Source organism: Mauremys reevesii, linkage group 1 (genome assembly GCF_016161935.1).
Source record: "Mauremys reevesii isolate NIE-2019 linkage group 1, ASM1616193v1, whole genome shotgun sequence".
NCBI classification, from domain to species: Eukaryota; Metazoa; Chordata; order Testudines; family Geoemydidae; genus Mauremys; species Mauremys reevesii.
Window position 1 is genome coordinate 10986232 of NC_052623.1, and position 71833 is coordinate 11058064.

The 71833-nt window shown below is 46.7% G+C and overlaps 2 protein-coding genes and 2 pseudogenes across 2 annotated transcripts; 2 read left to right on the forward strand and 2 right to left on the reverse strand.

The window, feature by feature from the left end:
* Nucleotides 1-9956: 9956 nt before the first annotated feature.
* LOC120400653 lies at nt 9957-10885 on the reverse strand (annotated as a pseudogene).
* Nucleotides 10886-26704: 15819 nt separating this feature from the next.
* On the forward strand, nt 26705-27655 carry LOC120400710 (olfactory receptor 52K1-like). Its single transcript, XM_039529654.1, has one exon. It carries the CDS (start codon nt 26705-26707, stop codon nt 27653-27655), a length of 951 nt encoding a protein of 316 aa, XP_039385588.1.
* A 17128-nt stretch (nt 27656-44783) lies between these two features.
* Nucleotides 44784-45972, reverse strand: LOC120395305 (annotated as a pseudogene).
* Nucleotides 45973-64950: 18978 nt separating this feature from the next.
* Nucleotides 64951-65913, forward strand: LOC120400766 (olfactory receptor 52K1-like). Its single transcript, XM_039529768.1, has one exon. The coding sequence runs from the start codon at nt 64951-64953 to the stop codon at nt 65911-65913; it is 963 nt and encodes a 320-aa protein (XP_039385702.1).
* The last annotated feature ends 5920 nt before the right edge of the window (nt 65914-71833 follow it).

Here is a 71833-nt window from a genome sequence, read left to right on the forward strand (position 1 = left end):
CATGAATTTATCCAGTCCCCTTTTAAACATTGTTATAGTCCTAGCCTTCACAACCTCCTCAGGTAAGGAGTTCCACAAGTTGACTGTGTGCTGCATGAAGAAGAACTTCCTTTTATTTGTTTTAAACCTGCTGCCTATTAATTTCATGTGGTGACCCCTAGTTCTTGTATTATGGGAATAAGTAAATAACTTTTCCTTATCCACTTTCTCAACATCACTCAAGATTTTATATACCTCTATCATGTCCCCCCTTAGTCTTCTCTCTTCCAAGCTGAAGAGTCCTAGCCTCTTTAATCTTTCCTCGTATGGGACCCTCTCTAAACCCCTAATCATTTTAGTTGCCCTTTTCTGAACCTTTTCTAGTGCTAGAATATCTTTTTTGAGGTGAAGAGACCACATCTCTACACAGTATTCGAGATGTGGGCGTACCATGGATTTATATAAGGGCAATAAGATATTCTCAGTCCTATTCTCTATCCCCTTTTTAATGATTCCTAACATCCTGTTTGCTTTTTTGACTGCCTCTGCCCACTGCGTGGACATCTTTAGAGAACTATCCACGATGACGCCAAGATCTTTTTCCTGACTCGTTGTAGCTAAATTAGCCCCCATCATGTTGTATGTATAGTTGGGGTTATTTTTTCCAATGTGCATTACTTTACATTTATCCACATTAAATTTCATTTGCCATTTTGTTGCCCAATCACTTAGTTTTGTGAGATCTTTTTGAAGTTCTTCACAATCTGCTTTGGTCTTAACTATCTTGAGTAGTTTAGTATCATCTGCAAACTTTGCCACCTCACTGTTTACCCCTTTCTCCAGATCATTTATGAATAAATTGAATAGGATTGGTCCTAGGACTGACCCTTGGGGAACACCACTAGTTACCCCTCTCCATTCTGAGAATTTACCATTAATTCCTACCCTTTGTTCCCTGTCCTTTAATCAGTTCTCGATCCACGAAAGGACCTTCCCTTTTATCCCATGACAGCTTAATTTACGTAAGAGCCTTTGGTGAGGGACCTTGTCAAAGGCTTTCTGGAAATCTAAGTACACTATGTCCACAGGATCCCCCTTGTCCACATGTTTGTTGACCCCTTCAAAGAACTCTAATAGATTAGTAAGACACAGTTTCCCTTTACAGAAACCATGTTGACTATTGCTCAGCAGTTTATGTTTTTCTATGTGTCTGACAATTTTATTTTTTGCTATTGTTTCAACTAATTTGCCCGGTACCGACGTTAGACTTACTGGTCTGTAATTGCCGGGATCACCCCAGAGCCCTTTTTAAATATTGGCCTTACATTAGCTAACTTCCAGTCATTGGGTACCGAAGCCGATTTAAAGGACAGGTTACAAACCTTAGTTAATAGTTCCGCAACTTCACATTTGAGTTCTTTCAGAACTCTTGGGTGAATGCCATCTGGTTCCGGTGACTTGTTAATGTTGAGTTTATCAATTAATTCCAAAACCTCCTCTAGTGACACTTCAATCTGTGACAGTTCCTCAGATTTGTCACCTACAAAAGCCAGCTCAGGTTTGGGAATCTCCCTAACATCCTCAGCCGTGAAGACTGAAGCAAAGAATCCATTTAGTTTCTCCGCAATGACTTTATCGTCTTTAAGCACTCCTTTTGTATTTTGATCGTCAAGGGGCCCCACTGGTTGTTTAGCAGGCTTCCTGCTTCTGATGTACTTAAAAAACATTTTGTTATTACCTTTGGAGTTTTTGGCTAGCCGTTCTTCAAACTCCTCTTTGGCTTTTCTTATTACACTCTTGCACTTAAGTTGGCAGTGTTTGTGCTCCTTTCTATTTGCCTCACTAGGATTTGACTTCCACTTTTTAAAGGAAGTCTTTTTATCTCTCACTGCTTCTTTTACATGGTTGTTAAGCCACAGTGGCTCTTTTTTAGTTCTTTTACTGTTTTTCTTAATTTGGGGTATACATTGAAGTTGGGCCTCTATTATGGTGTCTTTAAAAAGGGGCCATGCAACTTGCAGGGATTTCACTTTAGTCACTGTACCTTTTAACTTTTGTCTAACTAACCCCCTCATTTTTGTATAGTTCCCCCTTTTGAAATTAAAGGCCACAGTGTTGGGCAGTTGAAGTGTTCTTCCCACCACAGGGATGTTGAATGCTATTGTATTATGGTCACTATTTCCAAGTGATCCTGCTATAGTTACCTCTTGGACCAGCTCCTGCGCTCCACTCAGGATTAAATCTAGAGTTGCCTCTCCCCTTGTGAGTTCCCGTACCAGCTGCTCCATGAAGCAGTCATTTAAAGTATCGAGAAATTTTATCTCTGCATTTCGTCCTGAAGTGAAATGTTACCAGTCAATATGGGGATAATTGAAATCCCCCACTATTATTGGGTTCTTAATTTTGATAGCCTCTCTAATTTCCCTTAGCATTTCATCATCACTATTACTGTCCTGGTCAGGTGGTCGATAATAGATCCCTAATGTTATATTTTCACTAGAGCATGAAATTTCTATCCATAGAGACTCTATGGAACATGTGGATTCGCTTAAGATTTTTACTTCATTTGAATCTACACTTTCTTTCACATATAGTGCCACCCCTCCCCCTGCATGGCCTGTTCTGTCCTTCCGATATATTTTGTACCCCGGAATGATTGTGTCCCATTGATTGCTCTCAGTCCACCAGGTTTCTGTGATGCCTATTATATCTATATCCTCCTTTATCACAAGGCACTCTAGTTCACCCATCTTATTATTTAGACTTCTGGAATTTGTGTACAAGCATTTTAAAAACTTGTCCCTGTTTATTAGCATGCCTTTTTCTCATGTGCCAGATTCTTTTTTATGTGACTGTTTATCATCTGATCCGGCCCTTACATTATACTTTTCAGTCCTCTGCTCCTGACTATAACCTGGAGATTCTCTATCATCAGACTCTCCCCTAAGAGAAGTCTGTGTCCGATCCACACGCTCCTCTGCAGCAGTTGGCTTTCCCCCATCTCCTAGTTTAAAAACTGCTCTACAACCTTTTTAATGTTTAGTGCCAGCAGTCTGGTTCCACTTTGGTTTAGGTGGAGCCCATCTCTCCTGTATAGGCTCCTCCCATCCCAGAGTTTCCCCAGTTCCTAATGAACGTGAACCCCTCCTCTCTACACCATCATCTCATCCACGCATTGAGACTCTGAAGATCTGCCTGCCCACCTGGCCCTGCGCGTGGAACTGGGAGCATTTCTGAAAATGCCACCATAGAGGTCCTGGATTTCAGTCTCTTCCCTAGCAGCCTAAATTTGGCTTCCAGGACATCTCTCCTACCCTTCCCTATGTCATTGGTACCTACATGTACCACGACCACCGTCTCTCCCCAGCACTACACATAAGTCTATCTAGATGCCTCGAGAGATCCGCAATCTTCGCACCAGGCAGGCAAGTCACCATGCGGTTCTCCTGGTCATCACAAACCCACCTATCTACATTTCTAATAATTGAATCTCCCATTACTAACATCTGCCTTTTCCTAGAAACTGGAGTTCCCTCCCCCGGAGAAGCAACCTCAGTGCGAAAGGCAACCCCAGCACCATCTGGAAGGAGGGTCCCAACTACGGAAGGTTTCCCTCTGCTCCCATCAACTGCTCTACTTCCCTGGGCCGTTCTTCCTCCTCAACAGCACAGGAGCTGTCTGAGCGGAGGTGGGACAATTCTACAGTGTCCCGGAAAGCCTCATCAACATACCTCTCTGCCTCTCTTAGCTCCTCCAGTTCCACCACCCTGGCCTCCAAAGCCCGTACATGGTCTCTGAGGGCCAGGAGCTCCTTGCACCGACTGCACACATACGCCACCCGCCCACAGGGCAGGTAATCATACATGCAACACTCAGTGCAATAAACTGGATAGCCCCCACTCTGCTGCTGGGCTTCTGCCTGCATTGTCTCCTAGTTAGTGGAAGAGTGGTTTACAGGAAGGGGTTTTGGAATGTGGTTAGGTTTATAGGTTTTTTGGGGGGGGGGCCACGGGGAAGGGGTTACGGCCGGCGAGGGGCTCCCATTCCCTTCCCACACTCCCTTGCGAAACTCCCTGTTAGCAGCCCCTGTTCGCAAAGCTCCCTGGTCGCTTGTGCACGGCTTTATAAAGCCCTGGCCTGAGTGAATGCCCGCCCACTGATTAAGGCTCAGCCAATTACCAGAGGCTTCGAGCTTTCAAACCTGCCTCCAACTGCCAGCCAGAGCACACGGTCCTCAAACAACCAAACAAACAAACAGACTGACAAACACAAGCTCAGCACACAGCAAGTAACCCCCAAACACAAACAAACACACACTACAGACAGTCACTTACCCCACAGATGCTGTATTAGCTCCTCCTTCACCTGGAGAACTCCCTTGCGAAACTCCCTGTTAGCAGCCCCTGTTCGCAAAGCTGGATCAAAGGGGAGAGCCTGGCTGAAGAGCAGCCAGCCAGCCTGCGGTGAGAAGCATCTAAGTTTGTAAGGGCACTGAAAGTGTTAAGGTCAGCTTAGAATGCGTTTTGTTTTTATTTCATTTGACCAAATCTGACTTGTTATGTTTTGACTTATAATCACTTAATATCTATATTTTGTAGTTAATAAATCTGTTTGTTTATTCTACCTGAAGCAGTGTGTTTGGTTTGAAGCATGTCAGAGACTCCCCTTGGGAAAACAAGCCTAGTACATATCAATTTCTTTGTTGAATTTCAGAACTCATATAAGCTTGCATCATCCAGTGGGCATAACTGAACACTGCAAGACGGAGGTTCCTAGGGTTGCATCTGGGACCGGAGATACTGGCTAGTATCATTCAGTTGCACAATCCAGGCAGCGGCTGGACAAAAGTGCTCACTCACATAGCTGGGAGCAGCTCACATGCCAGAGATTGTGCGTGAACAGCCCGGGAGTGTGGGTTCTCACAACAGAGCAGGGTCAGTCTGGCTCCCAGAGTAAATGACTGGAATGACCTAGCAGATCACTTGTCCAGAGAACACCAGGGGAACATCACAACCACACAGCAGCACAATGCACCAGATCGAGAGAGACAGATGATAAAGGGTGTTTCTGCCTCAAAGTGCACCTCAAAACTCCCCAAAGCCTCACCAGAGTGATCTCAGGCACACAGTATTCAATATTCACTTACTTATACTAACAATAAATAAATGAAACAGAGTTGTGTGGGGTGTGTGTGGTTGTGTGTGTGAATAAAATACTCGGGGAAAAAGTCTTGCTTTACTTTTCTATCACCTTTGTTCCTGTTGCCTAATATATGCTGGATATCATATAGGTACATATCACATTCATAATATGTATTATCTGCACCATATATATATATAGGGCGCTGAGATTTGGGGGCGCCATTTTCTTCAGCAGCAACCACAGCAGCCAGATCTTCAGCCGCCCCTGTCTCCGCTGGCATTTAGGCAGAGGGAGCTGGGGCAGGGGTGCGTGGGGAGGGCCGCCTGCAGCAAGTAAGATGGGGGGACAAGCAGGGGAACTCCCCGTCCCAGGTCACCTCTGCCTCACCTCATCGTCGAGTGCACCGTGGCTGCTTCACTTCTCCCGCCTCCCAGGCTTGCGGCGCCTAAGCTGATTGGCGCCGCAAGCCTGGGAGGCGGGAGGAGTGAAGCAGCGACGGCATGCTTCACTCCCACACTCCAAATCCCTTGGTCCCACCCCCACCACATGTATTTTGTTATGTGCACCAATATGGAGGTGATGTGTCATCACCTCCATATTGGTGCACATAATAAAATTCATTCTGCACGTGGACTTATAAAATTAGAGGGAACGCTGGTCCTTTCCCCCATTAATCTCCTCTTTCCAAACTAAACATACACAGTTCCTTCAGCTTTTGCTCACATAGCTTGTTTTCCATCCCTTTGGTCATCTTTGTTGCTCACCTCTGGAGCGTGGCTAGAGAGAAGAACTATGTGGCTTATGGAGAACACATGTTGCTGCTGCTGCTGGAATAAAGAGGCCCTGACACAGCCTGAAGTTGGGGGTGCAGGCGCTAAGGGATTGGCCCAGAGAACTGGCCAGGGCACATTCACAGCCGGGCTGGGAGACCAGCCCAGATGTAGCGGAGGAGCCCAGACCAGCCCAGCAGCCAGAGGTCTGGGCACCAGACAACACAGCTAAAACTGGGGCTTGCCACTCTGAGCTCGCACTGCAAGAGGCAGGAGGCACCATGTTTGGGGACTCAGAGACCATGGGAGGCACAGTTTGGACTCTAGGGTATGTCTACACTGCCCTGTAAGCCCAGGCTTAGTGGGACTTGAGTCAGTTGACCCGTGTTAGAGAACCCTGGGCTGGAGCATCTACATGGTATTTAAACCCCATGTTAAGACTTTTCTAACCCATGCTTAAATCTAGGGCTCTGGTGTCCACACTATAGTGCACAGACCCGAGTCAAAGTAACCGTGTCCAAGCCTGGATTTAGGGACAGGCAACCCAGGAGATCACCTGGGGTGCCGGGGTTGGGGGAGCATTGGGTTCAGGGTGCTGTTTTTGTTGTTAGCCATGAAAGGGAAAATAGAATGTTTGAAGTACAATGTTTCAGGCATTCTGTATGTGGGTTCATTTTTCACTAACCTCCTAGAATGTTCCGGACCTTTGCAGAATCTCATGGAACCTTCCAGACTTTCTGAGAATGACATTTTCTTTGAACCTCCTAGAATGTTGTCAGCCAGGCCCTCATGTGTAGATAAGGGGTGGGACATCGCCAATCAGTCAGTGAGATATACGAACGAAATGAAGTGAGAGACCTGATGCAATATTGTGAACCTTGTTTTATTGTGTAATTGTGAAAGTCTATGTGTGTTTAAGACTTGAAGAGTGAGCATAAGGCTAGTGAGATACCAAGTGACTGAGGTTTACAATGCCCAGATGGAACTGGTGCAGTCAAGTAAACCTGAGGCCAGAATCTGATACGAGGTGCAAAGCCTGGCAAATCAGATTACTGACTTCAAATTTCTGGTCTCACTTGTGGTTTGGCACAATATTCTGTTCCAAGTAAACATTTTAAGCAAGGCATTACAAACTCAGTCAATGGACGTTGCAACTGCTACTACTTTGATGAAAAGCTGCCTTGATCTCGTTATGGCCTACAGAGACAACAGATTTGAAGATTCTATCACTGCTGCCGAAGAAATGATAGAAAACTTAGGAGTTGAGCCTGTCTTCAAGCAATCTCATATTCATCGGAAGAAGAGACAGTTTAGTTACGAGGGCAGAGATGGAGTAATGGGAAGCTCAGAAGAAAAATTCAAGAGGGATTTTTTTGCTCACTCATTGACAAGGCTGGAGTGTCCTTCAAAGAAAGGTTTGGACAAATGAAGCATCACAAAAAGACCTGGGGGCATTTATATGATCTCAGTAAACTGACGGCAGATGGGAAAACACTCTTGAACAATCGTACGGAACTTCAATGGACGCTGACACATGGGAAATGCTCAGACATCAGTGATAAAGACTTCTATGTTGAATTGAACAACATCCATTACATTTTGGTACCTGGGAAGCGCTCTCCACTCCAAGTTCTCCAATTCATTCATGATGCAGAGCTGAAAGACACTTCTCCTAACGTGTGGAGAGTTTTGAGGATTCTGCTCACACTGCCAGTCACAGTCGTGAGCAGGGCCGTCCCTAGTGGGGTGCGGGGCCCGGGGTGGAAGTGACGGATTTGTCTTCTGGGACCGACCACACCAACCAATCACACTGGCCCATGGGGCCCCCCAAAGCGCGGGACCTGGAGCGGTTGCCCCGATTCACCCTACCCAAGGGACATCTCTGGTCATGAGTGGTGAGCACACCTTTTTGAAGCTTGGGCTCATTAAAACATATCTTTGGTTGATGGCGGCTGACAAGCGACTGACATGGCTTGCTATTTTATCACTTGAAAATGCCATTGGCCATTCGTTTCCTCTCTCACTTTGCTGCAGTTCCCAGGGGCAAAGGCGAGAAAAGCCAACTTTTGAACTAAAGGGGCGAGGGTTAACATTGTACAGTTGGCGCCTGCTGTAACACTGTTAAATGCTGATCCACCCGATGTTGGTGCACAGTTCCATTTCTTGATGTTTGTACATTTCAGTTATTCTTAAAATTAGAAAGTTTCTATAAGCGTAGGGGCTCTCTGACAGTGTGTTTGCAGACTGGTGATCAGAAGAGAATGGGTTAACGCTGCTGTTTGTCCGAGGTCAGGGGTGTCTTCTGTTTTCAGTAGAGTGGCTTGTAGATTTTTGGGATAGAGAAGACTAAGGAAGTTGTCCCATGGAATTGTGGGATACTTCCAATGGACTCCTGGGACATGAGGTAAGCAGGGCTGCAGCTCCACTGCAAAGCAATGGGGCTCATACCCTGGGTCCCAGCTTGACTCGAGCTCGGAACCTCCAGCCCTGCAGGGTCCTGGGACCCTGAGTCCAAGCCCTGAGTTAGCACAATTAAAGTGTAAATGCAACGGGGGATTAGCCCTGAGCCTGGGCTCAAGCCCAGGTTTATGTTCCAGTGTAGACATACACTCAGTCGCATTAGTGAATATTAGGCTGTATATTGAGGCATTGAGGACTCTGTACTTGTGCTGGAGCTGAAGGGAGGACAGTGTTTGTGACTCCACACAGGGGCCCCTGAATGGTCCCTTTCACTGCCCGAGGGCTCGTCTCTGCCCAGATTCAATTGTTGGTTTTTAGCTGAGTGCAGCATTTCTGCCTGGCACTAACTCCTGCCTCCTCAGGGCTTGTGGGAGGGAACCAAGGGGTCTGGGCCTAGAAGGAGTCAAGCAGGGTATTCTCAGGAATGTAGGTTGGGATTGGGGATCCACTTAACAAACCTGGGGTTCTCCCACCAGCACTTAGTTCCCAGGGCCAGGCTCTAACCAGCAACCACAGCACTTCCTGACCCGTCCAGTGATGGGAACTTCCTCCTTCATTAAGCATCAGATACATGCAGGAATGAGTATCTCACTTTCCTTCTGCTGCTTTCTCCATGCCCCCATTCTCAAGGCACATCAGTTGTCCCAACCTGGATTGACAGGAGTGTCCTATCATGTTACCATCCATCAAAAATTAAACATGCGGTTGGGTGGACAGTAGAAAACCAGTGGGGACAATAATGATGTCAAGGCAGACAGGTTCTGAGTGCCTCGCGTTACTCTCGTGTGTGTTACAGGCAGAGCATTTCCACTTCCAAAAGGCCTCATTTTCCTAGTGCTGGTTTCCATGTGACAGATGCATGAGGCGGAGCAGGTCTGGTGCTATTTCCATTTGTCTGGCCTAAGTCCCGCGGGAATAGCTGATGATATTCATCATAGTTAAAATGGAGTCCTGCATCACATACAGCAGCAATGAGGGCTAGAGAAGGGAGAACCTGTCCAGAGAGGATTAATGGAGTTTTGTTCACCTCAGCGGGGGCTTGGAAAGTGACTCTTAAATCCACTGAGTAGGAGTGTGCTCAGATACTGGTGTGCAGCGCTGGGGGGTGGCAGAGAGACAAAGGCTTTCTCATACCATCTAATTCCAGCTTTGGTTTCACCCCTTTCCATATCCATTGCGAGCTCTGCTGAGACACCCTGTGCAAATACCAACATTAATGAATAATAATAACAAGGGATAGTGCAATGGGCCTTGTACACTATCAGTATTCCCACAATTTCCAAATGGCACGTTTTAATCATTTCATTTTACACATTGCTCTTGTGATTGTGCATACTGTGCACTATACAGTTTCTCTCTTAAATTTGTCTTTAACATTGTCATGAAACAGACATAAAGGTGAGGAAGACACAAAAAACAGGTGATCAAAAAGTTTGAGACAAGGTGACATTACAAGTGTAAAAGGAACCTTGGAGACTCTCGGGCTGGAAATCCCACAAGAAGATGTTCTCATGAACGTTCTGGTGCTTCCTTCCTTCCAGCTAGGTTGACAATCCTGGCCAAGACCCGGAAGAACAGAATCACCATGAACACAAGTAATTATTTTTAGCAGAAGTTAATTCTGACCTCAGCTTTTGGATAGAATGGCCTCAGCACCCGGCCCCTGATCTGCTTGGTCTTCATGCTGTATATGATGGGGTTCAGCATGGGTAGCACCAAGAGGTAGAGGTCTGCCAGCAGGATGTGGATGTGTGCAGGGATGTTCTGGCCCCAGCGCTGCGTGTAGAAGGAGAATAGTGCTGGGGTGTAGAAGACCAGGATGACGCACACATGGGAGCCGCAGGTGCCGAAGGATTTCAGGCACGCATCCCTGGAGGAAAGGCTGAGGACGGCCCGGAAGATCAGGATGTAGGAGATGGCGATGAAGATGGAGTCTGATCCCACCACAAAAGTTGCGGCCATTATCCCATAGGCATAGTTGGGCGTGATGTCCCCACAGGCCAGCTTCACCACGGCCATGTGCTCGCAGTAGGAGTGGGAGATGACCCTGGGACCACAGTACGGCAGGCGACTGACCATGCATGTCAAGGGGGTCATCAGCCCGATGCCCCGCACAAAGACAGCCAACCTGATCTTGGCGATGACGGCGTTGGTGAGGATGGTGGTGTAGCGCAATGGCTTGCAGATGGCGATGTAGCGGTCGAAGGCCATGGCCAGCAACATCCGGACTCCATACCTGAGAAGCTGTGGATGAAGAACATCTGGACCACGCAACACTCAAAGCTGATTTCATGGGAGCGGAACCAGAAGATGCTCAGGATCTTGGGCACGGTGGAGGTGGTGAGCTCCAGGTCAATGCCGGCCAGTATGCAGAGGAAGTAGTACATGGGCAAGTGCAGACTCGGCTCCGTCGTGATCACAAAGAGGAGGGTGAAGTTCCCCAGCAGGGCCACAACGTACATGGCACAGAACGGGAAGGCGATCCAGAAGTGGGTGGCCTCCATCCCCGGAATACCCATTAGGAGGAAAGTGGAGGGGGTGGAGTGATTTTAGCAGGACATGGTGCACGGCCGGTTTCCAGGACCATTTGGGAGGCTGGAATTGAAACCACACGGCAGGTTAGTGTCGGCAATGAAAACGTTTTGTCACTGCAGGTTGTTCCTCTCTGGACCCCAGTGCATGCAGACTGCCCCTGTCTGCCTTCTCCCATATGGAGAATTACAGCCCCATCACCCCGGCCTCCACCAGCTCCTGGGCCTCCCCGGCTTCATTCACCACAGGAACCAGTTCAAAATGGCCATCTTTTCTACAGCTCTCCCAGGATTTGCTCAAGCTGCACACAAGGACCTTTTCTCTATGCACTTCTCACTGCTGCTTCCCCTCAGAGCTGGACCACAGCTGTACCCCCAGTTCCAGTTTTGGGGACCTGGAAGGACAACTAGCCCAATGTCTGAATGGCTTTATGCGACAGCCCAGAAGGGTTTAAATGCAAGAGAAATGGAAGGTTCAGTAGAACCCTGAGATGGGGTCACAAATAGGGTCACCCCTATGTCTTAGAAGGGTGTAAAGAGCATCTCCTTCTGGGGAGGGGCGGGTGATGGCTGAGCCTTGTGGAAGCACTGAATCAGCACTCTCCGCAGGCTTCATCCATCACTTTTGGAGCAGCATTAGTTGTGGGGCTGCCCCATGGAGGAGGTAGGATTTCACGCACTCTGGGCTGTAGCAGCCATCTTCTGGATGGACTTCCTATTTGTGGGGGCCTTTTGTCCTGCATTATGCGATGGAAACCTGCATCTCCTGGGAGTTAACTAAGGTCAGTGTGTGTGTAGATAACAACTGTAATAAGAATATAAGAACGGCCAAGCCACTATGACCAAATCCCTTTCCACAGTACTCCTTCCAAGGCAATCATTTCCCATTTGTATGTGTGCAACTGATTATTCCTTACTGAGTGAAGTACTTTGCATTTGTCCTTATTGAACTTCATCCTAGTTACTTCAGAGCATTTCTCCAGTTTGTCCAGCTCATTTTGAATTTTAATCCTATCCTCCAAAGCACTTGCAACACCTCTCAGCTTGGTATGATCCGCAAACTTATAAGTGTATGCTCTATGACATTATCTAAGTCATTGATGAAGATATTCAACAGTACCATACACAGAATGGATCCCTGTGGGACCCCACTCGTTATTCCCTTCCAGCATGACTGTGAACCACTGATAACTACTCTCTGGGAATGGTTTTCCAACCAGTTTTGCACCCACCTTATAGTAGCTCCATATAGGTTGCATTTCCCTAGTTTGTTTATGAGAAGGTCATGCGAGACAGTATCAAAAGCCTTACTAAAGTCAAGATATACCACATCTACCGCTCCCCCCCATTCAGAAGGCTTGTTACCCTGTCAGAGAAAGCTCTTAGTCTGGTTTCACATGATTTGTTCTTAACAAATCCATGTTGACTGTTATTTATCACCTTATTATCCTCTAACTGCTTACAAGATAATTACTTGATTATTTACTCCATTATCTTTCCAGGTACTGAAGTTACCCTGCCTGGTCTATAATTCCCTGGGTTGTCCTTATTTCAACTTTTTATAGATAGGCATTATATTTGCCCTTTTCCAGCCTTCTGGGATCTCTCCTGTCTTCCATGACTTTTCAGAGATACTTGCTAATGACTCAGATATCTCCTCAGTCAACTCTTTGAGTATTCTAGGATGCATTTCATCAGACCCTGGTGATTTGAAGACATATAATTTGCCCAAGTCATTTTTAACTTGTTCTTTCCCTATTTTAGCCTCTTCTGATCCTACCTCATTTTCACTGTCATTCACTATTTTAGACATTCAATCACTACCAACCTTCTTGTTGAAAACTGAAACAAAGATGTCACAGAGCACCTCTGTCATTTCCACATTTTCTGTTATTATTTTTCCCCCTTCATTGAGTAACAGGCCTACCCTGTCCTTGGTCTTCCTCTTGCTTCTAATATATTTGTAGAATGTTTTCTTCTTACCCTTTATGTTTCTATCTAGTCTGATCAAGTTTTGTGCCTTGGACTTTCTAATTTTGTCCCTAAATACGTGTGTTATTTGTTTTAATTCAATTTAACCAACTTTCTACTTTTGTAGAACTCTTTTTTGATTTTTAGATCATGGAAGATCTCCTAGTTAAGCCAGGGTGGTCTCTTGCCATACTTCCTATCTTTCCTACACAGTGGGATAGTTTGCTCTTGTGCCCTAAATAAAGTCTCTTTGAAAAACTGCCAACTGTCTTCCATTGTTTTTCCCCTTAGACTTGCTTCCCATGGGATCTTACCTACCAACTCCCTGAGTTTGCTAAAGTCGCCTTCTTGAAATCCATTGTCTTTATTTTGCTGTTCTCCCTCCTACCATTCCTTAGAATCATGAACTCTACCATTTCATGATCACTTTCACCCAAGCTGCCTTCTACTTTCTAATTCTCAACCAGTTCCTCCTGTAACGGGCCGGTGTGGCTCCCCTGCTCCCCGGAGAGGGTTGAGCCCCGGACACAGGAAGGGGCGGGGCTACAGAGAGGTGAGCCAGCCCTCAGAGGGTCAGGCGGCGACCCGGAAGGATAAAAGCCGGCCCTTCCAGCTCAGTCGGTGCCCAGCCACCGCGGGGAGCAGACCTGCCTGAGGGAGCTCCTGACGGGGAAGCCGCTGGGGCCCAGAGCAGCTGCCCGGACTGGCCGGAGATCCCCCTCGCTCGCTACTGGGAAGACCTGCCGGAGCTTCCACGCGCCACCTACGAGGAGGAGCCACCAGGAACTTCCCCGCTACCTTGCTGTTACCCCGAGGAACCTCCGGAGCAGAATTGGCCAGACTTCCCCGAGGAACTACCAGATCTACCCCCCAGCCCGGGTTGTGAGGAACCCAGGCAGTGGGACTTCCCGGGACCGGATGCCGTGGACCAGGTAGGACCCGAGGGGGATATTGGAAGTGGCCCGGGGGCAGCCGACCTCAGTCAGGCTGCTGACCAGACAATACCCATGTCAGTGTGTTGCGGTCAGGATCCCCACTGACCGTCAGCGGTAACGACCGCTGCCTAGGGCCCCGGGCCGGGACACAGTGGAGTGGGTGGGCCTGTGTCCCCCCTGCCACCCCACTCACGGGTGGCAGTTATCCCCCTCACCAGACTGCTCAGCCTGCCACAAGAGGCCTGAGCTCCCCTGTACTGTTTATTGCTCAGCCCTGCTAGAAGAGGCCTGAGCTCCCTTACACTGTTTATTGCTCAGCCCTGCTGCGAGAGGCCTGAGCCTCCTTGTACTGTTTACTGCTCCGCCTTGCAGCCAAAGGCCGGAGCCCTAATAGACTCTGACTCTGTCGTCTAGCCTTAAAGGGACAGGGCAGAGCCCTCATGAGACCAGCGGGCCGATGTGGCTCCGCTCCTCCCCTCGGAGGGTTGAGCCCCGGACGCACCCGGTTACACTCCCTATTTGTGAAAATCAAATCTAGAACAGCCTCTCCCCTAGCAGCTGTCTCCACCTTCTGAAATACAAAAATGTCTCCAATACATTCCAAGAACTTATTGGAAAATCTGTTCCCTGCTGTGTTATATTCCCAGCAGATGTGTGGGTAGTTGAAGACCCCCATCATCACCAAGTCCTGGGCTTTGGATGATTTTGGTAGTTGTTTAAAAAAAGCTTCATCCATGTATTCTTCCTGGTTCGGTGGTCTGTAGTAGATCCCCTACCATGACATCACCCTTGTTTTTTACCCCTTTTTTCCTTACCCAGAGACTTTCAGCAAGTCTGTCTCCTATTTCCATCTCAGCCTCAGTCCAAGTGTATAGATGTTTAATATATCAGGCAACAACTCCTCCCTTTTTCCCTGCCTGTCCTTCCTGAGCAAGCTGTACCCTTCTATGCCAACATTCCAGTCACGCGTATTATCCCAAGTCTCCGTGATGCCAACTGTGTCATAGTTGTGTTTATTTACTAGCATTTCAAGTTCTTCCCGTTTATTCCCCATACTTCTTGCATTAGTATACAGACATCTAAGATACTGATTTGCTTCCCCCTCACCTCCCGTTCTATCTTGTCTCTCCCTTATACCTGCTAGAACAGTCGATGCGCCCACAAATTCAAAACTTTCTTCCAGGTCTCCATGTTCTCGACTTACCTGTGGGCTTTGCTCACCTGCCCCCTTCACACCTAGTTTCAAGCCCTTCTCAATAGGTTAGCCACCATCAAGTGATCCAGCCCCTGTTGCCCATTCCCAGCTTCTGACAAACAGAGACTAGGGACCCCATCCCTGCCCATCCTGGCTAATAGCCATTGATGGACCTACCCTCCATGAATTTATCTTGTTCTTTTTTTAACTTATCTAGTTCTTTTATTATGAGGTTTGTAGTTAACGTTATTGGTACTTAATGCGTACTACTAGTATATGTACGGTGCAGATAATACAGATTATGTATGTGATATATATCTATATGCTACCCAGCATATCTTAAACAACAGGAACAAAGGTGAGAGGAAAGTGGAGCAAGACTTTTTCCTGAGTATTTTATTCACACACACACACACACACACACACACACACACACACACACACACACACACACACACACACACCACTCTGTTTCATTTATTTATTGACAGTATCAGAAAGTGAACTTTAAATACTTTGTGCCTGAGATCACTCTGGTAAGGATTTGGGGATTTTCAAAGTGCTCTTTGATGCAGATACACCTTTCTCGACCTGGTGCGTTGTGCTGCTGTGTGGTAGGGTTAAACAACTGGGGACAGACTCTCAAATGTTCAGACACCACAACTAAGGCCAGATTTAAAAAAAAAAAAGGTTGACTCCAGCAGCTTCCATAGTGGCACATTTGGGACAGAAGAGCCCAGCACTCAGCACTTATTCTGGTGCCTAAATGGCCCTGGGTGTGTTGCTGCATCTCGGAGCTGACGGAATGTCAGGGTCAGATACTGCATTTATTCCTGCAGTATGCGTGGCTGTGGCTGGGTGTGTCAGTCATAAAGGCCAGATGTTCCAGCAAAGCAAGAGAAGGTGCAAGGAGCTTTCACACTCCTCTTTGTTACCAGTGCTACACACAAGGGACAGAGTGAGGACAAGGCATGGCCAAGATCACCTTCCGGCCAGCAGCGCTAAGCTCGTGTAGGGACGGTGTATGGTTCCCTGTGAGTCGGAGGTGGTGTTCCCATCCCAGCGTACACAAAGCCCCCACAAACGTGCTGTCTAAGTTACTCAGAAAACCTCTCCTGCATCCTTACTTCCTAAGATGGTGCAAAGGTGGGAAAAAGGTGCCGAAAGCCTTGATATAAACACATGAACTGAGTACACACGGCAATTGCAGGGCGGATGCGCTGGGATATCATGGGAAGGCTGTGGTGAGCATACTGCCTGGGGTAGGTGACCTGGAGGAAAAAGAGGCCATTTCTGCGTGGGATCATCCAGGTCAGCACTGATCTCTTTGTTTCAGGTGATTTTTGCTCTGCCAGCCAGTAAAAATCAGAACAACAGTAGAACCAGGAAACCCAGACCTCACTGAATTGACAGTCACATATGAATTCCCAGACATATTTGTAGACACAGGATTTTTGCCTGGATGTGGCGAAATACAAAGCTCAGGTTTCATGCGTTGACTGAGGCCCGGTGATTTCCTTAGGGTTCTGTCTGAAGAACATGCTCTGGAATTCAGAAATCCAGAGAAGGGGGGATGTGGGGAATGCACTAAATTAGCCGGGAGCCTCTCAGAAGAGAGTGGAGTTCCTCAGGGATCGGTTTTGGGACCAATCTTAATTAATCTTTTTATTACTGACCTTGGCACAAAAAGTGGGAATATGCTAATAAACTTTGCAGGTGACACAAAGCTGGGAGGTATTGCTAACACAGAGAAGGACCGGGATATCATAAAGGAAGAATTGGATGACCTTGTAAACTGGAGTAATAGTAATAGGATTAAATTTAATAGTGAAAAGTGCAAGGTCATGAATTTAGGGAGTAATAATGAGAATTTTAGTTATAAATTGGGGACACATCAGTTGGAAGTAACAGAGGAGGAGAAGGACCTCAGAGTATTGGTTGATCACAGGATGACTATGAGCCGCCAATGTGTTATGGCCGCTAAAAAAGCTAATGCGGTTTTAGGATGCATCAGGCGAGGTATTTCCAGCAAAGATAAGGAGGTATTAGTACCGTTATACAAGGCACTGGCGAGACCTCATCTGGAATGCTGTGTGCAGTTCTGGTCTCCCATGTTTCAGAAGGATGAATTCAAACTGGAAGAGGTACAGAGAAGGGCTACTAGGATGATCCGAGGAATGGAAAACCTGGCTTATGAAAGGAGACTCAAAGAGCTTGGCTTGTTTAGCCTAACCAAAAGAAGGTTGAGGGGGGATATGATTGCTCTCTATAAATATATCAGAGGGATAAATATTAGAGAGGGAGAGGAACTATTTAAGCTCAGTACCAATGTGGACACAAGAACAAATGGATAAAAACAGGACACTAGCAAGTTTAGACTTGAAATTAGACGAAGGTTTCTCACCATTAGAGGAGTGAAGTTCTGGAACAGCCTTCCAAGGGGAGTAGTGGGGGCAAAAGACATATCTGGCTTTAAGACTAAGCTTGATAAGCTTATGGAGGGGATGGTATGATGGGATAGCCTAATTCTGGCAATTAATTTGGCAATTGATCTTTGATTATCAGCAGGTAAGTATGCCCAGTGGTCTGTGATGGGATGTTAGATGGGGTGGGATCTGAGTTACTACAGAGAATTCTTTCCTGGGTGCTGGCTGGTGAGTTTTGCCCACGTGCTCAGGGTTTAACTGATCGCCATATTTGGGGTCAGGAAGGAATTTTCCTCCAGGGCAGACTGGCAGAGGCCCTGGAGGTTTTTCGCCTTCCTCTGCAGCATGAGACATGGGTCACTTGCTGGAGGATTCTCTGCAGCTTGAGGTCTTCAAACCACAATTTGAGAACTTCAATAATTCAGACATAGGTTAGGGGTTTGTTACAGGAGTGGGTGGGTGAGATTCTCTGGCCTGCGTTGTGCAGGAGGTCAGACTGATGATCATAATGGTCCCTTCTGACCTTAGAGTCTATGAGTCTATGAGAAGAGTTTCTTCAATCCACTTACTGGGCCCTCAGAACAATTCATAGCAGCGTTTTGCTATTCTGACGTTACTGAGTTCCATAAAAAACCCTCGTTGGGTCTGAAATCCCTTCTTTTGTTTTCAAAAGAGAAGACTCCATCTTGTACGTAATTCAACCGTGTACCACCAGACACTGCTCTCTAGAGTTAAGCTGGTGTCTGTTTAGTGGGCAAAGGGGGTGTTTTAAGCTGTTGAGTGACAAGTGATTTTATCCCAGGTCAATATAGTTTAGAGTATAGAGAAGCAAAGCCTGGGAGGGTAACTCCTCAAAACTGTTTTGGTACCAATTCAAGGAGGTAACTCCCCCAATATTTTGAGTCACATGTGGTTCTTCTTGTACAAACACTTTTCTCATATTTGCGACCTGATCAACTGGTTTGTTCATTTATAACCCACAGTTTCTAATAACCACATTTGCAATTAGAGCAGAGATCCCCAAACTGTGGGGCGCGTTCCCCTAGGGCTGCAGGGAGGAACATCTGGGGGGCATAGCAGGGCCCAGGCCAGCCCCCACAGGGGTTGGGGAGGTAGCACCACCAGGACTATTCCCATCCCCAGCTCTTCTCCAGTTCCACCCCCAGCCATGTCCCTGGCTCCCGGCCCCATGCCTGGCCCCATCCCTAGCCTCGGCAGGGCTCCACACCCAGCTGAGGTCCCAGCTGCTGGCCCTCACCAAGGCCTGGTGGCAGCTCCACTCCTGCCCCTGTTCCAGCCACCAGCCTTAGCCTCTGGCTGTGGCTCAATTCCCGGCCCGGTGGTGAGGCAGGGTGTGGAGCTGCACCTGGCCACACGCCAGCTGCTGGCCCCCATCATAGCCCAGCTGCAGCTCCGCTCCCACCCCCAGCCTTGTCCCCTGGCCATGGTCCCACTCCCAGTCCCAAGTCCATCCCCAGCTGCAGCCCCAGCCTCCGCCCCCATACACCCCTGTTCATGTTGTTCTCCCACCCCCGAGCCACAGCCCCGTTCCCAGCCCAGCTCTGGGGAGGGGGGGCCGTGAGGCCTGGGACAGGGATAAGGGGGAGGGTGTGACCCTCAAAAGTTTGGGGACCACTGATTTAGCGATTTCTTTCAAATATTCTATGTAAGGCAGAACTCACCTGAATTCACATTTATAGCTGTCTTTTGCACATAATACAAAAATACTAGTGAACATGTTTAGAAGCAAAGTAGAAGCAGTAAAACTACATTCCGGGATCTGTGTAAGCAGACAGGGAGATTGTAGACGTTTTATAGTGAGAGAGGTGTCATCTTAGCCACGTGTGTTAGATTGGCATACAGTCGCTGGTTAAAGCCAGAGGTTTTCTAAAGAATTTATTGCACTAGCTTAAATCTTCATTTCATAAAACAAGCAAGTAAAAGTGCTCACATGGGGTATAGCCCTGGAGAGGAGAGACTAGACAGTAGCATTTATATGAATCCTAGGCACAGAGCCTGGAAGCAAGTGAACTTAGATTTCAAACACTCAGATGCACAGAGATACTAGAAGGGTTCAGTTAGGTGGCTTGTTTAAATATTTTCTGAATCTTTTCTCTCCTGCTTCCTCTTGGAGACTTTTTTCTTTGGATTCTTTCTTGTTGATTTTTCCCTCTAATATAAAATACAATTTATTTGACGACACTGCATTTTACTCTTTATTTCTGGAAATAGGACACAGCTCAGGCTCATATTATTTTTGCCCTTACACCAGGCCCCCCTGAACAGCTCGAGTCACAGCCCCCACCAAATGTACCTTTATAGTGACCCAAGTGTCTCAACTCCCACATGGGGAATGAAGTCAGCAGGGTGTCATTAGAAGACATAAATTCTCTCACCCAGTTGATCCCCGCTGAGTGCAGAGTCCTGCTGTTTGTGCATGAATTCAGCATGTGCTGAGAGGGAAGAAGACGCAGCCAGGGTTCAGGTGAGCTGGGGCAGTTTATATTAAAGCTAATCAGGATCTTTCTAAATAGGAGATTTTTAAAGCAAATGGAAAGCTTTGGGCCCAATCTACTGTCAGTCACACTGGGGTAATACTGGAATGATTCTGGGTTAACGCCTGTATACGTGAGACAAGAGTGACGATGGTCATTTAGAAGAGAACTATTTAATTCCATCAAAAAACAAAAAAACTATGCAAAAAACTACTGAGTATTCAAAAAATCAGGGATGTTTGGGTTACACATGCAGAGCCATAGTTCTCTCCCTTTGTACAATTGCCTTGTGAGAGACTATTGTGTGTCTGTGTTATCATGGGCGATTTCTGTCTGGGGGACGTATGTTTTTGCAGAGAGACAAGTAATGATTAGGACAGGGCAGTCCTATAAAACGATCTTGATCACTTGCTAACCTGGGTACACTTGAACAACGTGCAGATGATTACAACTAAATGTGAGGTCCCATATCAAGGAACCAGAACCACAGATCACACTTACAGGATGGGGGGTGTAAAAGTAAAATGAATTATATTGTAAAAATAAGAATGAATTAAAGAAATGTTGTATGTACCTTTAAGCAGAAATAAAAAATGTTAAAATACAGGTGCCAGAAAAAAAAACATTAGGCATAAACAAGGGTGCTAATGGCGAAACATTAACAGAAGATCGGTAATAGTTAGTAAAAAAATAAAATATGCATGCCTAGCCCAGGTAAACTTATCAGATTCTGCTTCCTTTGTTATCTTGTGAAGTGCTCGCCCTTTTATCTGTATAAATAAAATAGTTTGTGTCTTGCCTGGTGCTCACATTATCTGGGTGTTATTAGCAAAGTGCTGTGCTAATAAAACTGAGTGGTCTGACAAACTGTGAGTCCTAAGTCTAACTTTAACAATTTGGAGGTTCCACCGAGATGGCATCCGTCTTCACTGGGGCTGTGTGATTCCTGGCCATTTCTGTAGGACGACCGTGGCAGCCGGCACCTGGGCATTTGGCCCGAGCGGTCCTCCACCAGAACGGAAAGGCGCATGACCACAGTAAAGTCTGAGCCATTGAACCTGTTGGTTCCCACTCTGTTCTAGTAGGGATCCTGTGTTCTGACATCAGGAATCTGGTCAGGTAATTATTTCTGTGTTTTGTCCGGACTGAGGACTGTCCTGTCTCTGTGTCTATCCGTTCTCCTGTGGAGTGTTTGAGTCTGGGTGCCGTCTCCGTCTGGGGATCGCCCGACCAAGGGGCTCCTGTCCCTGCGGTCTGAGTGAGTGAAATCTGCACAATCGCAGCCGCACCGCACTTTGGGTAAAACCCTTGGTGTGAAAGCAAGGGCGATTGAGGCAGTAGCCTGTGGGCTCCTTTTGTGTGTTGCACTGGGCATCGCTCTGATGAACCCGAATTTCCTTCTTGTGCGATTGGTGTGTGAAGTCCTCCTGTATGGGTAACCAGACGTCTAAGTCGGGGCAGTTCCCGAAACGAACGCTGGCTCATTTTATGTATTTTAAAATGGGTCCAGACTCCTGTAAAAAGGGTCTGGACTCCTGTAAATTTCTGGAAAAATGGTCTAGGCTAATTCAGGGGGATCCCAAACCTCAAAGGCCACTGTTAAAATCTTGAAACAAAGACCGAGTGGACGTCTTAAAGGACAAACTCGGCCAACCTAAAACTAAATTGGCTAAAGGAGAGGTTAATTGTTTCATGCAGTGGTGGGAAGAGGCAAATCGTAAGTGGACAAAATCAACACTCGCCTCTCTCTAATATTCAAATAATAAGTTAAAAGCTTTATTAAAAGCCTCCTCTCCCACCACCAGACCGAGCGCTCCCCTATACCCAGTTCTGAAAAAAAACCCACTCCGGATCAATCCAGCCCCCTTCATACGTATCCGGGCGGAGTTCCTCTGGGCGGAGTCCACTGGCTCCCTTGACGCCTTCGAGGAGCAGTGGGCGCTGTCCGGGGTTCTCTGCTCGGTGTCCCCGTCAGGCGCCCTTCTTCTGACCCTTTGACCACATGCCTGTCCCTGTTCTTTTATTAGTTGTCCCCCGAAATTAGTGGGTTTCTCAGGTCCTGTAGCTCCTCCCCTTAGGCTGGGGGTGGGGGGGAACCTTTAGCATTGGGCGGGCTTCCGCCCGCCCAGTTTCCCAGAAACCGAATAGATACTCCCATCTCATTGTAAAAAGGACAAAAATCCCCTTGTTCTGTTCCCCTTTCTTGTCTGCCTCAGAAACTGATTCTTTAGTGTTCCACTACCAATTCAGCAAGGGGGAAGGGGGGCTCCTCAACTAGCCCGCACCGTTCCTGGTCCCGTTCCTTGAACATTTCTTTCAAAATTGTGAAGTGACCACAATATCACTCACAAACGGTTCATTGGAAAAAAAGCAGGATCGAGCCCAGAAAAGCGGCCAAGCAACAGATAAAGAAACTGAAAAACAGGTTGGAAGCCCTAAGGGCATAGTGTCAGGAGTAAAAAAAGCAGTAAGTGCAGGCATGAACCCCTGGAACAATGCTGAAAATGGTGAAATCTGAGGTGATAAAGGTGTCATTTTAAAAGATAAACAAGTAATTTAAAAAAAAAGTAAAAAGTTAACTCTACAAAGGCTGGAAAAAATTAAACAGTTAAACTTTGTAAAAAATGTTAAAAAGAACCATGTGAAAAAGAAAGAATTCTTGGTTCCTTTGCAGCCATTCTAAAAAAAAATGGGCCCTTTTCCAAAAAAATGCCTGTATAATTTAATTTCATCCTGCTAGCCATCCTTTTTAAATAGCAAAAAAAAATAACCCTCTGGGACTATAAAATTCTGTTTTCCCATATGCATTACAAATTGGGCCCTCTCTAACTCTTTGTTTTAAAATTTAGGTAGTAAAAAACAGAATTCTCAATTGTGTCTATGTTAAGTAAATTAAAAAAACATTAAAGGCCTGGGTCTCAATGTAAATTGTCTTGGTTATTAATTGTAAAACTTAGCAAGGTTTAATATGCAATGCCTTTTGCTCAATATAAAATACTACTGTTTGTATTCTCAATCTGTTTGTGTAAACAAAAAATGTATGCATCAGAAAAAGATAAGGTGTGAAGGCCATTGTTATAGCCAGAGTCAAAAAAAAAGTAGTAAAAAACTTAAAAAAAACATCAAAAAATCATCAGGCATTGCTTACTAGCCAGACGGCTGTTAAACTGTCTGGCATCGCAAAGTAAATATTTGCTTCGCAGTGTAAAAATGCACCCCCCCCAGCAAATCAATCATCACTTCAGGACCACGCAGAGTCAATTTTAACTCCAAAAAAAAAGTAAAAAAACAGCCTGCAATACCTTACAATCTACGTTCTCCTAAGGGTTGCCAGAAGCAAACAACAACCTAAAGCAAGGCCCAAAAAAAACCAGTAGCAAGCCTAGCGCCTGCTGCCTGGTGAACGTAAAACCGTAACTACGGTTTCCTCACTTAAGGCTGTCAAAACCAAAAGGGCCCTGCCTCCAACATGAGCCTCTGGTGGCGCCTGTTCCTCGGCTGCTGGTGTCTTAAGGTCTGGAAAGTCCACAATAACAATTCTTTTATCCAGCAGCAAGTGTAAATAGCTCAGACCCTTATTATTTCTAAATGCTGGGTCTGCAGCCACATCCCAGCCCACTCTCAAACTGGTGTTCCTGTCCTGGCTATCCCACTCAGTTCCCAAGACCTCACTAAAAAACCTTGTCCGTTTAACACAATATGAAACAGAAATAACACCTGAAAAAAGGCTATTGGCATTTCCTTTATCCCACTTGGGAAAGTAATACACCAGGCAAAAAGGCTCCTATGGTTACAAGCAGTAGTTAAAATAATGGCAAATAAAACTAAAAAAAGTTTTAAAGCCCTGGCCAAATAAACAGTGGCAATCCGACAGGTGGCCCTCCAAAACCGTCAGGCATTAAACATAGTGCTGGCGGCCAAAAAAAAAACCCGTGCTCTCATTAAAAAACAATGTTGTGTGTTTATACCTAACAATACCAAGAAGGTAATAAATCGCTCTAGCCACTTAAAACAAATCTCATATCTTCCCCATAAAAAGCCAAGTTCTTTATAAAAGTGGCTAAGTAACCTGTTCAATTTCTCTGGCATAAAAAACTGGTTGTTTCAGAAAGCCCTGACTATCCTGTTTAAAATCCTAATAATTTTTGTATGTTTTCAGTTAGTCTCCTGTTGAATCCAAAATCGGGTAAGGCATGCCACCCAGGTAACTGCCCCAAAACAAAGTGCTAATATAATAATTATAAATATTGCTAATAAACAAAAAAATAAAAAACGGTTAATATGGAAAACCCAGTAAAATGTTGGTCATGGCATAAGCTTGACCAAAAGGAGGGATTGTAAAAGTAAAATGAATTATATTGTAAAAATAAGAATGAATTAAAGAAAAGTTGTATGTACCTTTAAGCAGAAATAAAAAATGTTAAAATACAGGTGCCAGAAAAAAAACCATTAGGCATAAACAAGGGTGCTAATGGCGAAACATTAACAGAAGTTCAATAATAGTTAGTAAAAAAATAAAATATGCATGCCTAGCCCAGGTAAACTTATCAGATTCTGCTTCCTTTGTTATCTTGTTAAGTGCTCGCCCTTTTATCTGTATGAATAAAATAGTTTGTGTCTTGCATGGTGCTCACATTATCTGGGTGTTATTAGCAAAGCGCTGTGCTAATAAAACAAAGTGGTTTAACAAACTGTGAGTCCTAAGTCTAACTTTAGCAGGGGCAATGTTTTAGCAAGGACTGACTCAAAAAAGAGCTGGGAGTCATGATGTAAAGCAGGCTGTACATGAGATCCCAGTGCAGTGTTGTGATGGAGAGAACAAATGCCCTTCTTGCATGTATAAGCAGGGGAATATGGAGTGGAAATAGAGAGGTGTACAGCTTGGAGAGACCCTCTCTGGACAGAATTTCCAGGTCCGGTGTCCTCACTTCAAAAAGGTTGTTGACAGATTGAAAAGGGTTCAGAAAAGAGCAACACAAATGATTTCAGAGCTGGAGAACGTGGCTTATAGCCAGAGACTGAAGAAGCTCAGTCTATTTAGTTTATCCGAGAGAAGGTTAAGAAGTGACCTGATCACAGTCTCCAAGTCCATAGATGGGAAGAGATTTCTGACTGTAGAAGGTTCTTTAATCTAGCAGACAAAGGCAGAATGAGATCCAATGGCTGGGACCTGAGATTGGCCAAATTTAGGCTAGAAACAAGGTGCACATTTAAAGAGGAAGATGAACTAACATTTGGAACAACTTAGCTAGGGGTGTGGTTGGTCACCATCACCTGAAGTCTTTAAATCAAGACTTGACGCCTTTCTCAGCAATACGGTCTCACTCCACGAGACGTTATGGGCTAGATGCAGAACTCACCTGATGAAACTCTGTGCCCTTTTTTATTCAGCAGGTCAGAGCATGTGATCATAATGGTCCCTTCTTGCCTGAAAATCTATGACTCCATAATTATTTGATCACAATTTTTTCTCAGTTAATGAAATAATTAATAATTTTTTCAACAACCTTCGATCAATATGGGCTGTAGCAGCTTGTAATATTTTTTCCCTTTGTGAAAATAGTCTCTGCATCTCTGTTGATTTGGACTTTTTATATCACAAACGTTCTTCTCTCCAAAGTCTGTTTGTGACTTTTCTTAAGAGCCTTTGGTGAGGGACCATGTCAAAGGATTTCTGAAAGTCCAAGTACAGTATAGTCACTGGATCACCATTGTCCATATGTTTGTTTGACTTCCTCAAAGAATTCTCCTAGATTGGTGAGGGATGATTTCCCTTTACAAAAGCTAGGCTGACTCTTCCCCATCAAATCTTGTTCATCTATATGTCTGGTAATTCTGTTCTTTACTATCATTTCAACCTATTTGCCTGGTTCTGAAGTTAGGCTCACTGGGCTGTAATTCCCAGGATCACCTCTGGAGCCTTCTCTAAAAATCGACATCACATTTGCTATCTGCCAGTCATCTGGTATGGGGGTGATTTAAGTGATAGGTCACATACCACAGTTAGTAGTTCTGCAATTTGATATTTTAGTTCCTTCAGAAATCTTGGGTGAATCTCATCTGGTCCTGTGACTTATTACTGTTTAATTTATTAGTTTGTTCCAAAATTTCTTCTTCTGACACCTGGGACAGTCCCTCAGATTTGTCACCTAAAAAGAACAGCTCAGTTATCCCGGAAGTCAGTGGGGAGTTCTCCCCCTGACTTCAATGGGAGCAGGATCAGACTCATAGGCTCTTTGGGGATGTCTACGCAGCGAGCGGCAGGTAGTCTCACAGCTCGGGTCGACAGACGCAGGCTCGTGCTTCTCGGGGTACCACGCTAAGAATAGCTGTGTAGATGCTGAGGCTCCGGCTCTGAAGCTGGTGGGCATGTTCCCCAATGTACTACATGCATCCAGGCTGAATACCCAGAATGTGCTGCTGAATGTACCAGGTACATCTTGCTACATGCAGCTTAACATGCCAGGTATTCCTAAGCTGAAAGCAAGTGCTCTGCAGCCAGATATACTAGGTACTTCACAGCAGAATGCACACCAGGTAGGATACTTGTAACCAAGTGGGGTTCATTACTCGGGACTTGTAATGACATTCTAAAAACTCTAAATGATTTTGCACAGAAAAATTTAAGGGTTTGTATGATTAGTGTTATTGCAACATGACTGATGAACTCAACAAAAAGTCAATACACTTCTTCCAGAGCTGAGATTGGCCCCATTGTATGTATTTAATTTACAGGTTCTCTTCATTCCATGTGTTATGTTTTATTGAAAGGAAAGAAATTGATGTGAGCCTCACAAAAGATGCCACAACCAGGTTCCAACAGCACAGGCATTGATCCTTCAGTGTTCTTCCTGACAGGCATCCCAGGGCTGGAAGCTCTGCACCTCTGGATCTCCATCCCCTTCTGCTCAGTGTTCACCGTGGCCCTTCTAGGAAACTGCATCCTCCTGTATGTTATCAAGACAGAGCCCTCCCTACACAAGCCCATGTTCTATTTCCTCACCATGCTGGCCGTGATCGACCTTGTTTTATCCACAACCACCATGCCGAAAATACTGAGCATCTTCTGGTTTAATTCCAGGGAGATCAGCTTTAATGCCTGCCTGGTGCAGATGTTTTTCCTTCACTCATTCTCTATCATGCAGTCTGCTGTGTTGCTGGCCATGGCCTTCGACAGGTACGTGGCCATCTGCAATCCCCTCAGGTACACCACCATCCTGACCAATTCAGTGATAGCAAAGATCGGGCTGGCGGCTTTGGCCCGGGCTGTTCTGCTAGTGATCCCTCTGCCCTTCCTCCTCAGGAAGCTGCCCTACTGCGGGTCCCACGTCATCTCCCATTGCTACTGTGAGCACATGGCCGTGGTCAATCTGGCCTGTGCCAACACCAGGTTCAATAACTTGTATGGGATCATTGTAGCTCTCTTCATCGTGGGGCTGGATCTGATGTTCATCTCCCTCTCATATGTCAACATCCTAAGGGCTGTCTTAAGCCTGGCATCCAAGAAAGAGCAGCTCAAGGCTTTCAGCACCTGTGGCTCCCACCTTTGTGCCATCTTAGTGGTCTACACACCAGTGGTCCTCTCCTCAATAATTCACAGGTTTGGCCACCAAGTCGCCCCACATGTACATATCCTGATGGCCAATTTCTACCTCCTCTTTCCTCCCATGATGAACCCCATCGTGTACAGTGTGAAAACCAAACAGATTCGTGCCCGGGTGCTTCTCTTGGTCCGAGGGAAAAGCTCCTAGGCTGAGCAGGTGGGGGCTGCTGAGTGATCAGGAAGCAGAGGATGCAGGAGAGGTTTTCTGAGTAATGTAGACAGCATTCCTGTGGCTTTGTGTACGCTGGGATGGGAACTCCATCTCTGACTCACAGGGAGCAATACACCGACCCCTACACGAGCTGAGCACTGCTGTCCAGAAGGTGATCTTGGCCATGACCTTGTCCTCACTTGGCCCCATGTGCTTAGTGCTGGTAACAAAGATGAGTGTGAAGGATCCTTGCACCTTCTCTTGCTGTGCTGGGACATCTGAGCTTTATTACTGATACACCTGCACACAGCCACGGACGTGCCATCGATTCCGATCACTCCAAAAATCCACAACCTGGAACACTTATATCCTGCATACAGTGAGCAGGGCGATCTTGCTGAATATCTGACTACCTTTGCAAGGCTTTGTGTAATATATGAAATCCCTCATGATAAGAGAGTTCCTACCCTGATTGCGAAATTAACTGGTAAAGCTCGAAATGTATTCAATGGAATGCCTATTCAAGATGCTTTAGATACAGTTTTATGAAGTTTTCAGATTATCCCCAAAACATATAGAATTAAATTTAGGAATCTTAAGAGGGATGAGTAATGGAGAATATGTAAACAAAATGAAATATTTGTTGGGAAAATGGGAGCAGGGTAAAGAGGTGGCATGTTTTGAAAGACTGCTTGATCTTGTTCCTCAAAAACATTTCTGGAGCAGATGTAAGGCCGAAATAAAGCAGTGTCTATGGGACAGAGATGTAAAGACTGTGGATGAGATGGCTTTTTTAGATGATGCCTTCGAACAGGCTGAGGAGTATGCTGAGGGGAGGCCACAGAAAGAAAGAGGGGTTTGAAGCTGGTAGGAAGGGGCGATCACATTTTATTCCTAGCAAGAGGGAGGGTGGCTGGGAGGCTGGGTACTCACCTCCCCAGAATCATTCTTCTAACCCTCATCCCAAATCTCCTGTAAAAGCAGAAGAGCCCAAAAAGTGCTATCAGTGTAATTCCACTGACTCCCCTGAGGAATAAATGCCCTGTGCTAGGAGGAAGCAGGCAACCAATGGCTCATGTTAGTTCTTCTGTCCTCACACAGAAACCCCCCAAGCAATTGAAACCCCAAAAAGGGAGCTGGATTTTTTGCATATGTACAGTCGTGGGGTTGGGAGACCACTCCCCAAAGGGCCAGCCAATGTGCAGGATCTCCTACCTAAACTCCTATCTTGCCAGACCCTGAGGTACCAAAATCCCAGACACATGATTAAAATAAGAACCCAGGCAGAGGGGAACCCTGGAGGGAAAGAAAAGCCAGTGACTGATTACATGGGAGAGAGCCAAAGAACACCATGAACGAAGCAACCTCAAACCAGACTGTCTGAACGGAGGGTGTGGTATCATAAAGATATTTGTAAACACCCATCTGTGATAAAAATGTTGGCATTAATGTTAAGTCGTGGGATAAGAATTTTGATACTGATGTTAAAAATTAAGGTAATGCTAATTCTCAGTTAATACCTGTAAACAGATTTAAAGCTTATCACAGCAGAGAAACCATAAAAAAATCTAGTTTGCTGTGTGTGAATGGGGAAACTGAGGCACAACGCATCATGGCCTTCATGGCTGGATGCCAAAAGAACTATAACACAAACTCCAAACTTCTGCGCTGGAGCCTGATCCTGCAGGAGTTTGATATGGAAATTATACACATAAAGGGAAGGGAGAACCTGGTAGCAGACACCCTGTCCAGGAAAGAGGACCCTAGGCACACTGCCTTCGAACTAGTCAGTGACTAACCCTCTTGTTGTGAACTAAGCAGGGAGGTGTGACACTCTACCTCGGGGGAACATCCTGTACCCCGATGTTCATCCTTATAATAATTGTGTGGTATCCAATGCAAAGTTTGTCATGTCGGGTGTCTTAGGAAGGCTCATGATGCACTGAGCATAGTTGTTATGGTGATGTTATAGGTTGTAATTTCATGTATATAGTTATGAGGCTGAAAATGTGTCCTCATGGCTTAAAACAAACCCAGGTAAAACTCTCTAGGAGCAGAGGGGCAGTTCACACCTCATCAGGGCACGTATGGGACAAACCCAGCCCAGCCTCACAGGAACAAAGGACACTGGCCTAGGCAGCAGCAAAGGATCTGTTGGACTCTCGAGAGAGTCACCCCCCTTCCTTTGGTCCGTTTGGGACTGTGATGAGGTAAAGCTCACCTGACTCTGAAGGGGGGGGAAGCCAAGAGGGAAGAAAGAACATGATAAAAGGGAGAGACGTTTGCCAGGCTCTTCCTCTCTTTCACCTCCATCTACAGACACCACCACCAAGCAACTGAAGCACTGATAAGAACATAAGAACGGCCGTACCGGGTCAGACCAAAGGTCCATCTAGCCCAGTATCCTGTCTACCGACAGTGGCCAATGCCAGGTGCCCCAGAGGGAGTGAACCTAACAGGCAATGATCAAGTGATCTCTCTCCTGCCATCCATCTCCATCCTCTGACGAACAGAGGCTAGGGACACCATTCTTACCCATTCTGGCTAATAGCCATTTATGGACTTAGCCACCATGAATTTATCCAGTCCCCTTTTAAACATTGTTATAGTCCTAGCCTTCACAACCTCCTCAGGCAAGGAGTTCCACAAGTTGACTGTGCGCTGCGTGAAGAAGAACTTCCTTTTATTTGTTTTAAACCTGCTGCCTATTAATTTCATTTGGTGACCCCTAGTTCTTGTATTATGAGAATAAGTAAATAACTTTTCCTTATCCACTTTCTCAGCATCACTCATTATTTTATATACCTCTATCATGTCCCCCCTTAGTCTTCTCTTTTCCAAGCTGAAGAGTCCTAGCCTCTTTAATCTTTCCTCGTATGGGACCCTCTCTAAACCCCTAATCATTTTAGTTGCCCTTTTCTGAAGCTTTTCTAGTGCTAGAATATCTTTTTTGAGGTGAGGAGACCACATTTGTACACAGTATTCGAGATGTGGGCGTACCATGGATTTATATAAGGGCAATAAGATATTGTCAGTCTTATTCTCTATCCCCTTTTTAATGATTCCTAACATCCTGTTTGCTTTTTTGACCGCCTCTGCACACTGCGTGGACATCTTTAGAGAACTATCCACAATGACGCCAAGATCTTTTTCCTGACTCGTTGTAGCTAAATTAGCCCCCATCATGTTGTATGTATAGTTGGGGTTATTTTTTCCAATGTGCATTACTTTACATTTATCCACATTAAATTTCATTTGCCATTTTGTTGCCCAATCACTTAGTTTTGTGAGATCTTTTTGAAGTTCTTCACAATCTGCTTTGGTCTTAACTATCTTGAGTAGTTTAGTATCATCTGCAAACTTTGCCACCTCACTGTTTACCCCTTTCTCCAGATCATTTATGAATAAATTGAATAGGATTGGTCCTAGGACTGACCCTTGGGGAACACCACTAGTTACCCCTCTCCATTCTGAGAATTTACCATTAATTCCTACCCTTTGTTCCCTGTCCTTGAATCAGTTCTCGATCCATGAAAGGACCTTCCCTTTTATCCCATGACAGCTTAATTTACGTAAGAGCCTTTGGTGAGGGACCTTGTCAAAGGCTTTCTGGAAATCTAAGTACACTATGTCCACCGGATCCCCCTTGTCCACATGTTTGTTGACCCCTTCAAAGAACTCTAATAGATTAGTAAGACACGATTTCCCTTTACAGAAACCATGTTGACTATTGCTCAGCAGTTTATGTTTTTCTATGTGTCTGACAATTTTATTTTTTACTATTGTTTCAACTAATTTGCCCGGTACCGACGTTAGACTTACCGGTCTGTAATTGCCGGGATCACCCCTAGAGCCCTTTTTAAATATTGGCCTTACATTAGCTAACTTCCAGTCATTGGGTACCGAAGCCGATTTAAAGGACAGGTTACAAACCTTAGTTAATAGTTCCGCAACTTCACATTTGAGTTCTTTCAGAACTCTTGGGCGAATGCCATCTGGTCCCGGTGACTTGTTAATGTTGAGTTTATCAATTAATTCCAAAACCTCCTCTAGTGACACTTCAATCTGTGACAGTTCCTCAGATTTGTCACCTACAAAAGCCAGCTCAGGTTTGGGAATCTCCCTAACATCCTCAGCCATGAAGACTGAAGCAAAGAATCCATTTAGTTTCTCCGCAATGACTTTATCGTCTTTAAGCGCTCCTTTTGTATTTTGATAGTCAAGGGGCCCCACTGGTTGTTTAGCAGGCTTCCTGCTTCTGATGTACTTAAAAAACATTTTGTTATTACCTTTGGAGTTTTTGGCTAGCCGTTCTTCAAACTCCTCTTTGGCTTTCCTTATTACACTCTGGCACTTAAGTTGGCAGTGTTTGTGCTCCTTTCTATTTGCCTCACTAGGATTTGACTTCCACTTTTTAAAGGAAGTCTTTTTATCTCTCACTGCTTCTTTTACATGGTTGTTAAGCCACGGTGGCTCTTTTTTAGTTCTTTTACTGTTTTTCTTAATTTGGGGTATACATTGAAGTTGGGCCTCTATTATGGTGTCTTTAAAAAGGGGCCATGCAACTTGCAGGGATTTCACTTTAGTCACTGTACCTTTTAACTTTTGTCTAACTAACCCCCTCATTTTTGTATAGTTCCCCCTTTTGAAATTAAATGCCACAGTGTTGGGCAGTTGAGGTGTTCTTCCCACCACAGGGATGTCGAATGCTATTGTATTATGGTCACTATTTCCAAGCGGTCCTGCTATAGTTACCTCTTGGACCAGCTCCTGCGCTCCACTCAGGATTAAATCTAGAGTTGCCTCTCCCCTTGTGGCTTCCCGTACCAGCTGCTCCATGAAGCAGTCATTTAAAGTATCGAGAAATTTTATCTCTGCATTTCGTCCTGAAGTGAAATGTTCCCAGTCAATATAGGGATAATTGAAATCCCCCACTATTATTGGGTTCTTAATTTTGATAGCCTCTCTAATTTCCCTTAGCATTTCATCATCACTATTACTGTCCTGGTCAGGTGGTCGATAATAGATCCCTAATGTTTATCATTTGATCCGGCCCTTACATTATACTTTTCAGTCCTCTGCTCCTGACTATAACCTGGAGATTCTCTATCATCAGACTCTCCCCTAAGAGAAGTCTGTGTCCGATCCACACGCTCCTCTGCAGCAGTCGGCTTTCCCCCATCTCCTAGTTTAAAAACTGCTCTACAACCTTTTTAATGTTTAGTGCCAGCAGTCTGGTTCCACTTTGGTTTAGGTGGAGCCCATCTCTCCTGTATAGGCTTGTGGAAGCAGGGAAAGAATTAACAAGGATTTGAAGGGATCTTAATGCCTGTCAGTTAGTTAGCATGAGTTAGGCTAGCTGTGACCATAATGACGTGCGATTTGTAGAAGCAAGATAATGTGAGACAGACGAACGAACTGTGTAAAAGGTTATTACGACCTTGCAATGATAACGAAATATGCAGGCTTGCTTTTTCTAGTAGTGAGACAAATAAGATAGCAGAAAGGCTTATGTATAAACAAATGCAATTGTTTCTCTTTTACTGTCTCCATTATTGCTAGCTATTGTCTGTAACAAAGGTATAAATGTTTGTTGTAATTGTTTACCAATTGAGAGAGACCTGTCCGGGACAAGGGGCAACCCTGTTTCCTAGGACACTCCCTCCCTCTATTGTAATTACTAGAGAAAGAATAAAGTATTTGATTTTGCTGCACCCAAACAGAAAGCGAGAACTGAGTTTTTCTCCGACAGGCTCCTCCCATCCCAGAAGTTTCCCCAGTTCCTAATGAACGTGAACCCCTCCTCTCTACACCATCATCTCATCCACGCATTGAGACTCTGAAGCTCTGCCTGCCCACCTGGCCCTGCGCGTGGAACTGGGAGCATTTCTGAAAATGCCACCATAGAGGTCCTGGATTTCAGTCTCTTCCCTAGCAGCCTAAATTTGGCTTCCAGGACATCTCTCCTACCCTTCCCTATGTCATTGGTACCTACATGTACCACGACCACCGGCTCCTCCCCAGCACTACACATAAGTCTATCTAGACGCCTCGAGAGATCCGCAACCTTCGCACCAGGCAGGCAAGTCACCATGCAGTTCTCCTGGTCATCACAAGCCCAGCTATCTACATTTCTAATAATCGAATCTCCCATTACTAACAACTGCCTTTTCCTAGAAACTGGAGTTCCCTCCCCCGGAGAAGCAACCTCAGTGCGAAAGGCAACCCCAGCACCATCTGGAAGGAGGGTCCCAACTACGGGAAGGTTTCCCTCTGCTCCCATCAACTGCTCTACTTCTCTGGGCCGTTCTTCCTCCTCAACAGCACAGGAGCTGTCTGAGCGGAGGTGGGACAATTCTACAGTGTCCCGGAAAGCCTCATCAACATACCTCTCTGCCTCTCTCAGCTCCTCCAGTTCCACCACCCTGGTCTCCAAAGCCCGTACATGGTCTCTGAGGGCCAGGAGCTCCTTGCACCGACTGCACACATACGCCACCCGCCCACAGGGCAGGTAATCATACATGCAACACTCAGCGCAATAAACTGGATAGCCCCCACTCTGCTGCTGGGCTTCTGCCTGCATTGTCTCCTAGTTAAGGAAGGGTGGTTTACAGGAAGGGGTTTTGGAATGTGGTTAGGTTTATAGGTTTTAGGGGGGGGCCACGGGGAAGGGGTTACGGCCGGCAAGGGGCTCCCACTCCCTTCCCACACTCCCTTGCGAAACTCCCTGTTAGCAGCCCCTGTTCGCAAAGCTCCCTGGTCGCTTGTGCGCAGCTTTAGCAAGTAACCCCCAAACACAAACAAACACACACTACAGACAGTCACTTACCCCACAGATGCTGTATTAGCTCCTCCTTCACCTGGAGAACTCCCTTGCGAAACTCCCTGTTAGCAGCCCCTGTTCGCAAAGCTGGATCAAAGGGGAGAGCCTGGCTGAAAAGGGCACTGAAAGTGTTAAGGTCAGCTTAGAATGTGTTTTGCTTTTATTTCATTTCACCAAATCTCACTTGTTATGTTTTGACTTATAATCACTTAATATCTATATTTTGTAGTTAATAAATCTGTTTGTTTATTCTACCTGAAGCAGTGTGTTTGGTTTGAAGCATGTCAGAGACTCCCCTTGGGAAAACAAGCCTGGTATATATCAATTTCTTTGTTGAATTTCAGAACTCATATAAGCTTGCATCATCCAGTGGGCATAACTGGACACTGCAAGACGGAGGTTCTTAGGGTTGCATCTGGGACCGGAGATACTGGCTAGTATCATTCAGTTGCACAATCCAGGCAGCGGCTGGACAAAAGTGCTCACTCACGTAGCTGGGAGCAGCTCACATGCCAGAGATTGTGCGTGAACAGCCTGGGAGTGGGAGTTCTCACAGCAGAGCAGGGTCAGTCTGGCTCCCAGAGTCAATGATTGGAGTGACCTAGCAGATCACTTGTCCAGATAACACCAGGGGAACATCACAACCACACAGCAGCACAATGCACCAGATCGAGAGAGACAGATGATAAAGGGTGTTTCTGCCTCAAAGTGCACCTCAAAACTCCCCAAAGCCTCACCAGAGTGATCTCAGGCACACAGTATTCAATATTCACTTACTTATACTAACAATAAATAAATGAAACAGAGTGGTGTGCGGGGGGTTTGGTTGTGTGTGTGAATAAAATACTCGGGGAAAAGGTCTTGCTTTACTTTTCTATCACCTTTGTTCCTGTTGCCTAATATATGCTGGATATCATATAGGTACATATCACATTCATAATATGTATTATCTGCACCATATATATATATAGGGCGCTGAGATTTGGGGGTGCCATTTTCTTCAGCAGCAACACAGCAGCCAGATCTTCAGCCGCCCCTGTCTCCGCTGGCATTTAGGCAGAGGGAGCTGGGGCAGGGGAGCGTGGGGTGGGCCGCCTGCAGCAAGTAAGGGGGGGGACACACAGGGGAACTCCCCGTCCCAGGTCACCTCTGCCCCGCCTCCTCCTCGAGTGCACCGTGGCTGCTTCATTTCTCCCGCCTCCCAGGCTTGCGGCGCCTAAGCTGATTGGCGCCGCAAGCCTGGGAGGCAGGAGGAGTGAAGCAGCGACGGCATGCTCAGGGTGTTCGTGCTCGTGCGCGGAGCAGAGGTGAGTTGAGGCAGGGGAGTGCCTCTGGGTGGAGGGGGAGGTGGGGAGCTGCTGTGGGCGGGGGTGCCTCAGGAAGGAGGGGGGGAGCTGCCATGGGAGGGGGGTCAGGGTGGCGGTGCGGGGGGGGCTCAAGGTGGAAGTTTCGCTTTGGGCACAAAACATCCTTGCACAGGCCCTGCGAATGAATGACATATGTTTGAAAAAGAACTAGATAAATTCATGGAGCATAGATCAACCAATGGCTATTAGCCAGGATGGGCAGGGATGGTGTCCCGGGCCTCTGTTTGCCAGAAGCTGGGAGTAGGTGACAGCAGCTGGATCACTTGATGATTCCCTGTTCTGTTCAGTCCCTCTGGAGCATCTGACACTGGCCACTGTCGGCAGACAGGATACTGGGCTGGATGGACCTTTGGTCTGACCCGCTATGGCCGGTCTTATAACTTGCCTATACCATAATCCTGTTCATTCACTTATGTTAAGTATCCCATAACACCTTGCATTTGTTTAACAACTCATATGGCACAAGCAGATAGAAAACCTGTCAAAATCAAGATACATTCCTTAATGTCTTAGTACAAGCCAGGGAAGGACCTTCCCAAATCAGTACCTGGAATACTAATATCTAAAACAAAGCTCAGGAAGGAACAGAACAACAAGGTAGGGAACTGGAATAATCTGATGGGTTGGATTTTAGTGACGTGGAGAAATGTGCAACTTGTAAAATCATATAAATAATAGCAGCTGAAATTTGTAACGGGGGAGTGCACCGTCAGTGTAAGGTGAATGCAGTATCGCTGCATGGGATGGCTCTTTGGAGACTGGTATCCTATTGAACCCTGTTCCTGTGCCATATTAATCAACTTGCCTAACATTGGTTATCTGGGGGCTTGAGTACATTTCATAACAAAATATTGAACCAAAGCGTGGCCAAACAATACAATTTATCAACAATTCCAGGTAGTTTGAATCACCACCCAGAGATATCACTGCAGAGATCCTATGGCCCAAATTCCCTGGAAAACTTCTGATTTCTGGCACACTCTGGAGTAGCATAAAGAGAAATGGTCCCTCAGGCTCCACGACAGAGCTCCACCGTGGGTCCCCACCCCTGGCTGAGGCCCTTTCCCCATAGTGCCAGGGGGACATGGGCAGAGTCTGGAGGATTATGGGGGGCACGTCCCCCCAAGCTGCATAGGTTACTAATGGGGGGCAGAATTTAAAGGTTCAGCCGCACCCTGAACAGCTCAAGTCACAGCCCCCACCCTAGCCAGGCCCCTCCCAGCTGCAAGGCACCCGGCACCACCATGTACACCTGGGAAGTGGACAGCGATGAGGAGTCCTGTGCCACGAGCTGACCCCAGCCCCCCTGCTGGTGGGGTGGTGTCCAGCAATGGTCCCCGCCCAGGGCCGGAGGAGCCCAACATCTCCAGCAGGTGGCAGAGGGCGAAACGGAGCTGCCACAGGTGGGCGAGGAGAAGGGGCGGCCCCAAGAGGAGGTGGTTCCCAGGTGGCTGGAGGGTGCATGGCTGTTCCTGCTCTGAGCCGCCGCACCCCATGATCTGTGGCTGTTGAACCCCCTGGATTATCAGCCCTGCCGCCCCCCAGGGCCCTTTCCCCTGTGTCATACAGCTCAGCGGGACTCAGCCTTTCTGTTTTTTGAATGTCGTTTCTATTGTTCGGCATTGCAGTAATACGGATGAAAGAGGAACGAGATCCTCCGGAGGGGGAAGCTGGGCACTTTGAGCTGAGGCTCTGGGCCGCTTCTGCTCCATTTGTCTCTGCAGAAAGGTTTCCAAGGCGATGCCATGCTGGAATTGTCTGATATCGTAGAATCACAGACCCCCCAGGGTGAGAAGGGACCGCAAGGGTCAGCTAGTCTAACCCCCTGCCAAGGTGCAGGGTTCGTTGCGTCTAAACCTTCCGGGGACAGATGGCTCCAGCCTCCTTTGGAAAACCTCCAGTGAAGGAGCTTCCACGACCTCCCGAGGCATCTGCTCCATTGTCCTCCTGTTCTTACAATGAGGAAGTTTTTCCTGAGATTTAATCCAAATTTGCTGTGCTGTAGTTTGAACCCACTGTTTCCTGTCCTGCCCTCTGTGGCAAGAGAAAACAACTTTTCCCCATCTTTTTATGGCAGCCTGTCAAGTATCTGAAGACCCCATCATGTCCTAAATTCCCCCTAAGCTGCGTGGCCACACAGCTGTGAAGCCATCTATTAAGACCCATGGAGGGGCTCAGGGCTGCGGCAGGGAAAGACATGCACCCCCAAACCCCTCATCCCCAGCTCCACCCTATAGCCTGCACCCTACATGTGCAGGGAGAGCTCAGTGGTTTGAGCATTGGCCTGCTAAACCCAGGGTTGTGAATTCAATCCTTGAGGAGGCCGCTTAGGGATCTGGAGCAAAAAATTGGTCCTGCTAGTGAAGGCAGGGGGCTGGACTTGATGACCTTTCAAGGTCCCTTCCAATTCTAGGAGATTGGTATGTCTCCAATTATTATTATTACCTTTATCCCCCACGCCACACCAAAGACCGCACCCCAACCCTCTGCCCAAGCCCTGAGTCCCCTCCCACACCCCAAACCCCTCATCCCCAGCCCCACCCCAGACCCCACACCCCCTTGCACACCAACCTTCTACCCTAGCCCCGAGCTCCCTCCCACACTCCAAATCCCTTGGTCCCACCCCCACCACATGTATTTTGTTATGTGCACCAATATGAAGGTGATGTGTCATCACCTCCATATTGGTGCACATAATAAAATTCATTCTGCACGTGGACTTATAAAATTAGAGGGAACGCTGGTCCTTTCCCCCATTAATCTCCTCTTTCCAAACTAAACATACACAGTTCCTTCAGCTTTTGCTCATGTGGCTTGTTTTCCATCCCATTGGTCATCTTTGTTGCTCACCTCTGGAGCGTGGCTAGAGAGAAGAACTATGTGGCTTATGGAGAACACATGTTGCTGCTCCTGCTGGAATAAAGAGGCCCTGACACAGCCTGAAGTTGGGGGTGCAGGCGCTAAGGGATTGGCCCAGAGAGCTGGCCAGGGCACATTCACAGCCGGGCTGGGAGACCAGCCCAGATGTAGCGGAGGAGCCCGGACCAGCTCGGCAGCCAGAGGCCTGGGCACCAGACAACACAGCTAAAACTGGGGCTTGCCACTCTGAGCTCGCACTGCAAGAGGCAGGAGGCACCATGTTTCGGGACTCAGAGACGGTGGGAGGCACAGTTTGGACTCTAGGGTATGTCTACACTGCTTGTAAGCCCAGGGTTAGTGGGACTTGAGTCAGTTGACCCATGTTAGAGAACCCTGGGCTGGAGCATCTACATAGTATTTAAATCCTATGCTAAGACTTTTCTAACGCATGCTTAAATCTAGGGCTCTGGTGTCCACACTATAGTGCACAGACCCGAGTCAAAGTAACCGTGTCCAAGCCTGGATTTAGGGACAGGCAACCCAGGAGACCACCTGGGGTGCCGGGTTTAGGGGAGCATTGGGTTCAGGGTGCTGTTTTTGTTGTTAGCCATGAAAGGGAAAAGAGAATGTTTGAAGTACAATGTTTCAGGCATTCTGTATGTGGGTTCATTTTTCACTAACCTCCTAGAATGTTCCGGACCTTTGCAGAATCTCATGGAACCTTCCAGACTTTCTGAGAATGATATTTTCTTTGAACCTCCTAGAATGTTGTCAGCCAGGCCCTCATGCGTAGATAAGGGGTGGGACATCGCCAATCAGTCAGTGAGATATACGAACGAAATGAAGTGAGAGACCTGATGCAATATTGTGAACCTTGTTTTATTGTGTAATTGTGAAAGTGTACGTGTGATTAAGACTTGCAGAGTGAGCATAAGGCTAGTGAGATACCAAGTGACTGAGGTTTACAATGCCCAGATGGAACTGGTGCAGTCAAGTAAACCTGAGGCCAGAATCTGATACGAGGTGCAAAGCCTGGCAAATCAGATTACTGACTTCAAATTTCTGGTCTCACTTGTGGTTTGGCACGATATTCTGTTCCAAGTAAACATTTTAAGCAAGGCATTACAAACTCAGTCAATGGACATTGCAACTGCTACTACTTTGATGAGAAGCTGTCTTGATCTCGTTATGGCCTACAGAGACAATGGATTTGAAGATGCGATCACTGCTGCCAAAGAAATGGTAGAAAACTTAGGAGTTGAGCCTGTCTTCAAGGAATCTCGTATTCACTGGAAGAAGAGACAGTTTAATTACGAGGGCAGAGATGCAGTAATGGGAAGCTCAGAAGAAAAATTCAAGAGGGATTTTTTTGCTCACCCATTGACAAGGCTGGAGTGTCCTTCAAAGAAAGGTTTGGACAAATGAAGCACCACAAAAAGACCTGGGGGCATTTATATGACCTCAGTAAACTGACTGCAGATGGGAAAACACTCTTGAACAATCGTACGGAACTTCAATGGACGCTGACACATGGGAAATGCTCAGACATCAGTGATAAAGACTTCTATGTTGAATTGGACAACATCCATTACATTTTGGTACATGGCAAGCGCTCTCCACTCCAAGTTCTCCAATTCATTCATGAGGCAGAGCTGAAAGACACTTCTCCTAATGTGTGGAGAGCTTTGAGGATTCTGCTCACACTGCCAGTCACAGTCGTGAGCAGGGCCGTCCCTAGCGGGGTGCGGGGCCCGGGGTGGAAGTGATGGATTTGTCTTCTGGGACCGACCACACCGGCCAATCACACCGGCCCATGGGACCCCCCAAAGTGCGGGGCCTGGAGTGGTTGCCCCGATTCACCCTACCCAAGGGACATCTCTGGTCGTGAGTGGTGAGCACACCTTTTGAAGCTTGGGCTCATTAAAACATATCTTTGGTTGATGGTGTCTGACAAGCGACTGACAAGGCTTGCTATTTTATCAATTGAAAATGCCATTGGACATTCATTGCCTCTCTCATTTTCATAGAATCATAGAATCTCAGGGTTGGAAGGGACCTCAGGAGGTCATCCAGTCCAACCCCCTGCTCAAAGCAGGACCAAACCCAACTAAACCATCCCAGCCAGGGCTTTGTCAAGCCTGACCTTAAAAACCTCTAAGGAAGGAGATTCCACCACCTCCCTAGGTAACCCATTCCAGTTCTTCACCACCCTACTAGTGAAAAAGTTTTTCCTAATATCCAACCTAAACCTTCCCCTCTGCAACTTGAGACCATTACTCCTTGTTCTGTCATCTTCTACCACTGAGAACAGTGTAGATCCATCCTCTTTGGAATCCCATTTCAGGTAGTTGAAAGCAGCTATCAAATCCCCCCCTCATTCTTCTCTTCTGCAGACTAAACAATCCCAGTTCCCTCAGCCTCTCCTCATAAGTCATGTGTTCCAGCCCCCTAATCATTTTTGTTGCCCTCCGCTGGACTCTCTCCAATTTATCCACATCCTTCTTGTAGTGTGGGGCCCAAAACTGGACACAGTACTCCAGATGAGGCCTCACCAGTGCTGAATAGAGGGGAATGATCACTTCCCTCGATCTGCTGAAAATGCCCCTACTTATACAACCCAAAATGCCATTAGCCTTCTTGGCAACAAGGGCACACTGTTGACTCATATTCAGCTTTTCGTCCACCGTAACCCCTAGGTCCTTTTCTGCAGAACTGCTGCCCAGCCATTCGGTCCCTAGTCTGTAGCAGTACCTGGGATTCTTCCATCCCAAGTGCAAGACTCTGCACTTGTCCTTGTTGAACCTCATCATATTTCTTTTGGCCCAATCCTCTAATTTGTCTAGGTCCCTCTGTATCCTGTCCCTACCCTCCAGCGTATCAACCACTCCTCCCAGTTTAGTGTCATCTGCAAACTTGCTAAGGGTGCAGTCCACACCATCCTCCAGATCGTTAATGAAGATATTGAATAAAACTGGCCCCAGTTGAATAAAACTGTTATTGATATTGTTATTTATATTGAATAAAACTGTTTTGCTGCAGTTCCCAGGGGCAAAGGCAAGAAAAGCCAACTTTTGAACTAAAGGGGTGTCAAGGTTCCTCCCCCACTCTGAACTTTAGGATACAGATGTGGGGATCTGCATGGACATTTCTAAGCTTAATTACTAGTTTAGATCTGGTAACACTGCCACCATCCAGAAATTTCAGTGTCTGGATCACTTTCTGTCCCCCCTGGGCAGCCTTGAGAGGCTTTTTCACCAAGTTCCTGGTGAACACCGATCCAAACCCTTGGATCTTAACACAAGGAGAATTTAACCATCCCCCCTCCCTTCCCCCTCCAATTCCTGGTGAGTCCAGATCCAATCCCCTTGGATCTTAACACAAGGAAAAAATCAATCAGGTTCTTAAAAAGAAAGCTTTAATTAAAGAAAGAAAGGCAAAAATTATCTCTGTAAAATCAGGATGGAAAATACTTTACAGGGTAATCAGATTCATATAGATCAGAGGAACCCCCTCTAGTCTTAGGTTTAAAGTTACAGCAAACAGAGGTAAAATCCTCTCAGCAAAAAAGGAACATTTACAAGTTGAGAAAACAAAAATAAGACTAACACGCCTTGCCTGCTATTACTTACAAGTTTGAAACATGAGAGACTGATTCAGAAAGATTTGGAGAGCCTGGATTGATGTCTGGTCCCTCTTAGTCCCAAGAGCAAACAACCCCCAAACAAAGAACACAAAACAAAGACTTCCCTTCACAAAGATTTGAAAGTATCTTGTCCCCTTATTGGTCCTCTGGTCAGGTGTCAGCCAGGTTTACTGAGCTTCTTAACCCTTTACAGGTAAAAGAGACATTAACCCTTAACTATCTGTTTATGACAAGGGGCGAGGGTTAACATTGTACAGTTGTCACCTGCTATAACACTGTTAAATGCTGATCCACCCAATGTTGGTGCACAGTTCCATTTCTTGATGTTTGTACATTTCATTTATTCTTAAAATTAAAAAGATTCTATAAGCGTAGGGGCTCTCTGACAGTGTGTTTGCAGACTGGTGATCAGAAGAGAATGGGTTAACGCTGCTGTTTGTCCGAGGTCAGGGGTGTCTTCTGTTTTCAGTAGAGTGGCTTGTAGATTTTTAGGCTAGAAAAGACTAAGGAAGTTGTCCCATGGAATTGTGGGATACTTCCAATGGACTCCTGGGACATGAGGTAAGCAGGGCTGCAGCTCCACTGCAAAGCAATGGGGCTCATACCCTGGGTCCCAGCTTGACTCGAGCTCGGACCCTCCAGCCCTGCAGGATCCTGAGACCATGGGTCCAAGCCCTGAGTTAGCACAATTAAAGTGTAAATGCAACGGGGGATTAGCCCTGAGCCTGGGCTCAAGCCCAGGTTTATGTTCCAGTGTAGACATACTCTCAGTCGCATTAGTGAGTATTAGGCTGTATATTGAGGCACTGGGGACTCTGTACTTGTGCTGGAGCTGAAGGGAGGACAGTGTTTGTGACTCCACACAGGGGCCCCTGAATGGTCCCTTTCACTGCCCGAGGGCTCGTCTCTGCCCAGATTCAATTGTTGGTTTTTAGCTGAGTGCAGCATTTCTGCCTGGTGCTAACTCCTGCCTCCTCAGGGCTTGTGGGAGGGAACCAAGGGGTCTGGGCCTAGAAGGAGTCAAGCAGGGTATTCTCAGGAATGTAGGTTGGTATTGGGGATCCACTTAACAAACCTGGGGTTCTCCCACCAGCACTTAGTTCCCAGGGCCAGGCTCTATCCAGCAACCACAGCACTTCCTGACCCGTCCAGTGATGGGAACTTCCTCCTTCATTAAGCATCAGATACATGCAGGAATGAGTATCTCACTTTCCTTCTGCTGCTTTCTCCATGCCCCCATTCTCAAGGCACATCAATTGTCCCAACCTGGATTGACAGGAGTGTCCTATCATGTTACCATCCATCAAAAATTAAACATGCGGTTGGGTGGACAGTAGAAAACCAGTGGGGACAATAATGATGTCAAGGCAGACAGGTTCTGAGTGCCTTGGGTTACTCTTGTGTGTGTTACAGGCAGAGCATTTCCACTTCCAAAAGGCCTCATTTTCCTAGTGCTGGTTTCCATGTGACAGATGCATGAGGCGGAGCAGGTCTGGTGCTATTTCCAGTTGTCTGGCCTAAGTTCCGCGGGAATAGCTGATGATATTCATCATAGTTAAAATGGAGTCCTGCATCTCATACAGCAGCGATGAGGGCTAGAGAAGGGAGAACCTGTCCAGAGAGGATTAATGGAGTTTTGTTCACCTCAGCGGGGGCTTGGAAAGTGACTCTTAAATCCACTGAGTAGGAGTGTGCTCAGATACTGGTGTGCAGCACTGGAGGGTGGCAGAGAGACAAAGGCTTTCTCATACCTTCTAATTCCAGCTTTGGTTTCACCCCTTTCCATATCCATTGTGAGCTCTGCTGAGACACCCTGTGCAAATACCAATATTAATGAATAATAATAACAAGGGATAGTGCAATGGGCCTTGTACACTATCAGTATTCCCACAATTTCCAAATGGCACGTTTTAATCATTTCATTTTTCATTGCTCTTGTGATTGTGCATACTGTGCACTATACAGTTTCTCTCTTAAATTTGTCTTTAACATTGTCATGAAACAGACATAAAGGTGAGGAAGACACAAAAAACAGGTGATCAAAAAGTTTGAGACAAGGTGACATTACAAGTGGAAGAAGGAGACTGTCAGGACATTGTTAAGATTTTTTAAAATAGCTTCTGAGTAACTTGCAGGGCTGAGATTCACAAAAACAACACCCCTGAGCAATGTAGGGTGATGTTTTTTAGCCTTCCACTCACAACACAGCCGAGTTAAGTTTTTCGGTAACAGCGCAAGTAAAGTCGCAAGCTATGGTGGAAAGATACAATATACATCCAGGGGGAATTCTACGCTTGAACACACACAGAGGTGCTAGTTGGAGTCAACAGCAGCCACTCTTGGGCAGCCATTCAAGGCTATCAGATACGTAGATATGCAGATTGATGCTAGATGGTTGGAAGGAGGGATAGGTGGAGGGATGGAGAGAGAGATTCATGTGTAGAACTTGGCCTCTGAGGTGGGAACAGTCTTTTACCAGGTGCTGTGGGGAAAAGGAGCATTGGTGATATTCAGTGTAAAAGGAACCTTGGAGACTCTCGGGCTGGAAATCCCACAAGAAGATGCTCTCTCATGAACGTTCTGGTGCTTCCTCCCTTCCAGCTAGGTTGACAATCCTGGCCAAGACCCAGAAGAACAGAATCACCATGAACACAAGTAATTATTTTTAGCAGAAGTTAATTCTGACCTCAGCATTTGGATAGAATGGCCTCAGCACCCGGCCCCTGATCTGCTTGGTCTTCATTCCGTATATGATGGGGTTCAGCATGGGCGGCACCAAGAGGTAGAGGTCTGCCAGCAGGATGTGGATGTGCGTGGGGATATTCTGGCCCCAGCGCTGCGTGTAGAAGGAGAACAGCGCTGGGGTGTAGAAGACCAGGATGACACACACGTGGGAGCCGCAGGTGCTGAAGGATTTCAGGCACGCATCCCTGGAGGAAAGGCTGAGGACGGCCCGGAGGATCAGGATGTAGGAGATGGCGATGAAGATGGAGTCTGAGCCCACCACAAAGGTTGCGGCCATTATCCCGTAGACATAGTTGGGCGTGATGTCCCCACAGGCCAGCTTCACCACAGACATGTGCTCGCAGTAGGAATGGGAGATGACCCTGGGACCTCAGTAGGGCAGTCGGCTGACCATGCATGTCAAGGGGGTCATCAGCCCGATGCCCCGCACAAAGACGGCCAGCCCAATCTTGGCGATGACGGTGTTGGTGAGGATGGTGGTGTAGTGCAATGACTTGCAGATGGCGACGTAGCGGTCGAAGGCCATGGCCAGCAGTACCCCCGATTCCATGGCAGAGAAGCTGTGGATGAAGAACATCTGGGCCACGCAACACTCAAAGCCGATTTCATGGGAGCGGAACCAGAAGATGCTCAGGATCTTGGGCACGGTGGAGGTGGTGAGTACCAGGTCGATGCCGGCCAGCATGCAGAGGAAGTAGTACATGGGCAAGTGCAGACTCGGCTCTGTTGTGATCACAAAGAGGAGGGTGAAGTTCCCCAGCAGGGCCACAACGTACATGGCACAGAAAGGGAAGGCGATCCAGAAGTGGGTGGCCTCCAGCCCTGGAATGCCCATTAGGAGGAAGCTGGAGGGGGTGGAGTGATTGTAGCATGACATGGTGCACGGCCGGTTTCCAGGACCATTTCGGATGCTGGAATTGAAACCACACAGCAGGTTAGTGTCGGCAATGAAAACGTTTTGTCGCTGCAGGTTGTTCCTCTCTGGACCCCAGTGCATGCAGAATGCCCCTGTCTGCCTTATCCCATACGGAGAATTATAGCCCCGTCACACTGGCCTCCACTAGCTCCTGGGCCTCCCCAGCTTCATTCACCGCAGGAACCAGTTCAAAATGGCCGTCTTTTCTACAGCTCTCCCAGGCTTTGCTCAAGCTGCGCACAAGGACCTTTTCTCTATGCTCTTCTCACTGCTGCTTCCCCTCAGAGCTGGACCACAACTGTACCCCCAGTTCCAGTTTTGGGGACCTCAAACAACAAGTAGTCCAATGTCTGAATGGCTTTAGTCAACATCCCAGAAGGGTTTAAATGCAAGAGAAATGGAAGGTTCAGTAGAACCCTGAGATGGGGTCACAAATGGGGTCATCACTATGCCTTAGAAGGGTGTAAAGAGCATCTCCTTCTGGGCAGGGGCAGGTGATGGCTGAGCCTTGTGGAAGCACTGAATCAGCACTCTCCCCAGGCTTCATTCCTCACTTTTGGAGCAGCGTTAGTTGTGGGGCTGCCCCATGGAGGAGGTAGGATTTCACGCACTCTGGGCTGTAGCAGCCATCTTCTGGATGGACTTCGTCTTTGTGGGGGCCTTTTGTCCTGCATTGTGCGATGGAAACCTGCATCTCCTGGGAGTTAACTGAGGTCAGTGTGTGTAGATGACAACTGTAATAAGAATATAAGAACGGCCAAGCCACTATGACCAAATCCCTTTCCACAGTACTCCTTCCTAGGCAGTCATTTCCCATTTGTATGTGTGCAACTGATTATTCCTTCCTGAGTGAAGTACTTTGCATTTGTCTTTATTGAACTTCATCCTAGTTACTTCAGAGCATTTCTCCAGTTTTTCCAGCTCATTTTGATTTTTAATCCTATCCTCCAAAGCAATTGCAACACCTCTCAGCATGATATGATCCGCAAACTTAAAAGTGTATGCTCTATGACATTATCTAAGTCATTGATGAAGATATTCAACAGTACCATACGCAGAACGGATCCCTGTAGGACCCCGCTCGTTATTCCCTTCCAGCATGACTGTGAACCACTGATAACTACTCTCTGGGAATGGTTTTCCAACCAGTTTTGCACCCACCTTATAGTAGCTCCATATAGGTTGCAATTTCCCTAGTTTGTTTATGAGAAAGTCATGCGAGACAGTATCAAAAGCCTTACTAAAGTCAAGATATACCACATCTACCGCTCCCCCCCATCCAGAAGGCTTGTTACCCTGTCAAAGAAAGCTCTCAGTCTGGTTTCACACCATTTGTTCTTGACAAATCCATGCTGACTGTTATTTATCACCTTATTATCTTCTAGGTGTTTGTAAATTGATTGCTTTATTATTTGCTCCATTATCTTTCCAGGTACAGAAGTTAAGCTGACTGGTCTGTAATTTCCTGGGTTGTCCTTATTTCCCTTTTGATAGATTGGCATTATATTTGCCCTTTTCCAGTCTTCTGGGATCTCTCCTGTCTTCCATGACTTTTCAGAGATACTTGCTAATGACTCAGATATCTCCTCAGTCAACTCTTTGAGTATTCTAGGATGCATTTCATCAGACCCTGGTGATTTGAAGACATATAATTTGTCCAAGTCATTTTTCACTTGTTCTTTCCCTATTTTAGCCTCTTCTGATCCTACCTCATTTTCGCTGTCATTCACTATTTTAGACGTTCAATCACTACCAACCTTCTTGTTGAAAACTGAAACAAAGATGTCACAGAGCACCTCTGTCATTTCCACATTTTCTGTTATTATTTTTCCCCCTTCATTGAGTAACAGGCCTACCCTGACCTTGGTTTTCCTCTTGCTTCTAATATATTTGTAGAATGTTTTCGTCTTACCCTTTATGTTTCTATCTAGTCTGATCAAGTTTTGTGCCTTGGCCTTTCTAATTTTGTCCCTAAATACGTGTGTTATTTGTTTTAATTCAATTTAACCAACTTTCTACTTTTGTAGAACTCTTTTTTGATTTTTAGATCATGGAAGATCTCCTGGTTAAGCCAGGGTGGTCTCTTGCCATACTTCCTATCTTTCCTACACAGTGGGATAGTTTGCTCTTGTGCCCTTAATAATGTCTCTTTGAAAAACTGCCAACTGTCTTCCATTGTTTTTCCCCTTAGACTTGCTTCCCATGGGATCTTACCTACCAACTCCCTGAGTTTGCTAAAGTCGCCTTCTTGAAATCCATTGTCTTTATTTTGCTGTTCTCCCTCCTACCATTCCTTAGAATCATGAACTCTACCATTTCATGATCACTTTCACCCAAGCTGCCTTCCACTTTCTAATTCTCAACCAGTTCCTCCCTATTTGTCAAAATCAGATCTAGAACAGCCTCTCCCCTAGCCATAGGCGGCAGGTTCGTATAATTTTTGGTGGGGCCCAAAATGGTGGTGTTCCCCCCCCCCGCTCTCACCCTGTAAGCTGATATAAAATGAAGCTACAATGCGTCAGCACCACAAGATTACAAGGGTCAATTAAATGTGGAAAGTCAGAAGCAGCACTTGCCTGCTTTAATATACAGTATTAAATTTTGTTGCACCTGTTGTGACAAAGTGGGAATGTTCTTAATGTTTTCTCTGAATACTGTGTGGGTGCCTCAGTTTCCCCTGCAAAGTGCCAACTGACGGTGTTGGGGACAAAGAGATCAGGTGGCCTCCTTGTCCGGAAGAGACACAAAGGCCAGATGAGGGAGTGTCAGTTTGGAGCTGGCTGGGGAAATCGGGAGAGGCCCAGAACTTGGGTCTGGGCTCCCCACCCCCCAAGATGGACCTGACTGAGGGGTCCTGTTTTCTGTACCTACAAGCTCTGTTTTAGACTGTGTTCCTGTCATCTAATAAACCTTCTGTTTTACTGTCTGGCTGAGAGTCACGTCTGACTGCGGAGTTGGGGTGCAGGGACCTCTGGTTGCCCCAGGACCTGCCTGGGCACACTCGCTGCGGAAAGTGCATGGTGTGGAAGGGCATGCTGAATGCTCCGAGGTCAGACCCAGGAAGGTGTAAGCTTCTTGCCCTGGAGACAGTATGCTCAGAGAGGAGGCTCCCCCAGAGTCCTGACTGGCTTTGTATGGAGTTGTTCCAAAGCATCCCAGCATCCCCTTCCACACCATGCGCTTCCCGGAAGTCCGCACAGGCACTGACACTCCCTCCTCTGGCCTTTGTCTCTTTTCCAGGCATTAGGAGGCCACCTGATCTCTTTGTTCTCCAACACCTTCAGTTGGCACCTTGCAGAGGGGTGGCCCAGGCCATCAGTTGCCTGGATACAGGGTGTCGGCCATTCTCTGTGCAGACGGCATCACACTGGCCCTCTAGGGCTTTATAACAATCACACCCCCTTATCCCACCATCTAGAGCCTTAAGAAATGCTTTGGGGAAACTGAGGCACACAGACAGTACTCAGAGAAAACACCTGTATATGACCAGTTACATACTTTGAAGGGTGTAAAATAATCAAATATTGTGCTAAATACAATGATACTCCAAACTGACCACCAAATTTAAGTTGCACGTTTTTCCCCTCAGGTGAGGGTTCTGGGGTGGGGCTGGGGATGAGGGGTTCACAGTGCAGGAGCGTGCTCGGTGCTGGGGGTGCAGGCTTTGGGGTGAGCCAGGGCTGAGGATGAGGAACTTGGGGTGCAGACAGGCTGCCCCAGGGCTAGGGCCAGAGAGGACTCCCCATCACCACCACTGGCAGCAGCAAGCTCCAGGGGAGGGACCCCTCCTCTGCCCCCCTACCCCCCACAGCACACTCACTCTGCACCACAGTCACTGCACATGCTCCTAGGCCCCCTCTCAGGTCCAGAAAGCTCACTCACCTCCTCTATGATGAGTACTAGGGGGTGGGGGTTGCCATCACAGGTGGCCTTCCATGTTACTGCCCCTCACCATAACTTCACTGTGGATGGGGCTGCCCCTTGCCCAGCATGGGGCAGAAGTGGGGTCTGCACGGTGATGGCTATGGGGCAGGGGAGCAGGGTGTCATAAAATTCACCCAAGCCCCAGCTGCTCAGGTAGGTCTATGAATCCCCTCCCCCATCTGCCCTGTGGTGGGTGGGTGCTGGAGGGGAGGGGCACTGCCTTCATATATGGCTTCCTGCCTCCCTGACCCCTGCTGCAGGCTGCAGCCTGCTGCCCCTCACCGTAGCTTCACTGGGGGACGGTGGGAGGGGATGGCATGGGGCTGCCCCTTCCCCAGCGTTGGGCAGGAGTGGGGGCTGAGGCTGGGGCTGGGGGGGGGGGGGAATCATAGGGTCAAACACTCACGGAAGCCCCAGCAGCTGCTCAGGTGAGTGAGGTCAGTCTCCGAGTCCTGGCCGGAAGTCCCCTTTGCCTCTCCTCCAGGTAGGGGGAGGGGAGGGCTGCCAAACATGGCACAGCCCCCTCCACTCCGCTCCCCTCCCCCGGCCGGTGCTCCAGCAAGCAACAGCAGCTTGCCTTAGGCAGCAGCCGGCAGCAGCAGAGGCAAGGGAGAGAGACACGCTGTCTGGTCTGTGTTCAGGCAGGGAAGCTCTGGGGCCAGGCGGCAGGGCCGGCTCTAGGTTTTTTGCCGCCCCAAGCAAAACATTTTTTGGCTGCCCTCCCCCGCCCCCAGACATGAGCCCCCCCCCGCACACCCCCTGTTGCCCCAGCACTGGGCTCCACCCCAACTGTGGGATCCGCTACCAGCACACTGCAGCCAAACCCTGGCCCAGCTGTGACTCTGTCCCCATGCGGGTGGAGCTGCTGGGCGCGCGAGCGGAGTACTTCCAGGTGGCGGCGCGGGGGGTGGCGCAAAGAACACCCTCCTCCTGGGCTTCACAGCACTGCTGGTGGCCAAGGTGGATCAGTGTTCACGCCACTCACCCCCAACATGCTGGCAGCCGAGGACCTGAGAGCCCCTGGACCTGCTGCTCTTCAGCCTCACGGTGCCCTGGCCCAGCCCCGGCAGGAGGAAGGCAAGGATCTCTGGCTGCGGGCTACCTGCTCAGCACCGATGAACCCAGCCGGCCGCCTCCTCCTCACACACTCCAGGAGCCCCGGAGCCCCGCCATCGCAGCCCGGGCTCAGCTCCAGGGACTCTGCTCCGTTCCCTCCCCAGCTCCTCACACGCACTGGGTAGGGCCGCCAGAGGATTCAGGGGCCTGGGGCAAAGCAATTGGGGGGCCTTCCATAAAAAAAAAAGTTGCAATAAAAAAAAAACATGTATTGGAAATAACATGGGGCAAAGCAATTTTGGCCCCTTCCATAAAAAAAAAAAAAAGTTAATATAATAGTACATGTTTGAAAAAAAAATAACTAGTGAAAATTAATTTGTAATAATTTGAAAATAAACCAAATACATTATTTAAAAACATTAAATGCTTTACTGGTCTGTCTACATTTGCAATTACATAATGGGCTGTTGCTGGGTGATGGTTGGTGCCAATGGGCTGTCACTGCCTGGAGGTGGTGCTGCTGTTGCCCAGGGCTGGGTGGGAGCTGGGCTCTGGGGGTGCCTGGCTCACAGGGGCTGGCTCTCAGGACTGGGGGGAGATGGGGGTCTGCCCAGCTCAGAGGGGGGGGCTGCCTCAGAGCTGGGGGTCTGGGGTGAGGGAGATGGTGTCGGGAGTGCCCATCTCAGAGCAGCTGGGCTCAGAGCTGGGGTCAGGGCTGTGGGGATGGGGTCAGGTGCCCACCTCAGAGCAGCTGGGCTCAGAGCTGGGGTCAGGGCTGTGGGGATGGTGTCGGGGTGCCCAGCTCAGAGGGCTGGGCTCAGAGCTGGGGGTCAGGGCTGTGGGGAATGGGTACAAGGGGTGTCCGGATCAGAGGGGCTGGGCTCGGAGCTGGGGTCAGGGCTGTGGGGGAATGGGGTCAGGGGTGTCCGGATCAAAGGGGCTGGGCTCGGAGCTGGGGGTCAGGGCTGTGGGAGGAATGGGTACAGGGGGATGTCCGGATCAGAGGGGCTGGGCTCGGAGCTGGGGTCAGGGCTGTGAGGGGGATGGGGCCGGGGGTGTGTCCAGGTCCGAGGGGCTGGGCTTGGAGCTGGGAGTCAGGGCTGGGTGGGGAGGATGGGTTTGGGGGGGTGCCCATCTCAGAGGGGCTGGGCTTGGAGCTGGGGGTCAGGGCTGGGAGGGGAGGATGGGTTTGGGGGATGCCCATCTCAGTGGGGCTGGGCTTGGAGCTGGGGGTCAGGGCTGGGCCTGGGGGGTAATGGGGTCGGGGGGTGCCTGACAACCACCTCCCTGAGACCCCCCCAATCCAACCCCCTTCCTGGCCCCTGACCGCCCCTCCCCACAGAACCTGTGCCCCTCCCTGCCCCCTGAGTGTCCCCAGGACTCCATGCCCCTTAGCCAACCCCCCCGCCCCGGCTGCTTACCCCCCTCTCACTGCGCGCCTGGGGAAGCGGCCCTGCCCAGCGCTGCAGCCGCATGGCTCCCGGAGGGGGCTGAGCTCTTCCCCGCTCAGAGCCGCGTGGTCAGGGGAGGAGCCGCTCGGCCCGGAGCTCCCAGCCCCGCCCCCTGACCACACGGCTCTGAGCGGGGCGGAGCTTAGCCCCGCCCCCCCCAGCCAAGCTGCTGCTGCTGCGCTGTGTAGGACCCGGGCGCGAACAAGCGGAGGAGGAGCGGCCCGTCCTCTGCAGCCAGGCGGGGCCGCGCTACCGGTAAGGGGCCATCCCTCTCCCCCAAGCAATGCCGGTAGCGCGGCCCTGCCCCGGCTGCAGGGGACGGGCCGCTCCTAGGCTCGCAGCGGCAGGATGAGCTGGGACCCCAGCTCTAGGCACCAGCTTGTTTTGCTGGTGCCTAGAGCCGCCCCTGCCGGGCGGGGAGGGGGGAAGCTCCAGCCGTGGCGACGGTGGCGGCGGCGGCGGGGGGTGCGCTCCAAGCAGGGGAGAAAACATTGGTGGGGCAGAGCCCCTGCTTGGGAATATTCCTGGGGCTAAAGCCCCAGAGCCCCATATAAGTCGGCGCCTATGCCCCTAGCAGCTGTCTCCACCTTCTGAAATGAACCCTTCTATGCCAACATTCCAGTCACGCGTATTATCCCACCAAGTCTCCGTGATGCCAACTATGTCATAATTGTGTTTATTTACTAGCATTTCAAGTTCTTCCCGTTTATTCCCCATACTTCTTGTATTAGTATTCAGACATCTAAGATACTGATTTGCTTCCCCCCCCACCCCCGTTCTATCTTGTCTCTCCCTTATCCCTGCTAGAACAGTCGATGCGCCCACAAATTCAAAACCTTCTTCCAGGTCTCCATGTTCTCGACTTACCTGTGGGCTTTGCTCACCTGCCCCCTTCACACCTAGTTTCAAGCCCTTCTCACTAGGTTAGCCACCATCAAGTGATCCAGCCCCTGTCGCCCATTCCCAGCTTCTGACAAACAGAGACAGGGACCCCATCCCTGCCCAGCCTGGCTAATAGCCATTCATGGACCTACCCTCCATGAATTTATCTAGTTCTTTTTTTAACTTACCTAGTTCTTCTGTTATGAGGTTTGTAGTTAACGTTATTGGTACTTAATGCGTACTACTAGTATATGTACGGTGCAGATAATACAGATTATGTATGTGATATATATCTATATGCTACCCAGCATATATTAGACAACAGGAACAAAGGTGAGAGGAAAGTGGAGCAAGACTTTTTCCCGAGGATTTTATTCACACGCACACACCCCGCTCTGTTTCATTTATTTATTGACAGTATCAGAAAGTGAACTTTAAATACTTTGTGCCTGAGATCACTCTGGTAAGGATTTGGGGATTTTGAAAGTGCTCTTTGATGCAGATAGACTTTTCTCAACCTGGTGCGTTGTGCTGCTGTGTGGTAGGGTTAAACAACTGGGGACAGACTCTCAAATGTTCAGACACCACAACTAAGGCCAGATTTCCAAAAAAAAAAAGGTTGACTCCAGCAGCTTCCATGGTGGCACATTTGGGACAGAAGAGCCCAGCACTCAGCACTTATTCTGATGCCTAAATGGCCCTGGGTGTGTTGCTGCATCTCGGAGCTGACGGAATGTCAGGGTCAGATACTGCATTTATTCCTGCAGTATGCGTGGCTGTGGCTGGGTGTGTCAGTCATAAAGGCCAGATGTTCCAGCAAAGCAAGAGAAGGTGCAAGGAGCTTTCACACTCCTCTTTGTTCCAGTGCTACACACAAGGGACAGAGTGAGGACAAGGCATGGCCAAGATCACCTTCCGGCCAGCAGCGCTAAGCTCGTGTAGGGACGGTGTATGGTTCCCTGTGAGTCGGAGGTGGTGTTCCCATCCCAGCGTACTCAAAGCCCCCACAAACGTGCTGTCTAAGTTACTCAGAAAACCTCTCCTGCATCCTTACTTCCTAAGATGGTGCAAAGGTGGGAAAAAGGTGCCGAAAGCCTTGATATAAACACATGAACTGAGTACACACGGCAATTGCAGGGCGGATGCGCTGGGATATCATGGGAAGGCTGCGGTGAGCACACAGCCTGGGGTAGGTGACCTGGAGGAAAAAGAGGCCATTTCTGCATGGGATCATCCAGGTCAGCACTGATCTCTTTGTTTCAGGTGATTTTTGCTCTGCCAGCCAGTAAAAATCAGAACAACAGTAGAACCAGGAAACCCAGACCTCACAGAATTGACAGTCACATATGAATTCCCAGACATATTTGTAGACACAGGATTTTTGCATGGATGTGGCGAAATACAAAGCTCAGGTTTCATGCGTTTACTGAGGCCCGGTGATTTCCTTAGGGTTCTGTCTGAAGAACATGCTCTGGAATTCAGAAATCCAGAGAAGGGGGGATGTGGGGAATGCACTAAATTAGCCGGGAGCATCTCAGAAGAGAGTGGAGTTCCTCAGGGATCGGTTTTGGGACCAATCTTAATTAATCTTTTTATTACTGACCTTGGCACAAAAAGTGGGAATATGCTAATAAACTTTGCAGGTGACACAAAGCTGGGAGGTATTGCTAACACAGAGAAGGACCGGGATATCATAAAGGAAGATCTGGATGACCTTGTAAACTGGAGTAATAGTAATAGGATGAAATTTAATAGTGAAAAGTGGAAGGTCATGAATTTAGTGAGTAATAATGAGAATTTTAGTTATAAACTTGGGACACATCAGTTGGAAGTAACAGAGGAGGAGAAGGACCTCAGAGTATTGGTTGATCACAGGATGACTATGAGCCGCCAATGTGTTATGGCCGCTAAAAAAGCTAATGCGGTTTTAGGATGCATCAGGCGAGGTATTTCCAGTAGAGATAAGGAGGTGTTAGTACCATTATACAAGGCACTGGCGAAACCTCATCTGGAATGCTGTGTGCAGTTCTGGTCTCCCATGTTTAAGAAGGATTAATTCAAACTGGAACAGGTACAGAGAAGGGCTACTAGGATGATCCGAGGAATGAAAAACCTGGCTTATGAAAGGAGACTCAAAGAGCTTGGCTTGTTTAGCCTAACCAAAAGAAGGTTGAGGGGGGATATGATTGCTCTCTATAAATATATCAGAGGGATAAATATTAGAGAAGGAGAGGAATTATTTAAGCTCAGTACCAATGTGGACACAAGAAGAAATGGATAAAAACAGGACACTAGCAAGTTTAGACTTGAAATTAGACGAAGGTTTCTCACCATTAGAGGAGTGAAGTTCTGGAACGGCCTTCCAAGGGGAGTAGTGGGGGCAAAAGACATATCTGGCTTTAAGACTAAGCTTGATAAGCTTATGGAGGGGATGGTATGATGGGATAGCCTAATTCTGGCAATTAATTTGGCAATTGATCTTTGATTATCAGCAGGTAAGTATGCCCAGTGGTCTGTGATGGGATGTTAGATGGGGTGGGATCTGAGTTACTACAGAGAATTCTTTCCTGGGTGCTGGCTGGTGAGTCTTGCCCACATGCTGAGAGTTTAACTGATCGCCATATTTGGGGTCAGGAAGGAATTTTCCTCCAGGGCAGATTGGCAGAGGCCCTGGAGGTTTTTCGCCTTCCTCTGCAGCATGGGACATGGGTCACTTGCTGGAGGATTCTCTGCAGCTTGAGGTCTTCAAACCACAATTTGAGAACTTCAGTAACTCAGACATAGGTTAGGGGTTTGTTACAGGAGTGGGTGGGTGAGATTCTCTGGCCTGCGTTGTGCAGGAGGTCAGACTGATGATCATAATGGTCCCTTCTGACCTTAGAGTGTATGAGTCTATGAGAAGAGTTTCTTCAATCCACTTACTGGGCCCTCAGAACAATTCACAGCAGCGTTTTGCTATTCTGACGTTACTGAGTTCCATAAAAAACCCTCGTTGGGTCTGAAATCCCTTCTTTTATTTTCAAAAGAGAAGACTCCATCTTGTACGTAATTCAACCGTGTACCACCAGACACTGCTCTCTAGAGTTAAGCTGGTGTCTGTTTAGTGGGCAAAGGGGGTGTTTTAAGCTGTTGAGTGACAAGTGATTTTATCCCAGGTCAATATAGTTTAGAGTATAGAGAAGCAAAGCCTGGGAGGGTAACTCCTCAAAACTGTTTTGGTACCAATTCCAGGAGGTAACTCCCCCACTATTTTGAGTCACACGTGGTTCTTCTTGTACAAACACTTTTCTCATATTTGCCACCTGATCAACTGGTTTGTTCATTTATAACCCACAGTTTCTAATAACCACATTTGCAATTAGAGCAGAGATCCCCAAACTGTGGGGCGCGTTCCCCTAGGGCTGCAGGGAGGAACATCTGGGGGGCATAGCAGGGCCCAGGCCAGCCCCCACAGGGGTTGGGAAGGTAGCACCACCAGGACTATTCCCATCCCCAGCTCTTCTCCAGTTCCACCCCCAGCCATGTCCCTGGCTCCCGGCCCCGTGCCTGGCCCCGTCCCTAGCCTCGACAGCCCTCCACACCCAGCTGAGGTCCCAGCTGCTGGCCCTCACCAAGGCCTGGTGGCAGCTCCACTCCTGCCCCTGTTCCAGCCCCCAGCCTTGGCCTCTGGCTGTGGCTCAATTCCCGGCCCGGTGGTGTGGCAGGGTGTGGAGCTGCACCTGGCCACACGCCAGCTGCTGGCCCCCATCATAGCCCAGCTGCAGCTCCGCTCCCACCCCCAGCCTTGTCCCCTGGCCATGGTCCCACTCCCAGTCTCAAATCCATCCCCAGCTGCAGCCCCAGCCTCCGCCCCCATACACCCCTGTTCATGTTGTTCTCCCACTCCCGAGCCACAGCCCTGTGCCCAGCCCAGCTCTGGAGCTGGGGGGGCATGAGGCCTGGGACAGAGATAAGGGGGAGGGCGTGACCCTCAAAAGTTTGGGGACCACTGATTTCACAATTTCTTTCAAATATTCTATGTAAGGCAGAAATCACCTGAATTCACATTTTGCACATAATATAAAAAAACTAGTAAAAACTAGTAAACACATTTAGAAGCAAAGTAGAAGCAGTAAAACTACATTCCGGGATCTGTGTAAACAGGCGGGGAAATTGTAGACGTTTTATAGTGAGAGAGGTGTCATCTTAGCCACACGCGTTAGATTGGCATTCAGTCGCTGGTTAAAGCCAGAGGTTTCCTAAACAATGTATTGAACTAGCTTAAATCTTCATTTCATAAAACAAGCAAGTAAAAGTGCTCACATGGGGTATAGCCCTGGAGAGGAGAGACTAGACAGTAGCATTTATATGAATCCTAGGCACAGAGCCTGGAAGCAACTGAACTTAGATTTCAAACACTCAGATGCACAGAGATACTAGAAGGGTTCAGTTAGGTGGCTTGTTTAAATATTTTCTGAATCTTTTCACTCCTGCTTCCTCTTAGAGACTTTTTTCTTTGGATTTTTTCTTGTTGATTTTTCCCTCTAATATAAAATACAAATGATTTGACGACACTGCATTTTACTCTTTATTTCTGGAAATAGGACACAGCTCAGATCTCATATTACTTTTGTCCTTACACCAGGCCCCCTGAACAGCTCGAGTCACAGCCCCCACCAAATGTACCTTTGTAGTGACCCAAGTGTCTCAACTCCCACATGGGGAATGAAGTCAGCAGGGTGTCATTAGAAGACATAAATTCTCTCACCCAGTTGATCCCCGCTGAGTGCAGAGTCCTGCTGTTTGTGCGTGAATTCAGAACGTGCTGTGAGGGAAGAAGACGCAGCCAGGGTTCAGGTGAGCTGGGGCAGTTTATATTAAAGCTAATCAGGATCTTTCTAAATAGGAGATTTTTAAAGCAAATGGAAAGCTTTGGGCCCAATCTACTGTCAGTCACACTGGGGTAATACTGGAATGATTCATGGTTAACACCTGTATACGTGAGACAAGAGTGATTATGATCATTTAGAAGAGAACTATTTAATTCCATCAAAAAACAAAAAAACTATGCGAAGAAACTACTGAGTATTCAAAAAATCAGGGATGTTTGGGTTACACATAGAGAGCCATAGTTCTCTCCCTTTGTACAATTGCCTTGTAAGAGACTATTGTGTGTCTGTGTTATCATGGGCAATTTCAGTCTGGGGGACGTATGTTTTTGCAGGGAGACAAGTAATGATTAGGACAGGGCAGTCCTATAAAACGATCTTGATCACTTGCTAACCTGGGCTCACTTGAACAACGTGCAGATGATTACAACTAAATGTGAGGTCCCATATCAAGGAACCAGAACCATAGATCACACTTACAGGATGGGGGTGTAAAAGTAAAATGAATTATATTGTAAAAATAAGAATGAATTAAAGAAATGTTGTATGTACCTTTAAGCAGAAATAAAAAATGTTAAAATACAGGTACCAGGAAAAAAAACATTAGACATAAACAAGGGTGCTAATGGCGAAACATTAACAGAAGATCAATAATAGTTAGTAAAAAAATAAAATATGCATGCCTAGACCAGGTAAACTTATCAGATTCTGCTTCCTTTGTTATCTTGTTAAGTGCTCACCTTTTTATCTGTATAAATAAAATAGTTTGTGTCTTGCATGGTGCTCACATTATCTGGGTGTTATTAGCAAAGTGCTGTGCTAATAAAACTGAGTGGTCTGACAAACTGTGAGTCCTAAGTCTAACTTTAACAATTTGGAGGTTCCACCGAGATGGCAACCGTCTTCACTGGGGCTGTGTGATTCCTGACCATTTCTGTAGGACGACCGTGGCAGCCGGCACCTGGGCATTTGGCCCGAGCGGTCCTCCACCAGAACGGAAAGGCGCATGACCACAGTAAAGTCTGCGCCATTGAACCTGTTGGTTCCCACTCTGTTCTAGTAGGGATCCTGGGTTCTGACATCAGGAATCTGGTCAGGTAATTATTTCTGTGTTTTGTCCGGACTGAGGACTGTCCTGTCTCTGTGTCTATCCATTCTCCTGTGGAGTGTTTGAATCTGGTTGCCGTCTCCGTCTGGCGATCGCCCGACCAAGGGGTTCCTGTCCCTGTGGTCTGAGTGAGTGGAATCTGCACAATCGCAGCCGCACCACACTTTGGGTAAAACCCTTGGTGTGAAAGTAAGGGCAATTGAGGCAGTAGCCTGTGGGCTCCTTTTGTGTGTTGCACCGGGCATCACTCTGATGAACCCGAATTTCCTTCTTGTGCGATTGGTGTGTGAAGTCCTCCTGTATGGGTAACCAGACGTCTAAGTCGGGACAGTTCCCTAAACGAACGCTGGCTCATTTTATGTATTTTAGGAAGTGTAAGGGACTCCTGTAAATTTCTGGAAAAATGGTCTAGGCTAATTCAGGGGGATCCCAAAACTCAGTGGCCACTGTTAAAATCTTGAAACAAAGACCGAATGGACGTCTTAAAGGACAAACTCGGCCAACCTAAAACTAAATTGGCTAAAGGAGAGGTTAATTGTTTCATGCAGTGGTGGGAAGAGGCAAATCGTAGGTGGACAAAATCGAAACTCGCCTCTCTCTAATATTCAAATAATAAGTTAAAAGCTTTATTAAAAGCCTCCTCTCCCACCACCAGACCGAGCGCTCCCCTATACCCAGTTCTGAAAAAACCCCACTCCGGATCAATCCAGCCCCCTTCACACGTATCCGGGCGGAGTTCCTCTGGGCGGCGTCCACTGGCTCCCTTGACGCCTTCGAGGAGCAGTAGGCGCTGTCCGGGGTTCTCTGCTCGGTGTCCCCGTCAGGCTCCCTTCTTCTGACCCTTTGACCGCATGCCTCTCCCTGTTCTTTTATTAGTTGTCCCCCGAAATTAGTGGGTTTCTGAGGTCCTGTAGCTCCTCCCCTTAGGCTGGGGGTGGGGGGAATCCTTTAGCATTGGGTGGGATTCAGCCCACCCGGTTTCCCGGAAACCCAATAGATACTCCCATCTCATTGTAAAAAGGACAAAAATCCCCTTGTTCTGTTCCCCTTTCTTGTCTGCCTCAGAAACTGATTCTTTAGTGTTCCACTACCAATTCAGCAAGGGGGGGGGCTCCTGAACTAGCCCCCACCCTTCCTGGTCCCTTTCCTTAAACATTTCTTTCAAAATTGTGAAGTGACCACAATATCACTCACAAACGGTTCATTGGAAAAAAAGCAGGATCGGGCCCAGAAAAGCAGGCAAGCAACAGATAAAGAAACTGAAAAACAGGTTGGAAGCCCTAAGGGCATAGTGTCAGGAGTAAAAAAAGCAGTAAGTGCAGGCATGAACCCCTGGAACAATGCTGAAAATGGTGAAATCTGAGGTGATAAAGGTGTCATTTTAAAAGATAAACAAGTAATTTAAAAAAAAAAGTAAAAAGTTAACTCTACAAAGGCTGGAAAAAATTAAACAGTTAAACTTTGTAAAAAATGTTAAAAAGAACCATGTGAAAAAGAAAGAATTCTTGGTTTCTTTGCAGCCATTCTAAAAAAAAATGGGCCCTTTTCCAAAAAAATGCCTGTATAATTTAATTTCATCCTGCTAGCCATCCTTTTTAAATAGCAAAAAAAAATAACCCTCTGGGACTATAAAATTCTGTTTTCCCATATGCATTACAAATTGGGCCCTCTCTAACTCTTTGTTTTAAAATTTAGGTAGTAAAAAACAGAATTCTCAATTGTGTCTATGTTAAGTAAATTAAAAAAACATTAAAGGCCTGGGTCTCAATGTAAATTGTCTTGGTTATTAATTGTAAAACTTAGCAAGGTTTAATTTGCAATGCCTTTTGCTCAATATAAAATACTACTGTTTGTATTCTCAGTCTGTTTGTGTAAACAAAAAATGTATGCATCAGAAAAAGATAAGGTGTGAAGGCCATTGTTATAGCCAGAGTAAAAAAAAAAAAGTAGTAAAAAACTTAAAAAAACATCAAAAAATCATCAGGCACTGCTTACTAGCCAGACGGCTGTTAAACTGTCTGGCATCGCAAAGTAAATACTTGTTTCGCAGTGTAAAAATGCACCACCCCCAGCAAATCAATCATCACTTCAGGACCACGCAGAGTCAATTTTAACTCCAAAAAGAACTGTAAAAAACCAGCCTGCAATACCTTACAATCTACGTTCTCCTAAGGGTTGCCAGAAGCAAACAACAACCTAAAGCAAGGCCCAAAAAAAAGCAGTAGCAAGCCTAGCGCCTGCTGCCTGCTGAACGTAAAACCGTAACTACGGTTTCCTCAGTTAAGGCTGTCAAAACCAAGAGGGTCTTGCCTCCAACATGAGCCTCTGGGGGCACCTGTTCCTTGGCTGCTGGTGTCTTAAGGTCTGGAAAGTCCACAATAACAACTCTTTTATCCAGCAGCAAGTGTAAATAGCTCAGGCCCTTATTTTTTCTAAATGCTGGGTCTGCAGCCACATCCCAGCCCACTCTCAAACTGGTGTTCCTGTCCTGGCTATCCCACTCAGTTCCCCAGACCTCACTAAAAAACCTTGTCCGTTTAACACAATATGAATTAGAAATAACACCTGAAAAAAGGCTATTGGCATTTCCTTTATCCCACTTGGGAAAGTAATACACCAGGCAAAACGGCTCCTATGGTTACAAGCAGTAGTTAGAATAATGGCAAATAAAACTAAAAAAAGTTTTAAAAGCTCTGGCCAAAAAACAGTGGCAATCCAACAGGTGGCCCTCCAAAACCGTCAGGCATTAAACATAGTGCTGGCGGCCAAAAAAAAACAACCCGTGCTCTCATTAAAAAACAATGTTGTGTGTTTATATCTAACAATGCCAATAAGGTAATAAATCGCTCTAGCCACTTAAAACAAATCTCATACCTTCCCCATAAAAAGCCAAGTTCTTTATAGAAGTGGCTAAGTAACCTGTTCAATTTCTCTAGCATAAAAAAACTGGTTGTTTCAGAAAGCCCTGACTATCCTGTTTAAAATCCTAATAATTTTTGTATGTTTTCAGTTAATCTCCTGTTGTATCCAAAATCGGGTAAGGCATGCCACCCAGGTAACTGCCCCAAAACAAAGTGCTAATATAATAATTATAAATATTGCTAATAAACAAAAAAATAAAAACGGTTAATATGGAAAACCCAGTAAAATGTTGGTCATGGCATAAGCTTGACCAAAAGGAGGGATTGTAAAAGTAAAATGAATTATATTGTAAAAATAAGAATGAATTAAAGAAATGTTGTATGTACCTTTAAGCAGAAATAAAAAATGTTAAAATACAGGTGCCAGAAAAAAAAACATTAGGCATAAACAAGGGTGCTAATGGCAAAATATTAACAGAAGATCAATAATAGTTAGTAAAAAAATAAAATATGCATGCCTAGCCCAGGTAAACTTATCAGATTCTGCTTCCTTTGTTATCTTGTTAAGTGCTCACCCTTTTATCTGTATGAATAAAATAGTTTGTGTCTTGCCTGGTGCTCACATTATCTGGGTGTTATTAGCAAAGCGCTGTGCTAATAAAACAAAGTGGTTTAACAAACTGTGAGTCCTAAGTCTAACTTTAGCAGGGGCAATGTTTTAGCAAGGACTGGCTCAAAAAAGAGCTGGGAGTCATGATATAAAGCAGGCTGTACATGAGATCCCAGTGCAGTGTTGTGATGGAGAGAACAAATGCCCTCCTTGAATGTATAAGCAGGGGAATATGGAGTGGAAATAGAGAGGTGTACAGCTTGGAGAGACCCTCTCTGGACAGAGTTGCCAGGTCTGGTGTCCTCACTTCAAAAAGGTTGTTGACAGATTGAAAAGGGTTCAGAAAAGAGCGACACAAATGATTTCAGAGCTGGAGAACGTGGCTTATAGCCAGAGACTGAAGAAGCTCAGTCTACTTAGTTTATCCGAGAGAAGGTTAAGAAGTGACTTGATCACAGTCTCCAAGTCCATAGATGGGAAGAGATTTCTGACTGTAGAAGGTTCTTTAATCTAGCACACAAAGGCAGAATGAGATCCAATGGCTGGGACCTGAGATTGGACAAATTTAGGCTAGAAACAAGGTGCACATTTAAAGAGGAAGATGAACTAACATTTGGAACAACTTAGCTAGGGGTGTGGTTGGTCACCATCACCTGAAGTCTTTAAATCAAGACTTGACGCCTTTCTCAGCAATACGGTCTCACTCCACGAGACGTTATGGGCTAGATGCAGAACTCACCTGATGAAACTCTGTGCCCTTTTTTATTCAGGAGGTCAGAGCATGTGATCATAATGGTCCCTTCTTGCCTGAAAATCTATGACTCCATAATTATTTGATCACAATTTTTTCTCAGTTAATGAAATAATTAATAATTTTTTCAACAACCTTCGATCAATATGGGCTGTAGCAGCTTGTAATATTTTTTCCCTTTGTGAAAATAGTCTCTGCATCTCTGTTGATTTGGGCTTTTTATATCATAAACGTTCTTCTCTCCAAAGTCTGTTTGTGACTTTTCTTAAGAGCCTTTGGTGAGGGACCATGTCAAAGGATTTCTGAAAGTCCAAGTACAGTATAGTCACTGGATCACCATTGTCCATATGTTTGTTTGACTTCCTCAAAGAATTCTCCTAGATTGGTGAGGGATGATTTCCCTTTACAAAAGCCAGGCTGACTCTTCCCCATCAAATCTTGTTCATCTATATGTCTGATAATTCTGTTCTTTACTATCGTTTCAACCTGTTTGCCTGGTTCCGAAGTTAGGCTCACTGGGCTGTAATTCCCAGGATCACCTCTGGAGCCTTCTCTAAAAATCGACATCACATTTGCTATCTGCCAGTCATCTGGTATGGGGGTGATTTAAGTGATAGGTCACATACCACAGTTAGTAGTTCTGCAATTTGATATTTTAGTTCCTTCAGAACTCTTGGGTGAATCTCATCTGGTCCTGTGACTTATTACCGTTTAATTTATTAGTTTGTTCCAAAATTTCTTCTTCTGACACCTGGGACAGTCCCTCAGATTTGTCACCTAAAAAGAACAGCTCAGTTATCCCAGAAGCCGGTGGGGAGTTCTCCCCCTGACTTCAATGGGAGCAGGATCAGACTCATAGGCTCTTTGGGGATGTCTACGCAGCGAGCGGCAGGTAGTCTCACAGTTCGGGTCGACAGACGCAGGCTCGTGCTTCTCGGGGTAACATGCTAAGAATAGCTGTGTAGATGCTGAGGCTCCGGCTCTGAAGCTGGTGGGCATGTTCCCCAATGTACTACATGCATCCAGGCTGAATACCCAGAATGTGCTGCTGAATGTACCAGGTACATCTTGCTACATGCAGCTTAACATGCCAGGTATTCCTAAGCTGAAAGCAAGTGCTCTGCAGCCAGATATACTAGGTACTTCACAGCAGAATGCACACCAGGTAGGATACTTGTAACCAAGTGGGGTTCATTACTTGGGACTTGTAATGACATTCTAAAAACTCTAAATGATTTTGCACAGAAAAATATAAGGGTTTGTATGATTAGTGTTATTGCAACATGACTGATGAACTCAACAAAAAGTCAATACACTTCTTCCAGAGCTGAGATTGGCCCCATTGTATGTATTTAATTTACAGGTTCTCTTCATTCCATGTGTTATGTTTTATTGAAAGGAAAGAAATTGATGTGAACCTCACAAAAGATGCCACAACAAGACAACCTGTCAGGTTCCAACAGCACAGGCATTGATCCTTCAGTGTTCTTCCTGACAGGCATCCCAGGGCTGGAAGATCTGCACCTCTGGATCTCCATCCCCTTCTGCTCAGTGTTCACCGTGGCCCTTCTAGGAAACTGCACCCTCTTGTATGTTATCAAGAGAGAGCCCTCCCTACACAAGCCCATGTTCTATTTCCTCACCATGCTGGCCGTGATCGACCTGGTTTTATCCACAACCACCATGCCGAAAATACTGAGCATCTTCTGGTTTAATTCTAGGGAGATCAGCTTTAATGCCTGCCTGGTGCAGATGTTTTTCCTTCACTCGTTCTCTATCATGCAGTCTGCTGTGTTGCTGGCCATGGCCTTCGACAGGTACGTGGCCATCTGCAATCCCCTCAGGTACACCACCATCCTGACCAATTCAGTGATAGCAAAGATCGGGCTGGCGGCTTTGGCCCGGGCTGTTCTGCTAGTGATCCCTCTGCCCTTCCTCCTCAGGAAGCTGCCCTACTGCGGGTCCCACGTCATCTCCCATTGCTACTGTGAGCACATGGCCGTGGTCAATCTGGCCTGTGCCAACACCAGGTTCAATAACTTGTATGGGATCATTGTAGCTCTCTTCATCGTGGGGCTGGATCTGATGTTCATCTCCCTCTCATATGTCAACATCCTAAGGGCTGTCTTAAGCCTGGCATCCAAGAAAGAGCAGCTCAAGGCTTTCAGCACCTGTGGCTCCCACCTTTGTGCCATCTTAGTGGTCTACACACCAGTGGTCCTCTCCTCAATAATTCACAGGTTTGGCCACCAAGTCACCCCACATGTACATATCCTGATGGCCAATTTCTACCTCCTCTTTCCTCCCATGATGAACCCCATCGTGTACAGTGTGAAAACCAAACAGATTCGTGCCCGGGTGCTTCTCTTGGTCCGAGGGAAAAGCTCCTAGGCTGAGCAGGTGGGGGCTGCTGAGTGATCAGGAAGCAGAGGATGCAGGAGAGGTTTTCTGAGTAATGTAGACAGCATTCCTGTGGGGGCTTTGTGTACGCTGGGATGGGAACTCCATCTCTGACTCACAGGGAGCAATACACCGACCCCTACACGAGCTTAGCACTGCTGTCCAGAAGGTGATCTTGGCCATGACCTTGTCCTCACTTGGCCCCATGTGCTTAGCGCTGGTAACAAAGATGAGTGTGAAGGATCCTTGCACCTTCTTTTGCTGTGCTGGGACATCTGAGCTTTATTACTGATACACCTGCACACAGCCACGGACGTGCCATCGATTCCCATCACTCCAAAAATCCACAAACTGGAACACTTATATCCTGCATACAGTGAGCAGGGCGATCTTGCTGAATATCTGACTACCTTTGCAAGGCTTTGTGTAATATATGAAATCCCTCATGATAAGAGAGTTCCTACCCTGATTGCGAAATTAACTGGTAAAGCTCGAAATGTATTCAATGGAATGCCTATTCAAGATGCTTTAGATACAGTTTTATGAAGTTTTCAGATTATCCCCAAAACATATAGAATTAAATTTAGGAATCTTAAGAGGGATGAGTAATGGAGAATATGTAAACAAAATGAAATATTTGTTGGGAAAATGGGAGCAGGGTAAAGAGGTGGCATGTTTTGAAAGACTGCTTGATCTTGTTGCTCAAAAACATTTCTGGAGCAGATGTAAGGCCGAAATAAAGCAGTGTCTATGGGACAGAGATGTAAAGACTGTGGATGAGATGGCTTTTTTAGATGATGCCTTCGAACAGGCTGAGGAGTATGCTGAGGGGAGGCCACAGAAAGAAAGAGGGGTTTGAAGCTGGTAGGAAGGGGCGATCACATTTTATCCCTAGCAAGAGGGAGGGTGGCTGGGAGGCTGGGTACTCACCTCCCCAGAATCATTCTTCTAACCCTCATCCCAAATCTCCTGTAAAAGCAGAAGAGCCCAAAAAGTGCTATCAGTGTAATTCCACTGACTCCCCTGAGGAATAAATGCCCTGTGCTAGGAGGAAGCAGGCAACCAATGGCTCATGTTAGTTCTTCTGTCCTCACACAGAAACCCCCCAAGCAATTGAAACCCCAAAAAGGGAGCTGGATTTTTTGCATATGTACAGTCGTGGGGTTGGGAGACCACTCCCCAAAGGGCCAGCCAATGTGCAGGATCTCCTACCTAAACTCCTATCTTGCCAGACCCTGAGGTACCAAAATCCCAGACACATGATTAAAATAAGAACCCAGGCAGAGGGGAACCCTGGAGGGAAAGAAAAGCCAGTGACTGATTACATGGGAGAGAGCCAAAGAACACCATGAACGAAGCAACCTCAAACCAGACTGTCTGAACGGAGGGTGTGGTATCATAAAGATATTTGTAAACACCCATCTGTGATAAAAATGTTGGCATTAATGTTAAGTCGTGGGATAAGAATTTTGATACTGATGTTAAAAATTAAGGTAATGCTAATTCTCAGTTAATACCTGTAAACAGATTTAAAGTTTATCACAGCAAAGAAACCATAAAAAAATCTAGTTTGCTGTGTGTGAATGGGGAAACTGAGGCACAACGCATCATGGCCTTCATGGCTGGATGCCAAAAGAACTATAACACAAACTCCAAACTTCTGCGCTGGAGCCTGATCCTGCAGGAGTTTGATATGGAAATTATACACATAAAGGGAAGGGAGAACCTGGTAGCAGACACCCTGTCCAGGAAAGAGGACCCTAGGCACACTGCCTTCGAACTAGTCAGTGACTAACCCTCTTGTTGTGAACTAAGGAGGGAGGTGTGACACTCTACCTCGGGGGAACATCCTGTACCCCGATGTTCATCCTTATAATAATTGTGTGGTATCCAATGCAAAGTTTGTCATGTCGGGTGTCTTAGGAAGGCTCATGATGCACTGAGCATAGTTGTTATGGTGATGTTATAGGTTGTAATTTCATGTATATAGTTATGAGGCTGAAAATGTGTCCTCATGGCTTAAAACAAACCCAGGTAAAACTCTCTAGGAGCAGAGGGGCAGTTCACACCTCATCAGGGCACGTATGGGACAAACCCAGCCCAGCCTCACAGGAACAAAGGACACTGGCCTAGGCAGCAGCAAAGGATCTGTTGGACTCTCGAGAGAGTCACCCCCCTTCCTTTGGTCCGTTTGGGACTGTGATGAGGTAAAGCTCACCTGACTCTGAAGGGGGGGAAGCCAAGAGGGAAGAAAGAACATCATAAAAGGGAGAGACGTTTGCCAGGCTCTTCCTCTCTTTCACCTCCATCTACAGACACCACCACCAAGCAACTGAAGCGCTGATAAGAACATAAGAACGGCCGTACCGGGTCAGACCAAAGGTCCATCTAGCCCAGTATCCTGTCTACCGACAGTGGCCAATGCCAGGTGCCCCAGAGGGAGTGAACCTAACAGGCAATGATCAAGTGATCTCTCTCCTGCCATCCATCTCCATCCTCTGACGAACAGAGGCTAGGGACACCATTCTTACCCATTCTGGCTAATAGCCATTTATGGACTTAGCCACCATGAATTTATCCAGTCCCCTTTTAAACATTGTTATAGTCCTAGCCTTCACAACCTCCTCAGGCAAGGAGTTCCACAAGTTGACTGTGCGCTGGGTGAAGAAGAACTTCCTTTTATTTGTTTTAAACCTGCTGCCTATTAATTTCATTTGGTGACCCCTAGTTCTTGTATTATGGGAATAAGTAAATAACTTTTCCTTATGCACTTTCTCAGCATCACTCATTATTTTATATACCTCTATCATGTCCCCCCTTAGTCTTCTCTTTTCCAAGCTGAAGAGTCCTAGCCTCTTTAATCTTTCCTCATATGGGACCCTCTCTAAACCCCTAATCATTTTAGTTGCCCTTTTCTGAACCTTTTCTAGTGCTAGAATATCTTTTTTGAGGTGAGGAGACCGCATTTGTACACAGTATTCGAGATGTGGGCGTACCATGGATTTATATAAGGGCAATAAGATATTGTCAGTCTTATTCTCTATCCCCTTTTTAATGATTCCTAACATCCTGTTTGCTTTTTTGACCGCCTCTGCACACTGCGTGGACATCTTTAGAGAACTATCCACAATGACGCCAAGATCTTTTTCCTGACTCGTTGTAGCTAAATTAGCCCCCATCATGTTGTATGTATAGTTGGGGTTATTTTTTCCAATGTGCATTACTTTACATTTATCCACATTAAATTTCATTTGCCATTTAGTTGCCCAATCACTTAGTTTTGTGAGATCTTTTTGAAGTTCTTCACAATCTGCTTTGGTCTTAACTATCTTGAGTAGTTTAGTATCATCTGCAAACTTTGCCACCTCACTGTTTACCCCTTTCTCCAGATCATTTATGAATAAATTGAATAGGATTGGTCCTAGGACTGACCCTTGGGGAACACCACTAGTTACCCCTCTCCATTCTGAGAATTTACCATTTAATTCCTACCCTTTGTTCCCTGTCCTTTAATCAGTTCTCGATCCATGAAAGGACCTTCCCTTTTATCCCATGACAGCTTAATTTACGTAAGAGCCTTTGGTGAGGGACCTTGTCAAAGGCTTTCTGGAAATCTAAGTACACTATGTCCACCGGATCCCCCTTGTCCACATGTTTGTTGACCCCTTCAAAGAACTCTAATAGATTAGTAAGACACGATTTCCCTTTACAGAAACCATGTTGACTATTGCTCAGCAGTTTATGTTTTTCTATGTGTCTGACAATTTTATTTTTTACTATTGTTTCAACTAATTTGCCCGGTACCGACGTTAGACTTACCGGTCTGTAATTGCCGGGATCACCCCTAGAGCCCTTTTTAAATATTGGCCTTACATTAGCTAACTTCCAGTCATTGGGTACCGAAGCCGATTTAAAGGACAGGTTACAAACCTTAGTTAATAGTTCCGCAACTTCACATTTGAGTTCTTTCAGAACTCTTGGGCGAATGCCATCTGGTCCCGGTGACTTGTTAATGTTGAGTTTATCAATTAATTCCAAAACCTCCTCTAGTGACACTTCAATCTGTGACAGTTCCTCAGATTTGTCACCTACAAAAGCCAACTCAGGTTTGGGAATCTCCCTAACATCCTCAGCCGTGAAGACTGAAGCAAAGAATCCATTTAGTTTCTCCACAATGACTTTATCATCTTTAAGCGCTCCTTGTGTATTTTGATCGTCAAGGGGCCCCACTGGTTGTTTAGCAGGCTTCCTGCTTCTGATGTACTTAAAAAACATTTTGTTATTACCTTTGGAGTTTTTGGCTAGCCGTTCTTCAAACTCCTCTTTGGCTTTTCTTATTACACTCTGGCACTTAAGTTGGCAGTGTTTGTGCTCCTTTCTATTTGCCTCACTAGGATTTGACTTCCACTTTTTAAAGGAAGTCTTTTTATCTCTCACTGCTTCTTTTACATGGTTGTTAAGCCACGGTGGCTCTTTTTTAGTTCTTTTACTGTTTTTCTTAATTTGGGGTATACATTGAAGTTGGGCCTCTATTATGGTGTCTTTAAAAAGGGCCCATGCAACTTGCAGGGATTTCACTTTAGTCACTGTACCTTTTAACTTTTGTCTAACTAACCCCCTCATTTTTGTATAGTTCCCCCTTTTGAAATTAAATGCCACAGTGTTGGGCAGTTGAGGTGTTCTTCCCACCACAGGGATGTTGAATGCTGTTGTATTATGATCACTATTTCCAAGCGGTCCTGCTATAGTTACCTCTTGGACCAGCTCCTGCGCTCCACTCAGGATTAAATCTAGAGATGCCTCTCCCCTTGTGGGTTCCCGTACCAGCTGCTCCATGAAGCAGTCATTTAAAGTATCGAGAAATTTTATCTCTGCATTTCGTCCTGAAGTGAAATGTTCCCAGTCAATATAGGGATAATTGAAATCCCCCACTATTATTGGGTTCTTAATTTTGATAGCCTCTCTAATTTCCCTTAGCATTTCATCATCACTATTACTGTCCTGGTCAGGTGGTCGATAATAGATCCCTAATGTTTATCATTTGATCCGGCCCTTACATTATACTTTTCAGTCCTCTGCTCCTGACTATAACCTGGAGATTCTCTATCATCAGACTCTCCCCTAAGAGAAGTCTGTGTCCGATCCACACGCTCCTCTGCAGCAGTCGGCTTTCCCCCATCTCCTAGTTTAAAAACTGCTCTACAACCTTTTTAATGTTTAGTGCCAGCAGTCTGGTTCCACTTTGGTTTAGGTGGAGCCCATCTCTCCTGTATAGGCTTGTGGAAGCAGGGAAAGAATTAACAAGGATTTGAAGGGATCTTAATGCCTGTCAGTTAGTTAGCATGAGTTAGGCTAGCTGTGACCCTAATGACTTGCGATTTGTAGAAGCAAGATAATGTGAGACAGACGAACGAACTGTGTAAAAGGTTATTACGACCTTGCAATGATAACGAAATATGCAGGCTTACTTTTTCTAGTAGTGAGACAAATAAGATAGCAGAAAGGCTTATGTATAAACAAATGCAATTGTTTCTCTTTTACTGTCTCCATTATTGCTAGCTATTGTCTGTAACAAAGGTATAAATGTTTGTTGTAATTGTTTACCAATTGAGAGAGACCTGTCCGGGACAAGGGGCAACCCTGTTTCCTAGGACACTCCCTCCCTCTATTGTAATTACTAGAGAAAGAATAAAGTATTTGATTTTGCTGCACCCAAACAGAAAGCGAGAACTGAGTTTTTCTCCGACAGGCTCCTCCCATCCCAGAAGTTTCCCCAGTTCCTAATGAACGTGAACCCCTCCTCTCTACACCATCATCTCATCCACGCATTGAGACTCTGAAGCTCTGCCTGCCTACCTGGCCCTGCGCGTGGAACTGGGAGCATTTCTGAAAATGCCACCATAGAGGTCCT

Bases quoted from the DNA above. Each gene is read 5' to 3' on its own strand.
- LOC120400710 (XM_039529654.1), top strand. From the start codon at position 26,705: ATGCCACAACCAGGTTCCAACAGCACAGGCATTGATCCTTCAGTGTTC.
- LOC120400766 (XM_039529768.1), top strand. From the start codon at position 64,951: ATGCCACAACAAGACAACCTGTCAGGTTCCAACAGCACAGGCATTGAT.